General features: G+C 44.7%; 1 protein-coding gene across 1 annotated transcript; it reads left to right on the top strand.

Moving 5' to 3' along the window:
* Window positions 1–29,087: 29,087 nt before the first annotated feature.
* Window positions 29,088–67,289, top strand: SHCBP1 (SHC binding and spindle associated 1). Its single transcript, XM_089662663.1, has 13 exons — window positions 29,088–29,218; window positions 44,266–44,430; window positions 45,233–45,348; window positions 46,164–46,372; window positions 47,179–47,271; window positions 50,356–50,589; window positions 50,725–50,902; window positions 52,829–52,949; window positions 55,455–55,586; window positions 56,994–57,112; window positions 58,399–58,485; window positions 62,294–62,426; window positions 65,260–67,289. The coding sequence occupies exons 1-13, from the start codon at window positions 29,131–29,133 to the stop codon at window positions 65,703–65,705; spliced, it is 2,121 nt and encodes a 706-aa protein (XP_089518789.1). The 5' UTR covers window positions 29,088–29,130; the 3' UTR covers window positions 65,706–67,289.
* The last annotated feature ends 4,800 nt before the right edge of the window (window positions 67,290–72,089 follow it).

Here is a 72,089-nt window from a genome sequence, read left to right as displayed (position 1 = left end):
GAAAGTGGCACATGGCAGCAGAGTGTGGCGATGGAGACAGCAGCAATGGGAGGCCGTACAGGGACCCATGAGAGACTCTAGACTTGGCAGCAGCATGAGGAGGCGGTATATAGGGGCCCATGGCAGATTAGGGGCCTGGCAGCAGCTATGTGAGGCCCGTAATCTGCCTGCACCCTATGTCAAAAAATTTAACACACCAGCAGTGTGAAGAGACCTGAAAGTGGCACATGGCAGCAGAGTGTGGCGATGGAGACAGCAGCAATGGGAGGCCGTACAGGGACCCATGAGAGACTCTGGACTTGGCAGCAGCATGAGGAGGCGGTATATAGGGGCCCATGGCAGATTAGGGGCCTGGCAGCAGCTATGTGAGGCCCGTAATCTGCCTGCACCCTATGTCAAAAAATTAAACACACCAGCAGTGTGAAGAGACCTGAAAGTGGCACATGGCAGCAGAGTGTGGCGATGGAGACAGCAGCAATGGGAGGCCGTACAGGGACCCATGAGAGACTCTAGACTTGGCAGCAGCATGAGGAGGCGGTATATAGGGGCCCATGGCAGATTAGGGGCCTGGCAGCAGCTATGTGAGGCCCGTAATCTGCCTGCACCCTATGTCAAAAAATTTAACACACCAGCAGTGTGAAGAGACCTGAAAGTGGCACATGGCAGCAGAGTGTGGCGATGGAGACAGCAGCAATGGGAGGCCGTACAGGGACCCATGAGAGACTCTGGACTTGGCAGCAGCATGAGGAGGCGGTATATAGGGGCCCATGGCAGATTAGGGGCCTGGCAGCAGCTATGTGAGGCCCGTAATCTGCCTGCACCCTATGTCAAAAAATTAAACACACCAGCAGTGTGAAGAGACCTGAAAGTGGCACATGGCAGCAGAGTGTGGCGATGGAGACAGCAGCAATGGGAGGCCGTACAGGGACCCATGACAGACTCTAGACTTGGCAGCAGCATGAGGAGGCGGTATATAGGGGCCCATGGCAGATTAGGGGCCTGGCAGCAGCTATGTGAGGCCCGTAATCTGCCTGCACCCTATGTCAAAAAATTAAACACACCAGCAGTGTGAAGAGACCTGAAAGTGGCACATGGCAGCAGAGTGTGGCGATGGAGACAGCAGCAATGGGAGGCCGTACAGGGACCCATGAGAGACTCTAGACTTGGCAGCAGCATGAGGAGGCGGTATATAGGGGCCCATGGCAGATTAGGGGCCTGGCAGCAGCTATGTGAGGCCCGTAATCTGCCTGCACCCTATGTCAAAAAATTTAACACACCAGCAGTGTGAAGAGACCTGAAAGTGGCACATGGCAGCAGAGTGTGGCGATGGAGACAGCAGCAATGGGAGGCCGTACAGGGACCCATGAGAGACTCTGGACTTGGCAGCAGCATGAGGAGGCGGTATATAGGGGCCCATGGCAGATTAGGGGCCTGGCAGCAGCTATGTGAGGCCCGTAATCTGCCTGCACCCTATGTCAAAAAATTTAACACACCAGCAGTGTGAAGAGACCTGAAAGTGGCACATGGCAGCAGAGTGTGGCGATGGAGACAGCAGCAATGGGAGGCCGTACAGGGACCCATGACAGACTCTAGACTTGGCAGCAGCATGAGGAGGCGGTATATAGGGGCCCATGGCAGATTAGGGGCCTGGCAGCAGCTATGTGAGGCCCGTAATCTGCCTGCACCCTATGTCAAAAAATTTAACACACCAGCAGTGTGAAGAGACCTGAAAGTGGCACATGGCAGCAGAGTGTGGCGATGGAGACAGCAGCAATGGGAGGCCGTACAGGGACCCATGACAGACTCTAGACTTGGCAGCAGCATGAGGAGGCGGTATATAGGGGCCCATGGCAGATTAGGGGCCTGGCAGCAGCTATGTGAGGCCCGTAATCTGCCTGCACCCTATGTCAAAAAATTTAACACACCAGCAGTGTGAAGAGACCTGAAAGTGGCACATGGCAGCAGAGTGTGGCGATGGAGACAGCAGCAATGGGAGGCCGTACAGGGACCCATGAGAGACTCTGGACTTGGCAGCAGCATGAGGAGGCGGTATATAGGGGCCCATGGCAGATTAGGGGCCTGGCAGCAGCTATGTGAGGCCCGTAATCTGCCTGCACCCTATGTCAAAAAATTAAACACACCAGCAGTGTGAAGAGACCTGAAAGTGGCACATGGCAGCAGAGTGTGGCGATGGAGACAGCAGCAATGGGAGGCCGTACAGGGACCCATGAGAGACTCTAGACTTGGCAGCAGCATGAGGAGGCGGTATATAGGGGCCCATGGCAGATTAGGGGCCTGGCAGCAGCTATGTGAGGCCCGTAATCTGCCTGCACCCTATGTCAAAAAATTAAACACACCAGCAGTGTGAAGAGACCTGAAAGTGGCACATGGCAGCAGAGTGTGGCGATGGAGACAGCAGCAATGGGAGGCCGTACAGGGACCCATGAGAGACTCTAGACTTGGCAGCAGCATGAGGAGGCGGTATATAGGGGCCCATGGCAGATTAGGGGCCTGGCAGCAGCTATGTGAGGCCCGTAATCTGCCTGCACCCTATGTCAAAAAATTTAACACACCAGCAGTGTGAAGAGACCTGAAAGTGGCACATGGCAGCAGAGTGTGGCGATGGAGACAGCAGCAATGGGAGGCCGTACAGGGACCCATGAGAGACTCTGGACCTGGCAGCAGCATGAGGAAGCGGTATATAGGGGCCTATGGCAGATTAGGGGCCTGGCAGCAGCTATAGGAGGCCCATAATCTGCCAGCACCCTATGTCAAAAAATTCAACACACCAGCAGTGTGTGAGGAGACCTCAAAGTGGCACATGTTTGAGGCATGATTCATGGCGGATTTAGTCAGTTGTGTCAGGAACTGGTGGTTTGAAATCCAGACTAATCCACGCCTGATTCATTTTCACAAACGTGAGTCTCTCCACACTTTGGGTGGACAGTCGTGTCCTCCGCGGAGTTACAATACCTCCTGCCGCACTAAACACGCGCTCCGATGCCACGCTACTGGCCGGGCATGACAGCCTTTCAAGGGCAAATTCAGCTAGTTGGGGCCAAAGGTCAAGTTTCGTTGCCCAGTAGTCAAGGGGATTGTCTACCTCGGTTGGCAGGGTGCTGTCCAAGTAGGCCCAAGCCTGTTGTTTGAGCTCCTGCTCCAGGTCCACCTGATGCTGCTGCTGCTGCTGCGGCTGGTTAGTAGTTTCCTCACTGCGCTGGTGAAGAAAGCTACTCATCATCGACTGCAGACTGAGGCAGCCACTGCTGGTGGAGCTGCCACTGCTCCTACCACCCCACCCCTCCCCTGCTGCCATGCCAGCGGAACGCGAGCGCACAGGGCCCACAGTGTCTGAGGATGGACGTTGGCGCACAAAGGCAGAGACCAACTGACTACATAGGTGGTTTTTATAGTACGTAATTTTGGCCTCCCTCTCAGCAGGTGTGAAAAAGGCCACCATTTTGGACCGGTAGCGAGGGTCCAACAAGGTGGACAGCCAAAAGTCATCCCTCTGTCTGATGGTTATTATTCGGCTGTCGCTACGCAAGCAACCGAGCATGCTATGGGCCATTTGTGCCAAGGAATGCGAGGGACTCCCTGCCTCCATCTCCACAGCATACTGCCACGGTGCGTCTGGGTCCTCTGTCTCCTCCTCCTCCTCCTCTACCAGATGCTCCTGCTCCTCCACTCCTGTCCGCTGAGTGGAAAAACCACCCATTTCACTCAATAATTCCTGAGCACAAATGTCCTCCTCTACCTCCTCCTCTTCTTCCTGTCCTGCCCCCACAGGGGTCATGTGGCGTTGACATCTGTGCGCCACGTCTACCGCACCCTGACCAGCCATTGTTAACAGCATTTGTTCCAGGACGTGCAACAGAGGAATGACGTCGTTCATCCCATAGTCCTGCCGACTCACGAATAGCGTGGCCTCCTCAAAGGGCCTGAGCAAGCGGCAGGTGTCACGCATGAGCTGCCAATGGCTGACATCTAAGTTACACAGGGGAGTACCTTTATCCGCTTGTAACATCAGGAAATCGGTGATGGCCTTTCGCTGCTCGTAAAGGCGGTCTAACATGTGTAGGGTTGAATTCCACCTTGTTGCAACGTCGCAGATCAGGCGATGCTGTGGAATTCCGTTCTGCCGCTGCAGCTCAAGGAGGGTGTGCTTTGCGGTGTAGGAATGGCTGAAATGCATGCACAGTTTACGTGACATTTTAAGGATGTCTTGCAGTGGGATGGTGGATTTTAGGAACCGCTTGACAACCAGATTGAACACGTGAGCCATGCATGGCGCATGGCACAACCTTCCTTGACGCAGAGCAGACACCATGTTCTTTCCGTTGTCAGTCAACATGGTTCCGATTTTTAGTTTGCGCGGAGACAGCCATCTGTCGATTTCTCTGTTCATTACACTCAGCAGTTCCTCCCCTGTGTGACTACGTTCGCCAAGGCATACCAGGTGCAGCACAGCGTGACACCGTTGCGCCCTGCACATGTGATATGCCGGTCGGGTAATGGGACTTGGCACGGGGGTGGCGGCTGAGGACACGGCGGAAAAAGAGGTGGTAGAGGCGGACATGCTTGCTGGACCAAGGACGTGCAAACGTGGAGGCAAAAGCGTCGTGACCTGTCCAAGTTGCTGGTGCGGCTGTGCCGGCACCACGTTCACCCAGTGGGCCGTAAATGACATGTACTGTCCCTGACCGTAGTTACAGCTCCACACGTCGGCGCTGCCGTGCACTTTGGCAGAGACCGACATGCTCAAAGACTGGCCCACCATCTCTTCTACATGTGAATGCAGGGCTGGCACTGCCTTTTGGGCAAAGAAATGACGGCTTGGCACTCTCCACCGCGGCGCGGCACAAGCCATCATTTCTCGGAAAGGTGCTGAGTCCACCAGTTGGAAAGGGAGGGACTGCAGCACCAGCAACTTGGACAGGAGGACGTTCAGCTTTTGCACCGTCGGGTGCGTGCTCGCAAACTGTTGTCTCTTGGATACGGATTCCAAGAAAGACTGTTGACGGAATCCGAGAAGAGGAGTAGCAGGAGAAGGAGCATCTGAACGAGCGGAAGATGCCAATGAGCGACAACTCCCCTCAGCAGAGGTGTTGGAGCCTTGACTGGCTGATAGAGGGCGATTGACGACGTCGGGTGACGGAGCAAGTAACGGAGCGGGTGATGGAGCGGGGGCTGGGGCAGGCAGAACCGCCGTATGTTTATCACGGTTTTCCCAGGCCACCGAATGGTGACGCTGCATATGCTGACGCAACGCTGTAGTCCCAACATGGGCCCCCTGGCCACGCTTGCATTTCTGGCCACATAGTCGACATACGGCTACGTTTACTTCCTCGGGCGGCTTGAGGAAAAATTGCCACACCACCGAGTAGGAAACTTTGCCCCCGCTACTCTTCACTGGCTGACTGCTACTTCCTCCGTGCGCACCGGCACCACTACTGGCCGTGGTGGTAGGCTGCAGTGGAGCTGGTGCTCTACTCCGTGGACGTTTGGCTCCACTGACACTGATGCGACCCTGCTGCTGTCTCCTGGGCAACCCACCGACTGTTTTGCTCGCTGCCAAGCTGCCACCCTCTTCTCCTGATGATGCGGAAGAAATTGCCTGATGACGACGAGGCTGCCAAGTGCGATCAACCTCCTCATCATCAAGTAGGGTCTCCGCCTCACTACTAGCCCCCTCGGCTGCGTCTGGGTCAGGAGACAGACCTGTCTCTAGACCGGCTACCGAGCCACTCTCCTCGCCAGTACTTGTTCGCTTGGCTGCTGAAAAGGCCGATGTCTCCCCCCGTTCCTGACCGCCCTCTGTTAGCTCTTCCTCACTGTACAGTGGGGCTGAGCCCACAGCATGCGATACTTCGCTTGGTGAGGGAACAGCAAAGGACAGGGGCAGGTAGAGGACACGTGATTTCAGTGGGCTTGGTCCCGGGCCATGCCAACTAACGGTTGTGTCTGACGTACCCACCGACCGTTGGCTGTAGGTGTCAGAGGTGACCTGGGAAGAGGAAGACGACCGAGCCAACCAATCAATGACGGCAGGGTTGTCGGTGGAGACACGACCGCTGGATGACACCGGGAGCACTGGCCTCTGGCTGCGAATACTGCTGCCTCGACCCCTTCCTCTGCTGCCACGTCTGCTCGCTCCTAAAACATTGCCTCCTCTGCCACTCCTCTGCATGTTGTCTGACATACTATTTAATTCAACGATTAGGTGTCCCTGAGTAACAATTCTCTGGCACTCAGTAACAATTCTGTCTGTCCCTGAGTAACAATTCTCTGGCACTCAGTAACAATTCTGTCTGTCCCTGAGTATGAATTCTGTGGCCCTGAGTAACAATTCTGTGTCTGTGCGAGTAACAATTCTGTGTCTGTGCAAGTAACAATTTTGTGTCTGTGCGAGTAACAATTCTCTGGCACTCAGTAACAATTCTGTCTGTCCCTGAGTAACAATTCTCTGGCACTCAGTAACAATTCTGTCTGTCCCTGAGTATGAATTCTGTGGCCCTGAGTAACAATTCTGTGTCTGTGCGAGTAACAATTCTGTGTCTGTGCAAGTAACAATTTTGTGTCTGTGCGAGTAACAATTCTCTGGCACTCAGTAACAATTCTGTCTGTCCCTGAGTAACAATTCTCTGGCACTCAGTAACAATTCTGTCTGTCCCTGAGTAACAATTCTCTGGCACTCAGTAACAATTCTGTCTGTCCCTGAGTAACAATTCTCTGGCACTCAGTAACAATTCTGTCTGTCCCTGAGTAACAATTCTCTGGCACTCAGTAACAATTCTGTCTGTCCCTGAGTAACAATTCTCTGGCACTCAGTAACAATTCTGTGTCTGTGCGAGTAACAATTCTGTGTCTGTGCAAGTAACAATTTTGTGTCTGTGCGAGTAACAATTCTCTGGCACTCAGTAACAATTCTGTCTGTCCCTGAGTAACAATTCTCTGGCACTCAGTAACAATTCTGTCTGTCCCTGAGTAACAATTCTCTGGCACTCAGTAACAATTCTGTCTGTCCCTGAGTAACAATTCTCTGGCACTCAGTAACAATTCTGTCTGTCCCTGAGTATGAATTCTGTGGCCCTGAGTAACAATTCTGTGTCTGTGCGAGTAACAATTCTGTGTCTGTGCAAGTAACAATTTTGTGTCTGTGCGAGTAACAATTCTCTGGCACTCAGTAACAATTCTGTCTGTCCCTGAGTAACAATTCTCTGGCACTCAGTAACAATTCTGTCTGTCCCTGAGTAACAATTCTCTGGCACTCAGTAACAATTCTGTCTGTCCCTGAGTATGAATTCTGTGGCCCTGAGTAACAATTCTGTGTCTGTGCGAGTAACAATTCTGTGTCTGTGCAAGTAACAATTTTGTGTCTGTGCGAGTAACAATTCTCTGGCACTCAGTAACAATTCTGTCTGTCCCTGAGTAACAATTCTCTGGCACTCAGTAACAATTCTGTCTGTCCCTGAGTATGAATTCTGTGGCCCTGAGTAACAATTCTGTGTCTGTGCGAGTAACAATTCTGTGTCTGTGCAAGTAACAATTTTGTGTCTGTGCGAGTAACAATTCTCTGGCACTCAGTAACAATTCTGTCTGTCCCTGAGTAACAATTCTCTGGCACTCAGTAACAATTCTGTCTGTCCCTGAGTAACAATTCTCTGGCACTCAGTAACAATTCTGTCTGTCCCTGAGTAACAATTCTCTGGCACTCAGTAACAATTCTGTCTGTCCCTGAGTAACAATTCTCTGGCACTCAGTAACAATTCTGTCTGTCCCTGAGTAACAATTCTCTGGCACTCAGTAACAATTCTGTGTCTGTGCGAGTAACAATTCTGTGTCTGTGCAAGTAACAATTTTGTGTCTGTGCGAGTAACAATTCTCTGGCACTCAGTAACAATTCTGTCTGTCCCTGAGTAACAATTCTCTGGCACTCAGTAACAATTCTGTCTGTCCCTGAGTAACAATTCTCTGGCACTCAGTAACAATTCTGTCTGTCCCTGAGTAACAATTCTCTGGCACTCAGTAACAATTCTGTCTGTCCCTGAGTATGAATTCTGTGGCCCTGAGTAACAATTCTGTGTCTGTGCGAGTAACAATTCTGTGTCTGTGCAAGTAACAATTTTGTGTCTGTGCGAGTAACAATTCTCTGGCACTCAGTAACAATTCTGTCTGTCCCTGAGTAACAATTCTCTGGCACTCAGTAACAATTCTGTCTGTCCCTAAGTAACAATTCTCTGGCACTCAGTAACAATTCTGTCTGTCCCTGAGTATGAATTCTGTGGCCCTGAGTAACAATTCTGTGTCTGTGCGAGTAACAATTCTGTGTCTGTGCAAGTAACAATTTTGTGTCTGTGCGAGTAACAATTCTCTGGCACTCAGTAACAATTCTGTCTGTCCCTGAGTAACAATTCTCTGGCACTCAGTAACAATTCTGTCTGTCCCTGAGTAACAATTCTCTGGCACTCAGTAACAATTCTGTCTATCCCTGAGTATGAATTCTGTGGCCCTGAGTAACAATTCTGTGTCTGTGCGAGTAACAATTCTGTGTCTGTGCAAGTAACAATTTTGTGTCTGTGCGAGTAACAATTCTCTGGCACTCAGTAACAATTCTGTCTGTCCCTGAGTAACAATTCTCTGGCACTCAGTAACAATTCTGTCTGTCCCTGAGTAACAATTCTCTGGCACTCAGTAACAATTCTGTCTGTCCCTGAGTAACAATTCTCTGGCACTCAGTAACAATTCTGTCTGTCCCTGAGTAACAATTCTCTGGCACTCAGTAACAATTCTGTCTGTCCCTGAGTATGAATTCTGTGGCCCTGAGTAACAATTCTGTGTCTGTGCGAGTAACAATTCTGTGTCTGTGCAAGTAACAATTTTGTGTCTGTGCGAGTAACAATTCTCTGGCACTCAGTAACAATTCTGTCTGTCCCTGAGTAACAATTCTCTGGCACTCAGTAACAATTCTGTCTGTCCCTGAGTAACAATTCTCTGGCACTCAGTAACAATTCTGTCTGTCCCTGAGTATGAATTCTGTGGCCCTGAGTAACAATTCTGTGTCTGTGCGAGTAACAATTCTGTGTCTGTGCAAGTAACAATTTTGTGTCTGTGCGAGTAACAATTCTCTGGCACTCAGTAACAATTCTGTCTGTCCCTGAGTAACAATTCTCTGGCACTCAGTAACAATTCTGTCTGTCCCTGAGTAACAATTCTCTGGCACTCAGTAACAATTCTGTCTGTCCCTGAGTAACAATTCTCTGGCACTCAGTAACAATTCTGTCTGTCCCTGAGTAACAATTCTCTGGCACTCAGTAACAATTCTGTCTGTCCCCGAGTAAAAATTCTGTGGCCCTAATAACGTTTCTGTGGCCCTAAGTAACAATTCTCTGGCACTGAGTAACAATTCTGTCTGTCCCTGAGTATGAATTCTGTGGCCCTAACTAGCGTTTCTTTGTCCCTAAATAACGATTCTGTGGCCCTCATTAACAAGTCTGTGTCCCTGAGTAATGGTTCTCTGTCCCTAAGTAACTTCTCTCTGTCCCCAATTCTCGTTTCTGTGGCCCTAACTCTGTCCCTGTCCCTAGTACAGAGCGGTCTGCCTCTGTTCAATGACTGCAGGCAAATGAAGATTTCCAAAATGGCCGCTATATATACCTCGACCATTACACAGTGCTGGCTGGCTGGCTGCTGATTGGCTGATGCGATCACATGTCGTTGAGGAATGCATTATGGGGCAGCGCGCCTTGTCTGCGCGCCTTCCCCGACATCCCCGCTCCGTCGCCGCACATGTCAGCCGCCATTTTCGGAAAAATTTCGATTCGCGCGTCCGAATTAGGCTGTTTTTCGGATTCGGCACGAATCGAAATTTTTCCGATATTCGACTCGAATTCCACTTCGGATACTTCGATTCGCTCATCTCTATATATAATGTATATTGTATGTATATATATATATATATATATATATCAGGGGTGGACTGACAACTCATGGGCAATAGGGGATCATGGGGCCCCTGTGTCCTTGCCCACACTCAAAAAAAGCCTATAAAAAGGTACCAGGGGCATTTCATGGGGCCTCCTACTGACCCCGGGCCCTCAGGCAGTGCCCGAGTACTCGAATGGTCAGTCTGCTTCTGATATATATATATATATTGTACTAACAATCAGATTATCATACGATCACTTTGAAAGTAATTTTTTTCGTACAATTTTCTGATCGTGTTTACTAGGCTCTAGGGTCAGAGTCTGGGTTTGGGTTAAGTTAGTATTAGGGTCAGCATTGGACTATAAGAAAGGAAAGGGCTGCACACTGATAACATCACAGTGGCTAAAATGTTTCTAATTTAATGCAGTTAAGGCACTAAGTGAGCTTAATTACCTCTTTAATCAGTCACAGGACCTGTGTAATTAATATATGTTTGGGTTTAAAGGGATGAGGTGGGAACCCTATATGGTGGGTGGTCATAATACAATGGCTGTGTCAGGAATGGACTCGCCAATGGTGGTGGGACTCACCTGCCTTGTGGGCTGCAGTACCAGGGCTGGCCAGCGGGTGCTCTCAGCAACCAGAAGCTCACTCCTGCAATCAGCCATCACCTGAGGCTGATTGCAGGAGGTGTATTTAAGGAATGGCCAGACCTGCAGTCAGTGCCTTGGTGTATGTTTCCCATGAGCCCCTGTATCCGCATCCTGTCTGCTTCCTGCCTGATTCTGCTTTGATCCTGACCCTGAATAAACTCCGCCTGTCCTGACCTCGGCTATTCCTGACCACTCTCCAGTCTGCTCTTTTGGTACCCTGCCTGCCTGATTGTTCCTGACCCGGCCCGTCTGACTACGCTCTGCCTACTCCTTTGTGTCTTGTCTGCCCGATGGTTCCTGACCCGGCCGCCTGACCACTCCACCTCACCAGCCCTGACTGCTCTCGTCTGTGTACATTCCGTTATCAGTTGGAGGTTTAGTTTTGTTGTGCGTTTATATTTGTGTATAACCTTTGATAAATTATATTGTTACACCATACTTGGGCCTGCGTTTCCCTGTGTCAGTTCACGCATCTCTGGTCTTACCGGGAGCCCTGACAGGCTGATTGGTGTATATACGTATAGCACAGCACCAAAGATCTCCCCAATACACTACATCTCTTAATGATAAACAGAAATATAATTTTTTTTGTTTTCAGATCAGAGCAATGAGCACAAAAATATCATCACTTTTAATGATGTTCTCTAATTAAACCACAGAACATAAAGTGCTGTACATCAACCGCTGCAAATTACAGAGGAAATTCATGCAGATGGCTGCCTGATGACGTCGAGAATACTTCAGAATAGTGCGCTTTAGGGAGTTGTTGTGTCTGAACGCCGTTCGCATGGTGGGAGCTCGCTTTAGTGCGCTAATGAAATTAACCTCATATCTTATATTAAGATCCCTCGCTGGCGCCTTGATTTATCATCCTGTTTAACTGGAATCACAAAGCATAAATGAACGTCTTGTGTTAAACTTGTTTACAATGTGTCAGAAATTACTCAAGGAAAAAGTTGTTGTAACAGAGCTAAAGTTTCATTCGCACTTTTGCCAATTTTAATGCAAAAATTGATATTAATCCGCAGCTCTGGATTCCTGTCGCTCATTTTCCGCCAACAGCGCAAGGCACACACGCGCTACTCTGTAAAGACCGAGTCTACTGGCCTGCAACCCAGGAGAGTGCAAATCAGAACATGTCAGAACACGCTCGAGTGCGAATGGCTGTGTGACTCCCCCACCATAGTGCTACGACGCGGGCATTCCGGGATAATTAAAATCATTTTTGGTGATCATTCATGAAGGTCCTCGTTCAGGTACTTCCTGTTATAGGGTGACAACGCTTTGTCCCTGTCTCCCAATTGTGCTCCTGTGTTGTCTCTCTGTCACACTTCTGAAAGACACTGCAAGTGGCAGTTTCAAGAAACATAATGCAGGCGTGGTCCACTGTTGTCACCTTCGGGAAACCAGGCATAAGAAATGCCATGCAGCCAAACAGTGAGAAATGTGCATACCTACATGGAAGAAAAATATATTTTAAAAATATCCTTCTCAAATATATTGACCTATATTTGAAATACTACAATTTTGGCCGTATTCAATATATCTCAATAAATAAATACATAAATATATATACACATATATACACTGTATGTTGAAATGCATTTATTACAAAATATGTTAAAAATATTTTTAGAAATACATTTTCAAATATATACATTATTGGAATGCATTTACAAGTATATGTAAAATTATTTGTTAAAATGACTTTTTTATATGTTAAAAACCCCCTATATATATAATATATATATATATATATATATATATACACTGCATGTGGAAATGCATTTTTTATATATTGCAAAATATATGAAAAATATTTTTAAAACCATATATTTTTTAAATATATTCTTCAGATTTTTTTTAAAAAGTCATTTTAACATATATTTTTACATATATTTGTAATTGCATTACAAAAATGTAGATTTGTATTTTTAAAGACATACATTATATTTGAAAGCATTTTTAAAAATATTTTTCATATATTTTGTAATAAAAATGCATTTAAACATACAGTATATATATATATTTATTTATATATTTTTTTTTAATTGAAAAATATTTTGAAATATATTGAATGAGGCCAAAATTGTAGTATTTCAAATATATGTCAATATATTTGGGAAGAATATTTTTAACATACAGTTGCAAGAAAAAGTATGTGAACCCCTTGGGATTACGTGGAGTTTTGCATGAATTGGGCATAAAATGTGCTCTGAACGTCATCTAAGTCACAACAATAGAAGAACACAGTCTGCCCAACATAATACTGCACAAACACTGGATGTTGCCATGGTTTAATTGCACATAACATGTAAACATTCACAGTGCAGGGAGGAAAAAGTATGTGAGGCCCTAGCTTAATGACTTCTCCCAGAGCTAATTGGAGCCAGGAGTGAGCCAACCTTGACTCCAATCAGTGTGATGATATTGGATGTGTTGCTGACAGCTGTCCTGCCCTTAAAAAACACACACCTGTTTTGGGTTTACTGGTTTCAAGAAGCACTGTCTGATGTGAACCATGCCTCGCAGAAAAGAGCTCTCAGAAGAACTGCGATCAAGAATTGTTGACTTGCATGAAGCTGGAAAGGGTTACAAAAGTATCTCCAAAAGCCTTGATGTTCACATGTCCACGGTAAGACAGACTGTCTACAAATGGAGAAAGTTTAGCACTGTTGCTACTCTCCCTAGGCATGGTCGTCCTGTAAAAATGACTGCAAGAGCACAGCGCAGAATGCTGCATGAGGTAAAGAAGAATCCCAGAGTGTCAGCTAAAGACCTACAGAAATCTCTGGCACATGCTAACATTTTTGTTGACACATCTACAATAAGGAAAACATTAAACAAGAATGGAGTACATGGGAGGACACCACGTAGGAAGCCATTGCTGTCCAAAAAGAATATTGCAGCACGTTTGAAGTTTGCAAAAGAGCACCTGGATGTTCCACAGCACTACTGGCAAAATATACTGTGGACAGATGAAACCAAGATTGAGTTGTTTGGGAAGAACACACAACACTATGTGTGGAGAAAAAAAGGCACAGCACACGAACATCAAAACCTCATCCCCACTGTAAAACATGGCGGAGGGAGCATCATGGTTTGGGGCTGCTTTGCTGCCTCAGGGCCTGGACGGATTGTTGTCATTGATGGGAAAATTAATTCCAGAGTTTATCAAGACATTTTGCAGGAAAACGTACGACCATCTGTCCGCCAACTGAAGCTCCGCAGAGGATGGGTGATGCAACAGGACAATGACCCAAAGCATACAAGTAATTCAACAAAACAATGGCTGCAACAGCACAGAATACGCCTTCTGGAGTGGCCCAGTCAGAGTCCTGACCTCAACCCGATTGAAATGCTGTGGCATGACCTTAAGAGAGCGATTCACACCAGACATCCCAAGAATATTGCTACACTGAAACAGTTTTGTGAAGAGGAGTGGTCCAAAATGACTCCAGATCGTTGTGCAGGTCTGATCTGCAACTACAGGAAACGTTTGGTTGAGGTTATTGGTGCCAAAGGAGGGTCAACCAGTTATTAAGTCCAAAGGTTCACATACTTTTTCCTCCCTGCACTGTGAATTTTTACATGTTATGTGCAATTAAACCATGGCAACATCTAATGTTTGTGTAGTATTATGTTGGGCAGACTGTGTTCTTCTATTGTTGTGACTTAGATGACGTTCAGAGCACATTTTATGCCCAATTCATGCAAAACTCCACGTAATCCCAAGGGGTTCACATACTTTTTCTTGCAACTGTATATTTCCAATATATTTTTCTTCCATATGGGTAGGGTAGCTCATTGAAAGGAATAGAATTCACAAAGCAGTTGGGCGCTGGTAACCATAATAAGGCAATGTAGCGTGTTGAGGCCATGATCACAGCTGCTCGATTAACCATTGGAGACGTGTAAAAGAAACAATATCTGATAATGAGCGCTATTGATGTAGAGCCAAAATTGCATGTAATTGTGACCGTTAAAGCAAAACAGAATGGCACTAATAATGTCAATGTCGTCCGAGATAAAAAAGGATGTTATTATCCGCTTAAAAATTAATAAAATCATGAACCAAAGTTCTGTATCCAATGCGGATGAAAGACAAAGTAAGTGGTATAGCCCAGATGTCATATTTTTGGCTATAAAATTGGTTTGCTACTGGAGATACAAGATATGCCGGTGTGATGTACCTGATGAAGGGGTCCTGCGAGACTCCAGATTGTGCTGAGCTGAGGGCGGATGGATTCCAGGAAGTAAATACTACATGAATCATCTTAACCACTTCCGTCTGGCTCATGTAGATTATTGGCTGGACGGGAGCGCTGCTGATGCGGGTGGACGTTTCTAAACGTCCCCCCCGCATCCATTGCCTGTGCGCGCACCCTGGGAGCTATCGGTGCCCGCTGTGTCCGGAGGAACAGATCGCTGTACGGGACCTGTGTGAGGTCCCGATTCATGTGATCACTGATTGGCCAGTCAGTGATCACATTAACAGTAGTAAACAAGATGTCACTTCTGACATCATTGCTTACTACGTGTGAAATCTATGAATGATCACAGAGATCACATGGTACAGGGCTATTCACAACAGCCTTGTACCATGTGACAAGCTGTGATCAATCACAGCTCTCACAGTATTTCTCAATGGCTGCATGAATGCAGCCAGAGAGAAGGAGAAATGATTGCTTTTACAGCCTTTATGGGTGTAAAAGCAATCAGTGTAAAAAAAAAAAAAAAAAAAAAAAATCTTCATCACCCCCCACAAGTAGTACAGTGTCACCATGGTGACACTGTACTGCTAGGGTGACAGTATGTTAAAAAAAAACCATAAATAATAAAATAAAAAATTAAATAAAAATGTAAACATTTTTTTTTTAAATTATAATTTTTGGTTATACACCAATTTGTTTTTTTTTTAGATGAATACATTGTGGCCAAGATTTATGAAGAAAGATTATTTATTTGCAAAATGTTATAAGAAAAACACTTTTTTTTTCAATAAAACTATATATATACACACATGTGGTTTATTATACATACTGTATGTACTTTTTCATTTCTTTATTTCCCTTAATATATATATATGTGCTTTTTATAATAGGTATTTATGTCTACATTCCACATATTTAATATGGGGATCAGGTGTGGACTGACCATTGGGAAACTCGGGCACTGCCCAAGGGCCCGGGGTCAGTAGGGGGCCCCATGAGATGCCCCTGGTACCTTTTTCATAGGCTTTTTTGAGTTTGGGCAAGGACACAGGGGCCCCATGATCCCCTATTGCCCGGGGGCCCCATGAGTTGTCAGTCTGCCCCTGATGGGGATATTTGTTCCTGACAGAATTTTCACTCTTAAACCACCACCTTTATTAGAAGATGTTCATCTGATGTACATTTAATTTGTGCTTACTTATATAATTGATTCCAATTATGATGTATGTATATATTGATCTAAGTAGCATTTTGTATTTCAATATGTGTTCAGATCTGAAGAAGGGCGTTAACATAATAGTTCAAAACTGTTTGTTGAACACTATGAGGTATGGCTTTGCCAATTTTTTTGGATCACCCTTTTGTATGGTGATATTTCAAGAATAAAAGTTTTTTATTTGCAGCAATCCAATTTTCTTTTCGGTCTCTCTCTCTCTATATATATATATATGTTTTAATAAAGTTACAGAATAGTAAACACCAGGGGCGGACTGACAACTCATGGGGCCCCCAGGCAATAGGGGATCATGGGGCCCCTGTGTCCTTGGCCAAACTCAAAAAAGCCTATGAAAAAGGTACCAGGGGCATCTCATAGGGCCCCCTACTGACCCCGGGCCCTCGGGCAGTGCCCGAGTTTCCAAATGGTCAGTCCGCCCCTGGTAAACACATTCCAAAACTTACTTCCAGGTGAAAAGTTAGAACTAGAAATTTGCACTTACTAAAAATATATTATTGTTTCCTTCTGAAGACTAGTTGGAGGTTTTTATATTTGCCAAAGTTCTTGAATTTTACACGGAGCCATTTAAATTTTTGAAGCGGAAATAGCTGTGCAATTACCTGCGCGGCTCTTCTCACTGTCACAGTACGTTACGCCGCGATTTGTCAGGCCGTCATTTAGCTGAGTCGAGGCATCTTGGCCTGAGCTCCGTCTTCTCACCGCGGGGACAGGTAATAAGTAAAGGTGACAGGACTCTGATTTCTCTCCGCCGCTGAAATTCACAGTGAAAGAGAAGAACGGCGAGAGGTCAGACTGCCTCAGGTGGGCACTTACTGGATTCAGTAATTAGAAGATATATTTTATCTTGGCTGGGATGAGCTCACATCAAATTGAGACCCTTATTTTAAAAAAAAAAAAGTGCTTTCCAGTAAGCAATGCAGCTGTGCTAAAGTTCAGAAGTCAGCTCAGTTTACTTTGGAGTTTTACTGCCCATAACATTGCTAGGGAAAAAAGGCCAAATATGTAGAGAAACAGAACAAAGGTGGAGATGCAAAACATTTATGGAAGAAGACAGTCGCAGGAAAGTAGAAGTGGAACAAGGGATAGCAAAATGGACACCTAGATAGAGAAAAAGTTAAATAATAGAAATAAAAAGAGGAAAACATATCAGAAATTAAAAAGTGGAAGATACCAAAGAAAACAAAAAAAAAATCTTTAAATAAAAATTAAATTAAATTACATTTTTTTTTCATTTTGGATAGAGTAAAAGGGAAAAAAAATAATAGAAATGAAAAAGTGGAAGATACCGAAGAAAACAAAAAAATAAAAAAAAACTTTAAATAAAAATTAAAATTAAATTAAATTACATTTTTTGTCATTTTGGATAGAGTAAGGGAGAGTTATAACCCCCGTCAGGTTTGTTTTCTCTATCTGTGTCCCATTGCGGAGATTTCACTTCCTGTCCCAGAGCCAAACAGGAAGTGAGAGGAAATCTCTGCAAATTAAAAGACTCCCCCAGGTCACCAGAATGAGTGTCCCCATTATTAAGTGTTCTTGCAAAAACACTTATTGTTATCTCACATATATATTCTTATTATAGCCAAATTTGCCACGCTAACTCCTCCCACAGTTTTTACACTACAAAGACAAGTAATATACCGAAACGTGCGGATTGTTCCCGATCGGATTGCTATTACTTTGTGGAACGTTTCGCCGAATGCTTCATGTAATATCGCTGTTTTTGTGGTGAAATTTTCCCATAGGAATGAATGGAGCAACTAGAGTGGGAGCTGACAAAAGCTAGTGTGTGGAAGGAAAAATCAGGACATGATTTGTAAACTGCCATCACTCTGTCATTTTCAAGCCCACCTACACATATCTTATATCAAAACGTTCAGCTAACCCTGCTGCCACTAAAAATGTCCACGGCTAAGCCATACTCCTGATAGTTTTCACAATATGACCATTTGTTTGCAACTCACACCGCCCATTGACATTCATTGACACTCCACTCTAGCCACCTCAAATTTGAAGGGCAATTTCTAAACTGCAACTGTGCCTTCATTTTTAATATTTCAGAGACATACTATACATCAAAATGCAGATCTGGGTCTTGTGATGATCACAATATAAAGATCTTTGTAGCATTTATACTTTTAAAACTACAACCGTTTGAAGATGGCAATCGCCAGTCAAGTGACCAAGTTGGAGCAGTGTGTTTATAAAAGCCCCTCTCAGCTTGCTGTGACTGAGTGAGTTGCCATAGCAACCGAAGATGAGTCACCAGGAAGCAGAGTGACCAAGGCTAGACTGTGAGCTGCAAAATAAAAGTTCTCACTCTATCAGGCTTGCCATGTGCACTGCTTACATTTCATCAATCACTTGGTTAGGGTTGGATGCAAGAACACTTCACACAATTTCCACAGAAATTGTACCTTTTCTAGTTATTATTATTATACAGGATTTATATAGAGCCAACAGTTTGCGCAGCGCTTTACAATATAAGGGAGACAGTACAATTACAATACATTTCAGTACAGAAGGAATGTCAGGGCCCGGCTCGTGGAGCTCCCCATTGGAAGATTTCACCTCTATTGCTTTTCTGGGGACAACCCAAAATTTAGGATTTTTTTTAAATGTCACTTTCAATGATAATGGTAAGCAGGGCAAATGAAGAGGGTGAATCTTCTTAATGGGGGCACAGACCGCAATAAAAACTGACATGGGTTCTGATCTCTCTCCCATCTATCCCAAAAAAAAGAAAAAAAAAATTTTGCCTTTAGTTATATAGCACTACCTCCTTAGCAGCCTCCGAATTTTGGGTCCTCCTATAGCCCTGCACAGCCAGGCAACACACATTTTCCACAGACTTGCATTACAGAGATAGTAAAACAGTCCTGCAACTTGTTTTTATGTTTTACTTGACCTTTGGAAAGGTTTTACCTCCTTTATGACCAGGCCATTTTTTTGCTATTCAGCACTGCGCTACTTTAACTGGCAATTGCGCAGTCATGCAACACTGCACTCAAATGAAATTTGTATCATTTTATTTCACACAAATAGAGCTTTCCTTTGGTGTTATTTGATTACCACTGTTTTTTTGCTATATTAATTATTAATATATAGCTATATATATATATATATAAAACATTATTATTATTATTATATGATATATATATATATATATATATATATATATATATAAAAGTATTTTCTACTTTCTGTTAAAAGACAAATACAATAAAATCGCTTTTCATTTTAAATTTAGGCCAACAGGTATTCTGATACATGTCTTTGGTAAAAAAAAATCCCAATAAGTGTTTATTAATTGGTTGGTTTGAAAGTTACAGAGTCTACAAACTATGGGATATATATTTGAAAATGTATCAAACCTGATGTACTGACGGCCGATCGAATTTCTTCAGGCCCTAAAATGCTGGGACAGTACAAGGTATTTAGTAACAGGCATGGTGAGTTTTTTGAAGTTTGTATTTTTTTGGCACTATTTTTTGGAAAATGAAGAAATTAAATAAAATGTTTTTTTTAAATCACATTTTTTTTGCACATACTGTCGCCAGTGCAATACAGTGCATTAATATCACTGGTATGGCGGTGATCAGCGATACTGACTGGTGACAATACGTTAAAAAATAAATTCTGTTAATACATTTTTTTTACATTTTTTTATTTTTTTACTTTTTTTTACATCAGTTCAGTGTCAACGTAGTAACACTGTAATACTCTGGGTGTGTGGGTGTGTGTGTGTGTGGGGGGGGGTGTGGGGATGATTACTGTAACAGCAATGTTTTGAACTGCCATGAATGAGTTACACTTTTAACAGCTGTGATTACTATTGTGTGCTGTGATTGGCCCACAGCTATCACACAATACAGGGTGATGTGACTGCCCCAGGTACCATGTGATAGCTGTGGGCCAATCACAGCATCACTATAGGAATCACATCTGCTTTGAATGAAATTAATAGCAGCTTTGTTGGCATTGTGATCGCACAGTGATCCCCCAGCTGCTCAAAGTGGCTGGGAATGGACCCTTGGCTGGATGATGTACATGTACACGATCCAGCCTGCATGTGCCACCTGCCACAGTAAGGCTTGGTTCACATAGGTGCGGGTGGTGCAGCTGCGAATCCGCACAAAAATCCACCATCCACACAGAGGAATGTGGACCTGCGGGCAGGTTCTGTTAATTCTAATGGCACGCCGCCCGCACTGGAAATCGGAACCGAGGTTCCCGGGTGGGCTGTGTTTTCCAAAGAAGTGCAGGGACTTCTTCCCTGCGTGTCCCGGGGCACGGGAGTCCATTCAAATAAATGGGTTCTTGTGCCCTTGCAAAATGCAGCCCGCATGGCCGCATATATGTGAACCGGGGGCAGGGGCGGACTGACAACTCATGGGGCCCCTGGGCAATAGGGGATCATGGGACCCCCGTGTCCTTGCCCAAACTCAAAAAAGCCTATGAAAAAGGTACCAGGGGCATCTCATGGGGCTCCCTACTGACCCCGGGCCCTCGGGCAGTGCCAAATGGTCAGTCCGCCCCTGACCGGGGGGTAAATGCACTGTGAGTGGGCGGCAACTTCCTTCCTCTGGATCAACTGTGGGTGTAGGATTTTAACTATTTTTTTTTTTATTGGTTGAACTGGATGGACTTTTGTCTTTTTTTTAGCCAGACTAACTATGTAACTGGTTAAGGGGGGGGGGGGTCAAGGGATGGTAAAACTGTGGTTCCACTGCCTATTTTATCACCATCCATGTGAACAAGCCCTTACAGTCACCCTGTCACATGGGCTTCCCATAGAAACTACAGATAGTTATTTCATCAGACAACACACGGACATCGGCCACGGTTATGTGTTGTCGGTCACGGACATCGGCCTCGGTTATGTGTTGTCGGTCACGGCCACGGACATCGGCCACGGTTATGTGTTGTCGGCCACAGCCACGGACATCGGCCACAGTTATGTGTTGTCGGTCACGGCCAAGGACATCGGCCACGGTTATGTGTTGTCGGTCACGGCCACGGACATCGGCCACAGTTATGTGTTGTCGGCCACAACCACGGACATCGGCCACGGTTATGCGTTGTCGGCCACGGCCACAGACATCGACCACGGTTATGTGTTGTCGGTCACGGCCACGGACATCGGCCACGGTTATGTGTTGTCGGTCACGGCCACGGACATCGGCCACGGTTATGTGTTGTCGGTCACGGACATCGTCCACGGTTATGTGTTGTCGGTCACGGCCACGGACATCGGCCACAGTTATGTGTTGTCGGTCGCGGCCACGGACATCGGCCACAGTTATGTGTTGTCGGTCGCGGCCACGGACATCGGCCACAGTTATGTGTTGTCGGTCACGGCCACGGACATCGGCCACGGTTGCCAGCATCAGGAACCAGACCTGAAAAATACAGGCATGGCTGGAGAGCTGCAAAGAGGTTGTGGGAGATCAGCAGCACTGCGATGGAACAAATCATGGAAAAGGCAAAGACACATCATTTATTAACAGAAAAAGAAATGGGAAATTGTTACAATAGACAACACACCGATCATTCAGTTAGATCAGGGGTAGGCAACCTGCTAGCTGTTGTAGAACTACGTTTCCCATGAGGCATTGCAAAGATTACAAAACTGACAGTTACAGCTATGACCTGCAGAGGCATGATGGAACTTGTAGTCCTGCGGCTCTCAGGTTGCCCACCCCTGAGTTAGGGCTTACACCTACTTTAATAATTCATCCTCAGAGTGAAATAACATCCCCCCAGAGTGCAGGGCTCAACAGCAATCAACATTTGCTTCGGATGAAGAATTCTAATGACATCCCCTCCGCTGATCCCGGCACACCGGCTGTCCTTCAGCTGTATCAGGCAGGAGGCAGGAAAGGGAGCAGAGAAGAATTGTGTCAGTCGATTGTGTTTTCTCTCTCCGGCTCTGGAATATCTGAGGGCGCTGCGCTTTTCTGATGATGTCAATGCCCTGGGGGCCCGGAGGATCCGGCTCTGGGGGCCCGGAGGATACAAAGTCTGAACTGCATGGGAGATGCAAATCTACTCAGGGGCAGACTGACCATTTAGCCATTTGGGCACTGCCCGAGGGCCCAGGGTCAGTAGTGGGCCCCATGAGATGCTCCTGGTACCTTTCATATGCTTTTTTGGGTGTGGTTTGAGTGTGGGCGAGGACACAGGGGCCCCATGATTTCCTATTGCCCAGGGGCCCCATGAGTTGTCAGTCCGCCCCTGCTTCTACTGAATGATATACCCACCAACTGACAGTCTGCCACTCAACAAAATCCATTGAAGATGCAGAAAATACAATGTATGGATTCAGCACTGGAATTTCTACAATATTTAATACATTCTGCTCTGCCGTATAGCAGAAACACACATACAGGGCGGCACAGGTGCGCAAAATCACGTATATATATATGTGACTTTGCAGTTCCTGGTAGGGGGTAAGCCGCCATTCGCGGCCTCAACTGTCAGTCACCGGGTCCCGGCAGACAATTTCTCGCTAGCTCCCGGTGATCGCCAAGTATCTCCGACAGGGGAGAGACCTGTCTATAAACAGCACCGATCTCTCCCCTGTCAGCTCCTGCACACTGCTTCGTATGGCTCTGCATAGCAGATCGCTGTAAGTCGCAGGATTTCAAAGTCGGCTTGATTCGACCGGGGTGTAAATGGACTATAGTGCGTATCTGCAAAATGCTGCGGAAAACTCTGAGGTGTGAACCTAGGGTTAGGCCGGCCATACATGGGTCGATTTCTGAACGATTTTTCGTTTGAAAATTGGACCTAAGAATAAACGACCGATTTTCACTCTGTTAGTGGGACATTGGCACCGGACGATTTTCGTGGTTCGTTTATCGGGCATGTTGGAAAATGTGTGAAAAACAACTGATTTTTGAAATCATCGATTACAGAACGAACAACGTTTTCAATTTTTGATCAAAAAATCATTTGGAATTCAACCCATGTATGGCCTGCTTAAGTATTGCTTTGTTATTTATTTATTTCAGGTACTTATATAGCGCCATCAATTTACACAGCGCTTTACATATATATTGTACATTCACATCAGTCCCTAACCCTCAAGGGGTGTACAATCTAAGGTCCCTAACTCACATTCATACATACAGATACTAGGGACAATGTAGACAGGAGCCAATTCACCTACCAGCTTGTCTTTGGAGTGTGGGAGGAAACCGGAGTACCCGGAGGAAACCCACGCAGGCACAGGGAGAACATGCAAACTTATCTTGGGTAATCACAAGGTTAATAATGCCCAGGCCTGTGGCGGGAATGTAACAATTGCTCTGTGTTGGCGGCATACAGGTGTGAGAACTGATTACCTGATTTAGTAGAAAATTATTTGAGTTTTGTTGACTTTGATTTAATAATCAACCCAGATTTAGAAGTGAAAGGAAAGTAGTTAAAGAGTGCCACCTACTGGCGTTATGCTGGAACTCCACTTTTCAACTTTGGTCATTTATTTAAGACTCCATTCACAAAGATAACACACTGGGATAAAGATCCATTTTCCAAAAAAAGTGAGTTATTTCAAGCTTTGTCCGATGAGATCTGAAAATCAAAGGCAAGTAGGCTACAACAATCCTTACTCCTGTGCGAATGCAATATATTTTAAAAATATTCTTCCCAAATATATAACATATATTATTATTATTATACAGTACTTATAAAGCGCCAATAGTTCGCTCAGCGCTGTACATTACAAAGGGGGACAGAACATGTGACAGAACAATACCAATACAATGCAAAACATGAGGGGATCGAGGGCCCTGCTCCTTGGAGCTTACAATCTAGGAGGGAGGGGATGGTGGCACAGGAGGAGATAGCTGTGGGGGATGGAGTGGTAGGAAGAGTGGAGGAGGTCGGCAAGTTAGCAGGGGGTGGGGTAGGCTTCTCTGAAGAGATGGGTTTTCAGGGTGCGCCTAAAGGAGAGGAGAGTAGGTGATAATCTGATGGGTTGGGGCAGAGAGTTCCAGAGGATGGGTGACACCCTGGAGAAGTCCTGGAGGCGGGCATGGGAGGAGGAGACCAGGGAACTAGAGAGAAGGAGGACTTGTGAGGAGCGGAGTGTGCGTGTTGGGTGGTACTTGGATATTAGGTCGGTGATGTAGTTCGGGGCAGAAATACTACAATTTTGGCCATATTCAATATATATATAAAAAATAAATAAATAAATTATATATATATATATACACTGCATGTTGAAATGCGTTTTCCTTACAAAATATATGAAAAATATTTAAAAAAAATACATTTAAAGTATACTGTATGTCTTTAAAAATACAAATCTACAAATTTTAACATATAAAAAAGTAATTTTAACTTAATTTTGTAAATAGATTCCAAAACTGTAGATTTGTATTTTTAAAGACATACAGTATACTTGAAATGTATTTTTTAAAAATATTTTTCATATATTTTGTAAGGAAAACGCATTTCAACATGCAGTATATATATATATATATATATATATATATATATTTATTTATTGAAATATATTATTGAATACGGCCAAAATTGTAGCATTTCATATATTGTATAAGGCAATATATTTGGGAAGAATATTTTAAAAATATATTTCATATATAATTATCTTCCATGTGGGTACAGGGTGTGCTTGCCTCAATCCAAAGCACATAGTGTGATTTCTGTCTGCTCTGTCTGCCATCTGCTGTCTGCAAGAGTCACTTCAAAACACAGAATCCCAGAAGATGACCCCCCCACACACGGATGGTGATTGACCACCTCAGTTGTGCATGTTTCCCTACGAGACTGTCTAGAGGAGGGGTCCTTTCCCTCCACTCAGGTCTCAGATTAGACTCGGCTCCCTGCTCTGTGCTGTGCAGTGTGTGACATCAGATCCCTTCCTGCTGCAGCTGAGAAACAGCCTTTCATCTGTATGTTTTAGAAGGCTGTAGAGAAAAGAATACAGCAGATAAACAGGTACAACTTTCATAAAAGAAATAGTCTCATCTCTGTGTATCATGTGAGGCCAGTCACTTCACTGGGGATATGTAAATGTTTACAACCGCTTTAACTGTTTAATAAGACACAGAAGTTGAATCCAATACACAGTTACTTTAGATAAGAGCCGTGCAGAGAATGTTTTCCCAGTCTTTGATGAGTAATCCTAATGACTTTAATGACTTTCCTAAGCCCTGTCTCTACAAAGAACCAACACTGAATGAGGGAACATGGGAGAAACAGGGAGGGTCTAGTTAGGACTGACCTAACTAGCACTAAATAGGAGGGGAGAACAGAGAGAGATACCAAATCACATAAATAAACTAGTTGCAAAGACCCTAAACAGCCACCAGATGCAAGCATGCTGCAAAAAAGACACAATTGAATACAACAATAAATACATATAGGTGGGGCAAGCAGCCAGGAAACTCTGCAAACAGTATGTTATCACCACCCTCGGTATTCTCCCTGGGCCCCTAGACTGAAGGGTCTTGTTGGACTGAATGGCTCGGGACACACTGTATTTGGATGCCACTTTTTGGACAAATATATCCGTCTTATAACCATCTTGTGGTAAAGTAGCGGGCCGGCGCTAAGCCCAGACTGGCTATGGACTCTTTGCAGGGATGAAGAACGGGGTTATCGTTCCCTCTGTACAGAGCTCTGTGTTGATTGTCAACACAGAGTTCTGGGCTGTGATTGGTCCGGGCCATGAATCCTTGTCCGGGACTTGCTGTCAGACTCCCGCTGTGTACAGTCATTATTATACAGGATTTATATATTATTATTATTATTATTATACAGGATTTATATATTATTATTATACAGGATTTATATATTATTATTATACAGGATTTATATATTATTATTATACAGGATTTATATATTATTATTATACAGGATTTATATATTATTATTATACAGGATTTATATGGCGCCAACAGTTTGCTCAGCACTTTACAATATAACGGGAGACAATACAGCAACAATACAGTTCAATACAAGAGAGATAGGAGGGCCCTGATCCTGGGAGCTTACAATCTAAGGAGGGCCTGATCCTGGGAGCTTACAATCTAAGGAGGGCCTGATCGTTGGAGTTTACAATCTAGGAGGGCCCTGATCCCGGGAGCTTACAATCTAGGAGGGCCCTGATCCTGGGAGCTTACAATCTAAGGAGGGCCCTGATCCTGGGAGCTTACAATCTAAGGAGGGTCTGGTCCTTGGAGCTTACAATCTAAGGAGGGCCCTGATCCTGGGAGCTTGCAATCTAAGGAGGGCCCTGATCCTGGGAGCTTACAATCTAAGGAGGGCCCTGATCCTGGGAGCTTACAATCTAAGGAGGGCCCTGATCCTGGGAGCTTACAATCTAAGGAGGGCCCTGATCCTTGGAGCTTACAATCTAGGAGGGCCTGATCCTGGAAGCTTACAATCTAGGAGGGCCTGATCCTGGAAGCTTACAATCTAAGGAGGGTCCTGATCCTGGGAGCTTACAATCTAAGGAGGGTCCTGATCCTGGGAGCTTACAATCTAAGGAGGGTCCTGATCCTGGGAGCTTACAATCTAAGGAGGGTCCTGATCCTGGGAGCTTACAATCTAAGGAGGGCCCTGATCCTGGGAGCTTACAATCATGGCAGGTTCCGGCGGGGGAAGGGGGGAGCGTGTGCCTCAGACCCGGAAGTAAGCAGTGACATCCCGCAGTACATTGTGGGTGGTCTGCAAGTGGTTAAAGTGTGGACTGTGGGGGGGGGGGGGTGAGATGGGTACTGGGCAGGAATTGGGCATAATCTGGACAGGATCACCCAGAAGGTGGGTGTGCGAAGTGTGGGTGTGGACAAGGGAGACGGGTAATATGTGGGTAGGTAAGTACGTAGTGATGACGGTGCATTTCTCTGTGCATGTCCGCAGCCAGAGGGAGGGTCAGAGACAGACAGGAGGGCTGAGCTTCCTTCCTGCATGCTGAGTAATGTGTCATGAAGATCACCGCACTCCCCCGGACATGCTGCTGTGTTTTTATCTCCAGAAGGACAGCGCCATCTTTGTTCAGGCATCATCCAGGGTCATCATCAATTTTCTGGACTGAGATGTCAGCTCAGAAGTAAGTCCCAGTGACTGCAATGTTTGGCTGTGTTCACAAATGTCTGACACAGATCAGCCCCTGCTGCAGCCTCTCACCTCCTGACTTTTTACAGTGTAGCAATCTGATCACTGGGGGAGGAGAGACTGAGGAAATGCTTTCTTCTTCTACAAAGTTACAATGTACAGTCTGATCACTGGGGGGAGAGGAGACTGAGGAAGTGCTTTCTTCTTCTTCTACAAAGTTACAATGTACAGTCTGATCACTGGGGGAGGGGAGACTGAGGAAATGCTTTCTTCTTCTTCTACAAAGTTACAATGTACAGTCTGATCACTGGGATGAGAGGAGACCGAGGAAGTGCTTTCTTCTTCTTCTACAAAGTTACAATGTACAGTCTGATCACTGGGGGGAGAGGAGACTGAGGAAGTGCTTCCTCCTCATTCTACAAAGTTACAATGTACAGTCTGATCACTGGGAGGAGAGGAGACTGAGGAAGTGCTTCCTCCTCATTCTACAAAGTTACAATGTACAGTCTGATCCCTGAGGGGAGAGGAGACTGAGGAAGTGCCTCCTCCTCATTCTACAAAGTTACAATGTACAGTCTGATCACTGGGAGGAGAGGAGACTGAGGAAGTGCTTCCTCCTCATTCTACAAAGTTACAATGTACAGTCTGATCACTGGGGGGAGAGGAGACTGAGGAAGTGCTTCCTCCTCATTCTACAAAGTTACAATGTACAGTCTGATCACTAGGGGAGGGGAGACTGAGGAAATGCTTTCTTCTTCTTCTACAAAGTTACAATGTACAGTCTGATCACTGGGGGAGGGGAGACTGAGGAAATGCTTTCTTCTTCTTCTACAAAGTTACAATGTACAGTCTGATCACTGGGGGAGAGGAGACTGTGGAAATGCTTCCTCCTTCCTGCAGCAGACTGATGACATCATCTCAGCCTAGGCACAGTCACTGGACTGGATCTCAGACAGAATTTTAATTCTTATTCTTTTTTTCTCCAGAATATGATAATGTTGCTGCATATGGTGATGTGTTGGGACCTGTAAAGTGACTGACAAGAGAGGAAAAGAAATTATCCTTCTGATTAAAAAAAAATGTTCATGCCATTGAACAGATCCTGTGCGCATGACCCATTCATGTAGATGGCAAGTTCTATCTGGAGTCCAGGCTGCAGTGTCGCCTCTCTCCAGCAGACGGCGATAGAGCACTCTCAGCCGGCTATACTGGGAGTTATACTTGTCCTGCAGCGTACTTTTCTGCCAGCAGATGGCGCTTGATAGACTTTTCCTCGAGTTATAGCCAGCCTGCAGTGTCGTCTCCCGCCAGCAGATGGCGCTTGATAGCGCTCTCCTCCAGTCATTGTCGGCCTGCAGCGTCGCCTTTCGCCAGCAGATGGCGATAGATAGCCCGACCGACAGTGTCCTCTCTTTCCAGCAGACGGCGATAGAGCTCTCTCAGCCGGCTATACTGGGAGTTATGTTTATCCTGCAGCCTTGTCTTCTGCCAGCAGATGGCGCTTTGTAGAGCTCTCCAGTCATAGCTCGTCTACAACCTACAGGGTCGCCTTTTGCCAGCAGATGGCGCTAGATAGCGCTCTCCTTGAGTCATAGCCCGTCTACAACCTGCAGGGTCGCCTTTTGCCAGCAGATGGCGCTAGATAGCGCTCTCCTTGAGTCATAGTCCCGTCTACAACCTACAGTGTCGCCTTCCGCCAGCAGATGGCGCTAGATAGAGTTCTCCAGTCACAGCCCCCCTACAGTCTGTAGCGTCGCCTTCCGCCAGCAGATGGAGATAGAGCTCTTTCAGCCGGGTACACTGAGAGTTGTGATCATCCCGCTCCGTCGCCTCCCGCCAGCAGATGGCGATAGAGCCCCCGCTGTACACTCCAGCCGCATAGCCGCTCGTCTCTTCTCCCTTTAGTAGGAAAAAAACAGCTGTCCACCAATGGGTGCGCCGGATGCCGGTGACGTCGGTGGGCGGGTGAAGCGGGGAGATTTGAACCGAGTCGGGGCGGGCGGTGTCCGGCATGTCGGAGAGAAGAATGGAGGGGCTCCTGGAGGAGGAAGAGGTGGAGGGCGGCCTCAACCGGGAGATGTGTCAGGACGTCAGACTGGGTGAGGGGCGCTGGCAGGTCACCTGACTGGGGGGCAGTAACCATGGCGACCTTGCAGGTTCTATCCTCTGCTGCCCTGACTGGGGAGGGTACGGGTGGTAGAGGGCAGTAACCATGGCAACCTATCAGGATTACTCCTCCAGGGGAGGGAGGGGGGGGGGAGAGGGTAGTTTCCTTCAGCTTTCCTGTTTTTTTTTCCCTGGTGATCCTGCCATGACCTCACTTCCTGTCCCAGGGTGACAACCATTGTGAGCAACGATGTCATCATAGGACAGGGAGGGTGATAGGACTACATAACACCTCCTCTACTCCAAGTTGGAGGGAGGAGATTTGTAGTCCACATAGATAGTGGGAGCAATGGGGGATTGTTGTCCACTGAACTAGCAGGGAGCATTTGTGGGAGGAGGGGATTGAAGTCCATGGAGATAAAAGGGGGGCAATGGGGATGGGATTGTAGTTTTTGGAGATAAAGGGGGCAATGGGGGAGGGGATTGTAGTTTTTGGAGATAAAGGGGGCAATGGGGGAGGGGATTGTAGTTCTTGGAGATAGGGAGCAATGGGCGGGTTGGTGGCTTGTAGTTCAGGCAGTCTGCAGATAAGACGTTCATTGTTGGGGATTGAATGCACTGTGACCTCTTAATACTTGCATGATGTTACCAATGTGATTGGCTCTCCCAGTGGTCACATGATCAGGAGCCCATCCCGCTGGCTTTAGATCTGAAGCCTTGACCGAGCGCTAGGAGCACCGATTTGAGCTCCTTGAACTTCCTTCTGCTGTGAATGCCTATGTGGGGGGAGGGGGGGGGGGTTTGGGTGTGAATGCCTATGTGGGGGGGCACGCTGGGTGTTAAAGCCCGCCTTTCTTACTGCTGTACATATGCATTGGGCCCCTGTCACAGTGATGACCCAATCAGGACCGTCTGTTTTTCAGACGGACTCGATCGGACCCTCCATAGCTCCCTATGGAGCGGCGGGTGTCAGTGGACATGTCATGCAAGGACGGCACCAAGTCTTCCAGGCATGGAATGAACAAGTTGGCGACATATTGCAACATCGATCTTTTTCCATTCTTCAAGAACGACCAAATTATCATATACACTCACCTGTCACTTTATTAGTATTTCAAAAACTGCTCATCTGCTTGGATTTTCATGCACAACCATCTCTGGGGTTTACAGAGAATGGTCCGAAAAAGAGAAAATATCCAGTGAGTGGCAGTTGTGTGGATGAAAATGCCTTGCTGATGTCAGAGGAGAATGGGCAGACTGGTAGCTGCGACATTCAGATGGTAGGGTCACCATTTGGCATAAACAACATGAAAGCATGTCATATAAGTGGTGAAGCGCTCAACTTATAATTCCCTAGTGAAATACACAAATCATATCTCTCAATAATACAAATAATAAATATTATATAGAACTAGTGCAATATCTCCATACACATAACGAATATATATCCCTGGTGATATAGTGAAAACTTATATCTCTTAAACTGTGCAAAAAGTGAAATACAATGATTAAATTAAAAAGTGATGCCACACTGTGAAAATTAATGGCAAAGTGTTCAAAATAATGTCACTCCATGCTGCAAATAGTGCTCTTCGTGTAAATCTTGACGTGACTCCCATCAATAGCAGAAATGCCCCCTCACCTTCCACATTCGACCCTTGCGGGTCACAGAGCTTTTTTATATATATCTCTCTCTGTTAGATGTCCTCCACTGCCTCCACCGACCAGGCAGTAAGTACCTCTCCAATTACTCCACTTTGCCAGGTAAACCTCTCCTCCACTGCCACCTCCGACCAAGATCCTCCTCCAGGCAGTAAATAATATCCAATACCCCTCACACAATGGACTCAGGCTCAGAGCGATTCATATAAAACGATAAAACAGACCTCCATAGTGCAACAACGTTTTATTAAGCTAATCCAATGCAGTGGAACATTAAACTCACATGTCCTCACGATTTGACAAGCAGTTTCCCATATACTATGGGTATATACAGGAGTCCCAAGATGGCGTCCGAACCCGGAACCGGAAGTACGTCACCCCTACGTCGACGCGTTGCGCCACTGTCACGTGGCTTCATCAGCATACCGTATTGGATGGCCGCACTTCCTTTTAACTCCTCTACATGATCTACAAGGGGCGTGTATACTACCTCCATTTTCATGGAGCCCACTATACAGAGACAGCCGCGATCCGCCGCTGATTCCCCTAATTCCAGACTCTACAAAGGGCATAAGGATTACCCATATATAAAAAAACTACTACATGGGGCATATATATTATCGTGGGACCCACTGTATATAGGACAACTGGCTCATAAGTACAAACAACCCCCCATAAAAACCTTTTATTACACCCCATAAGGTAAGTATGCTAAACCCAAAAAACCCCATAAGATCAAAGCTATAATTAAAATAAAACACAATAAAATCAGGGGATAAATCTACTCTTAGTACTTCCCCTCCCATCTAGACATATCCATAGATATATCTAAATTTGTATATATATATATATATATATATATATATATATATATATATATATAAATATAAAAATATACACCAAAAATATTTCTATAAAAATTGTAAAAAATATATATAAAAAATGTATATAAAACATATACATAAAACACCATTCCATAAGTACATTTAATATTGTAATAGATTCCAATTGTTTTTTGTATTTAAATTTAAACCATTAATTTGAAGAAATATTGCAAATATTAAAACCATGTTCTAAAATAATTTAAAAATTCTGAAAACCTCTAAAGAGCTCCTGTATAGTACCCATACCACATGTTCACAGAAATGGAATCATCAATAATTTACAACCTAAGCCAAATATTCTTAAAAATCATTAATGAAGCAATTGAGATCAAATTCAATGTTTAAGCCTCTAGGTGTCAGCGTTTGCATAAGAAAAATCCATTTGGACTCCGCCCGACTAATTGTTCTCACTTTATGGCTGCCTCTCCAGTGCTTTTTATAAGGTTCTACTCCCCAGAATTTCAAACCCGAAGGGTCATTAGCATGATGGCTAGCAAAATGTTTAGAAACATTATGTTTTGGGTTCCCCTTTAATATATTTTTCACATGTTCTCTTAGTCTCACGCACAAAGCTCGTTTAGTGCGTCCCACATACTGCAGACCGCAGTTGCACTCTAAAACATAAATCACCCCTTCAGTTTTACACGTGATAAAATCATTAATCTCAAATAGACACCCATTACTATTAGCCACAAACTCTTTTTTCTTTAAATTTTGCCCTTTAGTGGCTTTGCAGACACTACATTTTTTACAGGGAAAAAAACCTGTAACATTAAACAGGGTACCTTCTCTATTAACCTTAGGAGGATCTAGTACATTTTTCATGATTTTGTTCCTCAAAGTGGGAGCTCTCCTATAAACAAACTTGGGTTGTTCTGGTAATAAATTACCTAAAACAGGATCCATTTTTAAAATCGGCCAATACTTCTTAAAAATATTTTGGATCTTTTTATATTGCAAATTAAAATCCAATATCACCGCTACCTGATCGGTCTTCTCCTTATCGTCATTTTTTATTTTTTTCCCGATAAGTTTCTTTCTATCCATATTGGCCACCTCAAGTTTATTTCTCTCAAGATCACACACAGCATAACCTTTGGATGCAAACCTTTTTTCCAAAATCATGGCCTGAGTCTTATAATCTTCTTCATATGTACAATTTCTTTTTAACCTGATGAACTGGCCCTTAGGGATGTTCAGTAACCAAGGGGGAAAGTGACAGCTCTCTATCGGGATGTAACCATTCCGGTCCACATCCTTAAAATGGGTTATAGTACTAATAATTCCCCCTTTTACTTGAATGTCCAAATCCAAAAATTGAATGGACTGGTTACTGCATTTCCATACAAACTTGATGTTTTTATTATTATTATTTAGTTGATTCAAAAAATTCATCAATTTACTTTCATCCCCTTTCCATATGATGAACACGTCATCTATATATCTTTTATACATTGCCAGTTCAGCTGGTTTATTTTTATATATCGAATCTTGTTCCCAATGGGCCATGAACAAGTTCGCCACACTTGGGGCGAAACGAGCTCCCATAGCCACACCCCTAATCTGTCTATAAAAAGCCTTGTTATACCAAAAGTAGTTGTGGCTCAGACTAAAATCCAAACATTGTACAATAAATTTCCTCTGCGTCCAATTGAGATTACTCAATTCCCTCAGACCCCACCCTGTGGCTTCCAGTGCGTCTTCATGATTAATGATGGTATATAGCGAAGATACATCAGCGCTAGCCAATATCAAATTAGAACTCCCTTTTTCTTCCTCCAAAAGTTGAATGAGATGTTTGGTATCTCTCAAAAACGATACCGTATTCTGGACCAATGGCTGTAAAAAAGTATCTATATATTGGCCCAGCCTAGCCAATACTGATTGAATACCGTTAACAATTGGCCTCCCCGGTGGGTTAACAGAGTTTTTGTGCATTTTCGGAATAGTATAGATCACCGGTATGCGACAGCATTCTGGTACCAAAAATCTCCCCTCTTTACTATTTAGTATCTTTTTCTTTTCACCTGTTTTTATTAGCTGTTCTAATTCCTTTCTGTATATCCTTGTGGGGTCTTTTAATAATTTCAAATATGTGTCCTCGTCATCCAACTGGGCTTGCAATTCACTGCAATAATATTCTTTGGAAAGTACAACGATTCCCCCTCCCTTGTCTGCCGGCCTTATTACTATATCATTCCTTTTCATTAATTTATTTACACCTATTTGGAATCCCTGGTTAGCCTTTTTATTCGGAATATGTATATTCTCTAATTCTTTATTCACCATTTTTTTAAAAACTTCCACTTGATTATTACTGTTAATCTGAGGATTAAAAACCGATTTGTTTTTCAATGTGGTATGGGTAAATTTGTCACAATTTTTAAAAGTACTAACTTTGGCTCCAGTGAGCCCTACAAAATATTTCTTCAAATTCAATTTCCTTATATATTTCTGTATGTCTATGTAGGTACTGAACTTATCCATGTTCTTAGGGGGTGCAAATTTGAGACCTTTATCAAGGACCATAATCTCTTCTCTCGAAAGGGATGTCCCACTGATATTAAAGATCCCTTCCCCTACTGGTCTCTTTTCCTTTTGTTTTTTACTTCCTCTGCAGCCCCTTCTCTTCCTGGGCTTTTTTGTTTCTTTTTTTTCTGTTTTCTTTTAAGCAAAAATTGCACTAGTTCCACTAGTTTGGAACTAGTGCAATTTTTGCTTAAAAGAAAGCAGGAAAAAAATGAGGAATCTGGAGATGCAAATAGAGGATATTAAGAAACAAATTGAGCCATTTAAAGATACACCGCAAATGGTTAATTTGACAAAAAGATTAAGTAAAGACCTGGAAAAAGTTGATGCAGAGGTGAAATTTAGAAAAATGAAGAAATACCATAGGGATACTAATGATTTCTCTAAAAATCTAGTATTCAAATGGCAATCCTCAGCCCCTAATCCGGGTATAGGATCTACTAACTCCACACCAGTTAAATCAGTAGTGGTTGATAAAGCTCCCACTCCACATGTGTCATATAAGGAGCCAGCGAGTGGCACTTATAATGAAAGCCAGCAATATAACATGCAGTCTTACCCCACTCCCAATAATGGGTGGAGACCTGTGAAAAGAGGAGGATCATATAATGGACAAGGAGGGAGAGGTAAAAGAGGGAGACCCTATTACCAACCATATAGATCGAATCAATCCAGGTCAGATTACCAACCACCGAGGAATCACTATCCGCAACAGGGGACCAATTATCCGCAATATGGGATGAATTATCCACCACAAGGGATGAATTATCAACCATATTATGAGAGAAGCCCTAGGAATGGAGATTGGTATCCACCTAGGTATGACAATCAGGGTCCTGTTCCAACCCAGAATAGATTCGAACCACTTAATTACTATCCTAGTAGAGATTTTTTAGAGAGGGGCAAAGGGGAGAAGAGTCCAGTACCAGGGAAACAAAAAAGCCCAGGAAGAGAAGGGGCTGCAGAGGAAGTAAAAAACAAAAGGAAAAGAGACCAGTAGGGGAAGGGATCTTTAATATCAGTGGGACATCCCTTTCGAGAGAAGAGATTATGGTCCTTGATAAAGGTCTCAAATTTGCACCCCCTAAGAACATGGATAAGTTCAGTACCTACATAGACATACAGAAATATATAAGGAAATTGAATTTGAAGAAATATTTTGTAGGGCTCACTGGAGCCAAAGTTAGTACTTTTAAAAATTGTGACAAATTTACCCATACCACATTGAAAAACAAATCGGTTTTTAATCCTCAGATTAACAGTAATAATCAAGTGGAAGTTTTTAAAAAAATGGTGAATAAAGAATTAGAGAATATACATATTCCGAATAAAAAGGCTAACCAGGGATTCCAAATAGGTGTAAATAAATTAATGAAAAGGAATGATATAGTAATAAGGCCGGCAGACAAGGGAGGGGGAATCGTTGTACTTTCCAAAGAATATTATTGCAGTGAATTGCAAGCCCAGTTGGATGACGAGGACACATATTTGAAATTATTAAAAGACCCCACAAGGATATACAGAAAGGAATTAGAACAGCTAATAAAAACAGGTGAAAAGAAAAAGATACTAAATAGTAAAGAGGGGAGATTTTTGGTACCAGAATGCTGTCGCATACCGGTGATCTATACTATTCCGAAAATGCACAAAAACTCTGTTAACCCACCGGGGAGGCCAATTGTTAACGGTATTCAATCAGTATTGGCTAGGCTGGGCCAATATATAGATACTTTTTTACAGCCATTGGTCCAGAATACGGTATCGTTTTTGAGAGATACCAAACATCTCATTCAACTTTTGGAGGAAGAAAAAGGGAGTTCTAATTTGATATTGGCTAGCGCTGATGTATCTTCGCTATATACCATCATTAATCATGAAGACGCACTGGAAGCCACAGGGTGGGGTCTGAGGGAATTGAGTAATCTCAATTGGACGCAGAGGAAATTTATTGTACAATGTTTGGATTTTAGTCTGAGCCACAACTACTTTTGGTATAACAAGGCTTTTTATAGACAGATTAGGGGTGTGGCTATGGGAGCTCGTTTCGCCCCAAGTGTGGCGAACTTGTTCATGGCCCATTGGGAACAAGATTCGATATATAAAAATAAACCAGCTGAACTGGCAATGTATAAAAGATATATAGATGACGTGTTCATCATATGGAAAGGGGATGAAAGTAAATTGATGAATTTTTTGAATCAACTAAATAATAATAATAAAAACATCAAGTTTGTATGGAAATGCAGTAACCAGTCCATTCAATTTTTGGATTTGGACATTCAAGTAAAAGGGGGAATTATTAGTACTATAACCCATTTTAAGGATGTGGACCGGAATGGTTACATCCCGATAGAGAGCTGTCACTTTCCCCCTTGGTTACTGAACATCCCTAAGGGCCAGTTCATCAGGTTAAAAAGAAATTGTACATATGAAGAAGATTATAAGACTCAGGCCATGATTTTGGAAAAAAGGTTTGCATCCAAAGGTTATGCTGTGTGTGATCTTGAGAGAAATAAACTTGAGGTGGCCAATATGGATAGAAAGAAACTTATCGGGAAAAAAATAAAAAATGACGATAAGGAGAAGACCGATCAGGTAGCGGTGATATTGGATTTTAATTTGCAATATAAAAAGATCCAAAATATTTTTAAGAAGTATTGGCCGATTTTAAAAATGGATCCTGTTTTAGGTAATTTATTACCAGAACAACCCAAGTTTGTTTATAGGAGAGCTCCCACTTTGAGGAACAAAATCATGAAAAATGTACTAGATCCTCCTAAGGTTAATAGAGAAGGTACCCTGTTTAATGTTACAGGTTTTTTTCCCTGTAAAAAATGTAGTGTCTGCAAAGCCACTAAAGGGCAAAATTTAAAGAAAAAAGAGTTTGTGGCTAATAGTAATGGGTGTCTATTTGAGATTAATGATTTTATCACGTGTAAAACTGAAGGGGTGATTTATGTTTTAGAGTGCAACTGCGGTCTGCAGTATGTGGGACGCACTAAACGAGCTTTGTGCGTGAGACTAAGAGAACATGTGAAAAATATATTAAAGGGGAACCCAAAACATAATGTTTCTAAACATTTTGCTAGCCATCATGCTAATGACCCTTCGGGTTTGAAATTCTGGGGAGTAGAACCTTATAAAAAGCACTGGAGAGGCAGCCATAAAGTGAGAACAATTAGTCAGGCGGAGTCCAAATGGATTTTTCTTATGCAAACGCTGACACCTAGAGGCTTAAACATTGAATTTGATCTCAATTGCTTCATTAATGATTTTTAAGAATATTTGGCTTAGGTTGTAAATTATTGATGATTCCATTTCTGTGAACATGTGGTATGGGTACTATACAGGAGCTCTTTAGAGGTTTTCAGAATTTTAAAATTATTTTAGAACATAGTTTTAATATTTGCAATATTTCTTCAAATTAATGGTTTAAATTTAAATACAAAAAACAATTGGAATCTATTACAATATTAAATGTACTTATGGAATGGTGTTTTATGTATATGTTTTATATACATTTTTTATATATATTTTTTACAATTTTTATAGAAATATTTTTGGTGTATATTTTTATATATATATATATATATATATATATATATATATATATATATATATATATATATATATATATATATATATATATATATATATATATATATATATATATATATATATATATATATACAAATTTAGATATATCTATGGATATGTCTAGATGGGAGGGGAAGTACTAAGAGTAGATTTATCCCCTGATTTTATTGTGTTTTATTTTAATTATAGCTTTGATCTTATGGGGTTTTTTGGGTTTAGCATACTTGCCTTATGGGGTGTAATAAAAGGTTTTTATGGGGGGTTGTTTGTACTTATGAGCCAGTTGTCCTATATACAGTGGGTCCCACGATAATATATATGCCCCATGTAGTAGTTTTTTTATATATGGGTAATCCTTATGCCCTTTGTAGAGTCTGGAATTAAAGGAATCAGCGGCGGATCGCGGCTGTCTCTGTATAGTGGGCTCCATGAAAATGGAGGTAGTATACACGCCCCTTGTAGATCATGTAGAGGAGTTAAAAGGAAGTGCGGCCATCCAATACGGTATCCTGATGAAGCCACGTGACAGTGGCGCAACGCGTCGACGTAGGGGTGACGTACTTCCGGTTCCGGGTTCGGACGCCATCTTGGGACTCCTGTATATACCCATAGTATATGGGAAACTGCTTGTCAAATCGTGAGGACATGTGAGTTTAATGTTCCACTGCATTGGATTAGCTTAATAAAACGTTGTTGCACTATGGAGGTCTGTTTTATCGTTTTATATGAATCGCTCTGAGCCTGAGTCCATTGTGTGAGGGGTATTGGATATTATTTACTGCCTGGAGGAGGATCTTGGTCGGAGGTGGCAGTGGAGGAGAGGTTTACCTGGCAAAGTGGAATATTGGAGAGGTACTTACTGCCTGGTCGGTGGAGGCAGTGGAGGACATCTAACAGAGAGAGATATATATAAAAAAGCTCTGTGACCCGCAAGGGTCGAATGTGGAAGGTGAGGGGGCATTTCTGCTATTGATGGGAGTCACGTCAAGATTTACACGAAGAGCACTATTTGCAGCATGGAGTGACATTATTTTGAACACTTTGCCATTAATTTTCACAGTGTGGCATCACTTTTTAATTTAATCATTGTATTTCACTTTTTGCACAGTTTAAGAGATATAAGTTTTCACTATATCACCAGGGATATATATTCGTTATGTGTATGGAGATATTGCACTAGTTCTATATAATATTTATTATTTGTATTATTGAGAGATATATGATTTGTGTATTTCACTAGGGAATTATAAGTTGAGCGCTTCACCACTTATATGATTTGATTTCACACATCTTGCGGTATAAAGAACAGGTGATAGCAGCCTACTCACTAGGTTCTGTGGAGCGCAGGGGGATTTTTGTATTTTAACATGAAAGCATGGATCCATCCTGCCTTGTATCAATGGTTCAGGCTGGTGGTGGTGTCATGGTGTGGTGGATCCATCCTGCCTTGTATCAATGGTCAGGCTGGTGGTGGTGTCATGGTGTGGTGGATCCATCCTGCCTTGTATCAATGGTTCAGGCTGGTGCTGGTGGTGTCACGGTGTGGTGGATCCATCCTGCCTTGTATCAATGGTTCCGGCTGGTGGTGTCACGGTGTGGTGGATCCATCCTGCCTTGTATCAATGGTTCAGGCTGATGGTGGTGGTGTCATGGTGTGGTGGATCCATCCTGCCTTGTATCAATGGTTCAGGCTGGTGGTGTCATGGTGTGGTGGATCCATCCTGCCTTGTATCAATGGTTCAGGCTGATGGTGGTGGTGTCATGGTGTGGTGGATGCATCCTGCCTTGTATCCATAGTTCAGGCTGGTGGTGGTGTCATGGTGTGGTGGATCCATCCTGCCTTGTATCAATGGTTCAGGCTGGCAGTAGTGGTGTCATGGTGTGGGGGAGATTTTTTTTGGCGCAAACAAGGTGGACCTAATAAAGTGGCTGCTGAGTGTAAACTGTCACAAGACTTTCATTCATTAAACACAGCCACTTCTAATGTGTCTGGACCAGCAGAAAAGTGTCACACATGCATTACTGAATCACTGTCTCCATCCCTGGCCCTCAGGAAGAGGTGATGTTGGACCCCTGAAACGTGTCGCCTCTTCATGTCATCTTATTAGAATACATTTGTATCTGGATGATTACGTTGTGGTGTAGTGATTCTATACCAGATCCATTGTTTTATTAAACAAATGCCCGGCAGAGGTTTTTGGAGGCAGATGGTCTTTGAGGCAGTGGTTTTTGGGGGGCAGAGGCCCTTAGGTGGGGGTTCTCGGAGGCAGTGCCTCCAAGGTGGGGGTTTTCAGGGGCAGTGGGCGGAGGTTCTTGGAGGCGTCCTCAAGGGGAAGATTCTTGGGGGTGGGGGTTTTTGGGGGTAGAGGCCTTTGGAGAGCAGAGGTTCTCAGAGGGCAGAATTTTTTTTTTCGGGGGGGGGGGGGGTATTCTCGACAGTGACCTCGGAGGCTTAGCTTTTCCGAAGCAGTGGGTTCTCGGGAAGTGGAGGTCCTCAGGGCAGTGACCTCGGAGACAGTGGTTTTTGGGGGGCAGAGGCCCTTAGGTGGGGGTTCTCGGAGGCAGTGCCTCCAAGGTGGGGGTTTTCAGGGGCAGTGGGCGGAGGTTCTTGGAGGCGTCCTCAAGGGGAAGATTCTTGGGGGTGGGGGTTTTTGGGGGTAGAGGCCTTTGGAGAGCAGAGGTTCTCGGAGGGCAGAATTTTTTTTTTTTCGGGGGGGGGGGGGGTATTCTCGACAGTGACCTCGGAGGCTTAGCTTTTCCGAAGCAGTGGGTTCTCGGGAAGCGGAGGTCCTCAGGGCAGTGACCTCGGAGGCAGAGGTTCTTGAGGGTAGTGGTTCTTGGAGGCAGTGCCCTTGAAGGCAAAGTTTCTTGAGGGAAGGGGTTTTCGGGGGCAGAGATCCTCAGAAGGCAGAGGTTCTCACAGGTTCCCTCGGAGGCGGGGGTTTTGGGACTAATGGTTCTTGGAGGCAGTGCCATTGGAGGCAAAGTTTCTTCAGGGCAGGGGTTTTTGGGGGCAGAGGTCCTCAGTTTCCCTTGGAGGAGGGGGTTCTCAGTGGTGCCCTTGGAGGCGGGAGTTTTGGGACTAGTGGTTTTTGGAGGCAGTGCCATTGGAGGCAAAGTTCCTTCAGGGCAGGGGTTTTTGGGGGCAGAGGTTCTCACAGGTTCCCTCAGAGGCGGGGGTTTTGGGACTAATGGTTCTTGGAGGCAGTGCCACTGGAGGCAAAGTTTCTTCAGGGCAGGGGTTTTTGGGGGCAGTGTTCCTCATAAGGCAGAGGTTCACAGAGTTTCCCTTGGAGGAGGGGGTTCTCAGTGATGCCCTCAGAGGCGGGGGTTTTGGGACTAGTGGTTTTTGCAGGCAGTGCCATTGGAGGCAAAGTTTCTTGGGGGCAGTGTTCCTCAGAAGGTGGAGGTTCTAGGAGGTTTCCTTGGAGGAGGGGGTTCTCAGTGGTGCCCTTGGAGGTGGGGATTTTGGGACTAGTGGTTCTTGGAGGCAGTGCTATTGGAGGCAAAGTTTCTTGGAGGTTTTCAGGGACAGAGGTTCTCAGAAGGCGGAGGTGCCCTCAGAGGGTGGGGGTTCTTGGCGGTGCCCTCAGAGACAGAGGCTCTTGGCTTTCTATACAAAAAAATAAGTGGTGGCATGATGGAGCCCACATAATGTTGTCACTATGGGGCGCGGAGATCCTCTGTGCGGTAGGAATGGACACACCTGGCGAGGTATGCGTGTAATTACTGATTTATGTTCGTCTGACATGTAACGGCTGTTTTCTGTCCCTTCGGGGATCTCCAGCTACAGAATGTCCTGATGGGACTGGAGCTCGGGGCCAGCGCTGAGATATTCAGATTTTCTCTCTTCTTGAGCAGAATGTGTGCTGTACATGTCTGAGCTGGCTGTTCGCAAAGGGGAGAGAAAAACTTTAAAAGTTTATTTTATTTCTGACTTAAAGTTCAACTAAACCCATCGATTTAAGGTGATTGTCGATCTTATTTTTAAATCACAAACGTCATACTTGCCTGCTTTGTGCACTGGTCTAGGTTTCCCTTAGAGGAGACCATGTTTCCGGGAATGCTGGGCTCTGTAGTGGGATCTTTTCATTTACAGCTCCGTTGTCACACTTTGTCCCTCAGATAGAGGAGGGAGGCTGTTGTCTTTTCTTGAAGGTAAGGATCTGTAGTTCTAAGGTATAGCCAAGGCACCCACATCAACCTGAATTTTTTTTCCTCTTTTCTATAATGTTGAGGTTAAGTCCTCCATTTGAATAATGTCAGAAATTTTTAAGTACCGTCATTTTTGAGGCTTATTTTATTATTGATAGCACACAATGGGGGCTATTTACTAAAACTGGAGGGTGCAAAATCTGCTGCAGCTCTGCATAGAAACCAATCAGCTTCCAGGTTTTATTGTCAAAGCTTCATTGAACAATCTATCTGAAGTTAGAAGCTGATTGGCTGCCATGCACTGCTGCACCGGATTCTGAGTTCTCCAGTTGAATGCAGGCCATAGACGGGTTGAACATTGGCTGATTTTTCAAAAAAAGAAAAATCGGTCGTTCGGCTGACATAGCACCAAGGCTAAAAAAAATCGGCCGACTAAATCGTAAAGTTCACCCCATAACGTCTGTCCCTTGAAGGTCACAGCTCATGTGCGGATTTTTTATCGGTAAAATGATCGGCCGATTTGCCCATCATTGCCGGGAAAATCGGCCGATTGTCAAAATCGGCCGCAAATTTTCCAACATGACCGATTTAAAAAAAAAAAAAATAAAACTGTGCAAAGAACCTGAAAAACGGCTGACCAATCAACCCGCTAACAGTGCGAAAATTGGCCGATATTTTTTTCAGCCGAAAAATCGGCCAATTTTCGAACAGTCTATGGCCGGCATAAGCCTAGGTTCACACCTATGCAGTTTGCGTTGATCTGTTTCTGTAGTGCATTTTTGCACTTGTGTTTTTGATGCGTTTTGCATTTATTTAATTTTTATCTTGTTGCTTTTGCAGATTTAAAACGCAAAATGCAGCAAAAACTCACTGCATGCTTTTCTGCATCATTTCCATTGAAGTCTATAGAACCAAAAACACAACTTTTTGCGTTCAAAAAAGTCCCTGACCCTTTCCAAAAAACGCACCGGGTGAAAACGCGGAGATGTGAACGTGTCCCATAGGAAATCATGTTAAATGGACTGTAGTGCGTTTCTGCAATCACGCTTGGGTGTGAACCCAGGGTTAGTAAATCTCCCCCATTGGGTGAAGAGGCACATTTGGCTCACAGGCTGCATTCCATTGGCTGCAGTATGAGGTGTGTGCAGACTAATGTAATAATGGGTTCAATAATGGGAAATCTGTTATAGGAAGATATATATAGATCGTCTTTGCTGACCTCCTGATAATGCTACCTACTCTGGTATTGTACTGATCTTCAGTCTTCTATATTTTGAGTCCATGACCTGGAACAAGTAAGCAGGTAAAATTGACTTCAATTGTGCCAGTTCAGGGACTACAGACATTAAATCCAGAGGATCAACTTGACTACCAGGCAACAGTTCTTTTTGAGAAGCAGGCTAACCAACAAACCATGTATTTCTTGAATGACAGGTCTCATATCTGTAAAACAAAAAAAAAAAAAAAGGCCTCTATAGGCCCGATAATGTCTGTCATGCCCGCCACTTGTGGGACTGAACTTCCCCTACAAATTCAAGGATAGCCCAAAAAAGGCCAGCTGTACCTGCCTGTAGGATAGTGTATGTGAATGTCATAAAATGTATATTATATAGGGCACGCTTGTTGGAGCCCAACCTCTGTAGCTGTAAGATAAAGGTGCCAGATGGATATCAGGGATGGATGGATGGATGGGAGCAGTAACACTGAGGCAGCTCTTCTTAGAGTGGAAGCAAGGCTCTAATGCAGTAACAAGAAAAAGAGAGGAAGGTGTATCTAAGTGCCGTATTGACAATGTCTATAGGATCAGGAAGTAGAGTCCAGGATGTGCCTGTGCATCAAAAATCAATTGAGGTCTGAAAAAGGAGCCTATTGAGCATGCTCCAAAATGCATTACCGCCCCCTTCACCTGCTACATCTGACTGCTTTCCAAGCTTCATTTTTGATGCACAGGCACATCCTGGACTCTACTTCCTGATCCTATAGACATAGTTTGCTGCTGGACGGCTGGATGTCTCACCTGGATCTAATTACCACATGATGAGTCTTTTTAACCATTTATCTTGTAAGTGTAATTTATCCATTGTTTACTAAATTGTCAATACTGCACTTAGAGGCGCCTTCCTCTCTTTTTCTTGTTATGTGAATGATGTCATTACATCCCTTCACTGGCATGTAATAGGATGTGTTTAATCACTTGTGTTCTTTACCTCTAGTCTTGTTCCCGGAAGATGAGGACAGTGACTACGGCAGCCACAAAAAACTGGGCCGGGTGTCACCGTGTCGTGTTTTATCAGGAACCGTTCAGTTCCCCGACTTATTCCAGACCAGCAATCTCCTCTTCTATGAGCGGTTTGAGGCCTACAAGGACTATCTCCTGGGTAAGTACCTGTGCTTCCATTTCTTCATTTCCTGCAGAAAAACTCCTCAACACTCCAGTGCCATGTCCTAATTACTGAGAATGGCGTATGAAACCCAAAAGCAGCTCAGGCAGATGCATGACAGCATTCTTCACCCAGCACTGAGGGTTGTTGACACCAAATCGCAGTGATGTGCTTTATAAATGTGTGTTCTTGCTTACTTTGCTTTGGGACGTGAAGCAAGCAAATCCCTATTCTTGAGGGTAGTGGTTACATGTGTACAGTGTTGCATGACCGCGCAATTGTGACAGTGCAGTAAGCTGAAAATTGGCCTGGACAGGAAGAGGGTATAAGTTCCCAGTAGCCAAGTGGTTAAAAAAAATAATAAATGCACATATTCTTGCATCGAAAAAAAAATGCTTATTTATTGATTTTTACAGGAGCCTGCAAAGTATTGCACCCGAGATCATTGGGTGGCGGGTGCAATGTCTGGCTTCTGCAGGCTCCTAGAGGAAGTGTCAAGGAGTACTAGGAGTGTGCTGATTGGCGTACTCGTAGGCCAGTGAGAACTACAAATCCATCTGCCATGCTGGCGGACGGTACTTTTTTAATTCTTTCATTCTGTGAATGAATGATGTGGCTGCGTGCATGGAGTCCTACACAGCCACGCAAAATTTAAAAATGAGAGTGGTGCAATAATAAGAACCCCTGCATGCTGTGGGGGCATTATCACCATGTTAGATGTTACACGCTAATCGGGGCGTAACATGGTGCAAAATGTGAACTTGGCCTTTAATCTGTGTTCTTTTGGATTCCTTCACAGGAGATGCCAAACCCTCCGAAGTAATGGAATTTATATCCGAATACTTAGAAAAGGCTCTGGAACCCTCCGGCTGGAAGGCTGTTTGGCGCACGGACATCTTTGAAGTTCTTGTTGAGGTATACAATAGATTCTGTATTCACCCCTTGACTGCATTTAGTTTTTGGGGGTTTTTTTGCTTGTTTTTTATTTTTGCTGCTAAGTGAATGGATTTGTAGTTAAAGCAGATTTTCCCCTCTCTTAACCTCTTCACGCCGGCCGAACGCAAATGTGTGGCCTCCCGGCATCTGGGCCTAGACGCCGAGCAGCCGCACATTTGCGTTCTATTAAAAAAGGACATATATGCCGAGAGCGCGCACCGTGCATGCTCCCAGCACACATGTCTGGTACTCACGGAAAGGTCCCGATCTCCTCTTTCGGTCGGGACCTTTCTCAATCATGTGACGGCGCATCACGGCGGTCACATGACCCTAAACCCCGCCTCCCGGCTTCTGAAACTCTTAAAGGGCCGGGAGGCGCCGGCGTGAATAGGTTAATCAACACCAACTATTTTTAATCCTTCTGCTGCTAGCATTAGTAAATGGATAGGCAAGTATGTCTCATTTACTTGTGTTTAAACTTTTTTTTTTAAATTATTATTTCTTCAGTTCCTTCCTGGTTTCCATGGCTAGGCAAATTATGTCATACATCCCAGGAGCCTTCAGGAGGGGAGGGAGGGATCCCAGCTCAACCTATACCTGAGCTGAAAGCAGATGGATTCCAGGAAGTAAATGATACATTAATTTTCTGCCTGTGCTCAAGATGGCCACTGCCAGAAATACTAGGGGGTGTTTTTCAAAATGTTTGCTTTGAATATTAAAAATTAGCATTTTTGGTTTGTGGTGTTCAGATGCAGTGCAGTTCCACCTTAACTCAGGATTATTTTTTATAATAGGTGACCGAAGTGTCTTACTCCAGTTTAAAGGCCGTTGTCCAGCCATGCGTGCCATTCATGTGCGATTACCGTATGGAGTGTGTCACCGAACAGAGCATTCGCGACTTGCTGGAAGTGAAGGAGCAGAGGGTCCCGTTACAGGAGCTTTGTGTGGTCTATGATGATTCTGGAGAATATGACCAGACTGCCATGTCCATTGAACACGTCAGGTTAGTAAACCAATGGGGGTCTTGCCTTTTTTGCTTTAAATCAAATGTTAACGGTGGATGACTGCGCACTGGTACCAATAATGTCTATTTGCAAAAATAAAAAAATCCAAATAAAACAGCGCACAGAGAGAGTGAGTGTTGACGCGTTTCATGCCAACCTGGCTTGATCTCTGTGTTCTGATATTTGGATTTTTGCAAAAAAAAAAACCTCAAGGATCTTATTGGTACCAGTGTGTGGTTATCCACCTTTTTTTACTTTTGGTGTCCTGCGGTACAAGCTGGCCTGGCAACTGATGTTTTGAGGCTAAAGGCAAGAGTGGACCGACCTGGAGATGCGTATAGTGCTTTGGACCATTTGCGCAGCATCTTTCTCTTTGCCCCCTAGGCAGCAAGCTCAAACTATTGTACAGGTTATTCCCCTAAGGTGGGAATTCAAGGGTTGCCATGTAAAAGGGGCCTTACCCGTCTCCAAAAAAGTAAAAGCTGACCCAGTAGAACTACATTGCACAGTAAGTGTAGTGTTTATTTTGTGAGGTTTAGGATCTCACTTTCTCCTATCTGATGTCTTCCACCAGCACTCTATTCTATATTTGTTTGGATTGTGTCTCAGAACAAAGTGGAATGAATGGGTCATGTGAACTCTTAGCACTCTTGGAAGGTTGTGTGACCTATCCTCTACTGCCTTTTTAGGCCTAAACATTTAGCACTGTGCCCTGGAAAGAAATGGAACATATGTTCTTCCATCTTGTCCACTGTAATAGTACATTGAGAAGCCCCTATGACATGCTGGACTTTCTTTCTTTCAGGTTCTTTTTCCAACACATCTGGCGCCTCTGGGATGAAGAAGAGGAAGATTATTTTGATTATTTTACAAGATGTGCTGAGCCACGATTACGCTTGTAAGAGCCGTGTAGATCCATTTAAAATAGGGATCTAAGGAAGGTATGGGGAGGGATGACTGTGCACTGCCATTAAAAGGAGATCTAGGGATGGGGAGGGAATGACTGTGCACTGCCATTAAAAGGAGATCTAGGGATAGGAGGGGGATGACTGTGCACTGCCAGTAAAAGGAGATCTAGGGGTGGGGAGGGGATGACTGTGCACTGCCATTAAAAAAAGATCTAGGGATGGGGAGGGGATGACTGTGCACTGCCATTAAAAGGAGATCTAGGGATGGGGAGGGGATGACTGTGCACTGCCATTAAAAGAAGATCTAGGGATGGGGAGGGGATGACTGTGCACTGCCATTAAAAGGAGATCTAGGGATAGGAGGGGGATTACTGTGCACTGCCATTAAAAGGAGATCTAGGGATGGGGAGGGGATGACTGTGCACTGCCATTAAAAGGAGATCTAGGGATAGGAGGGGGATGATGTGCACTGCCATTAAAAGGAGATCTAGGGATAGGAGGGGGATTACTGTGCGCACTGCCATTTAAAGGAGATCTAGGGATAGGAGGGGGATGACTGTGCACTGCCATTAAAAGGAGATCTAGGGATGGGGGGTTAATGACTGTGCACTGCCATTAAGGCTGCATTCACACTTGAGGCCCCATTCACATCTCAAGCTTTAAGTAGCTTGTAGCTCAAAAACGCTCAACAAGCAAAAACCCATTGTATTCAATAGCCTTTGTCCACAGAGTGTCCTGTTGCTGAACGCCTGTTGCTCCAAAAACTACATGAGCTACTTTTCAGGCAGAAATTAGCGTTTTGAGCCCCGTAGACTTCAATGGGAACACCTGAACATGTCTGATTTGAGCGTGGTTTTTTTTTTTGTTTTTTTCGATGTTTTGTTGGCCTATATTAACTGATCTTTCCCTAGTGATTTCCACTGGCTAAAACAAGAAGCCTGAAGCTTTCACATGTAAACCGCTTGTAATACTCTTCTAAAAATGCCTGTATACACTTGCAAAAAGGCTCATATGAAAACTCCTGAAAATTGCTCTGCTCTGGTGTGAATGAGGCCTGAGTGTTTTGTCGATTGACGCTCAAAGCTACAAAAACGCTCAAATTTGAAGTGTTACTAAACCCAAAACAGTACAATCAGTCTGTATATGCAGTAAAGCATGCTTGTTCTACTCACTGTGGAACCTAAGGGGTTAATCCTCCGCATTGTGTAAAAAGGCTGTTTTGATCCTGTTTTCGCTGCCCCTCCTCTTGTTCAAATGTCCACCTGATAAGATAGACTGAACCCGTAGGCACATGCTCAGTTTAGTGTGTATTGCTAGAGAGGTTTTTTTTTTTTCTTTTCTTGGGAGAGTGCATGTGATCAGCACAGGGCCAATTGGCACTGTCCAGACAGAGGGTCAGGTCTTTTGCATCCTAGAGCAGAACGAAAACTCCTACAAGCTTTAACCAGTGCTCTGCTGAAGTCACAAGACTGCTATATACTGCTGATGGGAAAAGGTATTTAGCAGTTTTATATTTACTAAAATAATTGTACTTCCGTGTAGTGTGTACTGTGGGAGAGCGGATATAGTGAGTGCAGGGTCCGGGGAGACTGGATATAGTGAGCGCAGGGTCCGGGGAGACCGGATATAGTGAATGCAGGGTCCAGGGAGACCGGATATAGTGAGTGCAGGGTCCAGGGAGACCGGATATAGTGAATGCAGGGTCCGGGGAGACTGGATATAGTGAATGCGGGGTCCGGGGAGACCGGATATAGTGAATGCGGGGTCCGGGGAGACCGGATATAGTGAATGCGGGGTCCGGGGAGACCGGATATAGTGAATGCGGGGTCCGGGGAGACCGGATAGAGTGAATGCGGGGTCCGGGGAGACCGGATAGAGTGAATGCGGGGTCCGGGGAGACCGGATAGAGTGAATGCGGGGTCCGGGGAGACCGGATATAGTGAATGCGGGGTCCGGGGAGAGCGGATATAGTGAATGCGGGGTCCGGGGAGAGCGGATATAGTGAATGCGGGGTCCGGGGAGAGCGGATATAGTGAATGCGGGGTCCGGGGAGAGCGGATATAGTGAATGCGGGGTCCGGGGAGAGCGGATATAGTGAATGCGGGGTCCGGGGAGAGCGGATATAGTGAGTGCGGGGTCCGGGGAGAGCGGATATAGTGAGTGCGGGGTCCGGGGAGAGCGGATATAGTGAGTGCGGGGTCCGGGGAGAGCGGATGTAGTGAGTGCGGGGTCCGGGGAGAGCAGATGTAGTGAGTGCGGGGTCCGGGGAGAGCGGATGTAGTGAGTGCGGGGTCCGGGGAGAGCGGATGTAGTGAGTGCGGGGTCCGGGGAGAGCGGATGTAGTGAGTGCGGGGTCCGGGGAGAGCGGATGTAGTGAGTGCGGGGTCCGGGGAGAGCGGATGTAGTGAGTGCGGGGTCCGGGGAGAGCGGATGTAGTGAGTGCGGGGTCCGGGGAGAGCGGATGTAGTGAGTGCGGGGTCCGGGGAGAGCGGATGTAGTGAGTGCGGGGTCCGGGGAGAGCGGATGTAGTGAGTGCGGGGTCCGGGGAGAGCGGATGTAGTGAGTGCGGGGTCCGGGGAGAGCGGATGTAGTGAGTGCGGGGTCCGGGGAGAGCGGATGTAGTGAGTGCGGGGTCCGGGGAGAGCGGATGTAGTGAGTGCGGGGTCCGGGGAGAGCGGATGTAGTGAGTGCGGGGTCCGGGGAGAGCGGATGTAGTGAGTGCGGGGTCCGGGGAGAGCGGATGTAGTGAGTGCGGGGTCCGGGGAGAGCGGATGTAGTGAGTGCGGGGTCCGGGGAGAGCGGATATAGTGAGTGCGGGGTCCGGGGAGAGCGGATATAGTGAGTGCGGGGTCCGGGGTTTAGTAACACTTTAAAAAAATCAGTTGTTCTCTATGGTGCCTGTTCACACCTGAACTTCGCCTTTAACTCTTGCTGTGTGGGGGGGAAACTTTTGATTTTAACCAGAGTTCACCTTTTACCTTTTATGTGGGTTTGGTTAGACTGGCAACTAAATTCTCATTGGTTGCTCGGGCTCTTCAGAATGGTATTTAATACGCTCACATTGTTTACTACAGTCATTATGATGTTCTAGAAGAGCGTATTCCATCCGAGCTGGTATCCGAGTATCATGCCATTCTAAGACGCTGCATGCAGGTCTACAGTCAGTTCAACAGCCTCCGAAATGCGTTATCCAACAGTGACTCTGACACGGAGCTCGATAACGTGTCCATGGTGGAAGGGATGAAGATGGATGGTGAAATGGAGAACCTGAAAAGGAAGCTAAAACTGATTGAGAATCCCCTGCTGAGGTATCGTGCTGTCTTTGGTGGTGTTAATCTGATTTCCTGTTGTGTTTGCCTACAGACTGGTTGCCTCCCTTCCCATATTTATTCCAACATAGACTTTGTGGGTGGAGTTCTCTTTAACTCCATTCCTGTTTACAGGTATCTGTTCTGTTGTCAGAAGAGCTCTGGAAGGTACAGCCTGAAAAAAAAGGGTCCCCGTACCACTGGTGGAAAAGTCATTCATGTTGTGTCCACAAGTATGACCATTGAGACCTTGATGTGTCTAACTAGAGAGCGGTTGGAGTCGGAGTCCTGTAGCCAAAACCAGGAAATCCAGGTTAGCATCTTTTTGCTATTTGATTTTTTTATTTTTTTTTCTTCAAAAAATGTAAAAAATCAAACAACATCCGTTGTAATTTTTGTAAAGCACTTATTATTCCTGGGTTTGTCTCGGCTCTACGGGCTCATTCACACTAGTGGTTGAGGGGCAGTAAAACCCCATGGTTGAGCCGTGGTTTTAACAAATGTAAAGCCAGCACTTGGTGGAAAAAAGTAGTGGTTGCTGGCACTAAAAGGTCAATGCATCCAACCCTTTTTAGCGAATAAATGTATAACAATACAGTGCTCTAAAACTAGATGTGCAAATGGACAAGGAAAGAAAATACATAACTAAAATACGAATATGAAGAAATACGTGATTAAATGCCTTAAGTGATCCAATAAATGGGCAGTTTCCCTTTAAAGGAGAAGTAGGGGTTTGGGGGGTTTTTTTTGCCCAGTTATACTTGCCTAGGTGGATGCAGTATCGGTCCGATGGGGGAGGGAGCGGCTGGCTCAGGCTCTCAGTGGCTCGCTGAGCCAGATGCCGCTCCAGACTCTGGGGTGGATCACGACCTTAAAGGCGGAATCATTCCCCAGCCTGGACCGGCTGAGTGACGTCAGCCCGCTGTCGGCTGAAAATGGGTCACAAACAAACTGCACTCCTGTGATACACAGAAGTACAGCCTAAAGAACTTTGTCTGTACTTTTTAAATGACCAGTTAATATGTGAAACTATGTTCACCACCAACTAGTGAAGTCCAAGAAAAAGTCTATAAGAAAAAAATAAAATAAAAAGTGATTTCAAATAAAGAAGGCGAGTGCGTCTCCTTTAAGTGATAGCCAGATGGCTCAAGTCCTCTGTAGCACCTCACACACTGCACTCACCAGAATGTATGGCTGCATAAATTCTAGGCAGCATCTAAGCATTGTAAGATCTCCCAGAATGAGCTACAGCCTCTTGTCCTCAGGAGCGGTCCCTCTGGTAATAGTATCGTAGGACTGTCACTTCCTGGAGCCAACAAGTAAGTAGTGCAGCTGTATGGAAGAATTGAAATATGGCCGCCACATACAGACCATGTGGCAGCGTAATGTCAGTACTCTTTGCTCTGCTGTAGGGGTAAAAAAAAAAAAGCATGGTTTTACGGATTCCTTCTTAGCTGCAGAGGCAGCAGCTGGGGGTATACACATGCCATGGCAGTAATAACACTGCCTTTTAAAGCTCTGCAAGTACCCCACAACAGTAAGGAAGAAGGGGTTAAAGCAGGCAGTGAGGGGGCAATGCAATAATTCCTCACAGCCTGTCAAATTCTCTCTAAAGAGCGATCCGAGCGTGGATTGCTGTTCAGAGACCATAGCACATGTGAACTAGCATTAATTGAGTCGTGTATAGAAGAATTAAAGCCGATCTCCAGAATAAATATAGGCAGACACTATATACTATAATCTCTCCAGCAGCTTGTGTCTCCATACTTCAATCAGTGGCATCAACATCATACACTTCAGGAGTATCTGATGCCTGTATGCCCTCCACCTCCTATGTCACTATAGGGCATAGCGGTGAAGGGGGCTTCTATTAAATGGAGTAGCCAATGTTAAAGTTGCCAGCATGATCTGTTCCTTGAAGATCTAAACAAACAAAGCCTTTGATTAGGGTTTAGTTCTTCAACATTCAGAATTTATCAACAGCTACTGCTTTAATTTATGATTTCCTGTTGTGTTTTTCTACAAAGTACTACATACAGATTTGTTAACCTCTTACCTCCCAGCTATATAAAGTTCTTATGTAGATCAAAAAATAAAATCCAGAGTTGCCATGGGTTGTAATCCTCTGCTCCAGTTTTGTACAGTGGGGAGAGGTGGCAGACTGGATTTATTCATTTCATCACATTGTGCGTTTTTAAAAAAGATATTTTTATTTATTTTATTTTTTTTGTTCTCGTAGTTCCACAAAGATCTCCTGGAAGCAGTGAATGCGTGCTACGATGGGGATCTGGTCCTGATTTGTCCTGGGCATTATTATATATACAGCCAGATCTGCATTGCAGACTCTGTGTATATAGAAGGTAATCTTTCTGTGTGGCTTTTACTATTGGGACCTGTGAGCAGGGTGCAGTATGGCACTGTAGAGCTGGGATGGCCTTGGCTGCATGAATAACAATCTCTGTTTATCTCTCTGGATGAATGGAGCTGCAGGTCAGATTCAGCAGCAGTGAGTGCAGGAACAAACACTGGCGCTGTGTACTGGGTCACATTCCTGTGCACTTTCCTGACCGCTAATTTATGTGCCTACTGCAGTGTTTCTCAACCTGTTTTCAGTCGAGGCACCCTTTAAAATTATGAACAGACCCGAGGTACCCTTTATAATTATGGACAGTCTTGAGGCACCTCATTTTAAAATGGGGGGGTGCCTGTAGACTGTCCATAATTTTAAAAGGGCACCCCATTCTAAAATGTGCAAAACTATTCTGATAGTTTTATATAACACAGCAACCTCCACACATGTAGGACACCCAACGTTAGAGGTGATTTATTCTTCCAAAGCAAATGCACTTTTGCACGCTGGTACTGACTAGTATTCCAGTGTTTCTCTTCTCCCTCAGTTTTTCTCTATCACTGAGCTAATGTGACCCCAACACTGAAAGAGGAGCAGGGGAGGGTTGAACTAGAATGCTGTGCAGGCAGCTGACATCCTCCTTACCAACTGATGATGTCATTGGTTGTCAGGATGCCGGCGGCTAGAAGGTCGTAATGGTGCACAATGAAAACCTGTGACTTTGTGTAACTAAAAGGTAGGCTTGTTCTACCCGCTGGCTTGTATGCAAGTTTTGGGCAATTTTTTAAAAATTTTGCCAAGGCACCCCAAAGTGCCTGGGCCCCCTGGTCGAGAGAGGCTGGCCTATTGTTATGAATTAGCAGAGTCATTAAGATACAAGCCTTATAAGTATGGCTGACTATAACCTGTAATTTCTGCAACAAAGCCTATTTGGATACTTCTGAAGAGCAATGCAAGAGCTGGTTGTACAAAATGAAGCGTGACTTGTCTGAACAAACCTTATTGGTGTAGGTAGAGGGTGCACAGAACACGGTTCTAAAATTCTGATTAAAGCTAAACACAATAATAAGTTTCATTGCGGTTTTAGTATCTTACTAGTTTAATACTAAACTCTGGGCGCAAACCTTTAAATATATTCTGCAGTATCCACAAAGTAGGGATGCACCAATGCCCTTTTTAATCTTCGAGTACCAATACTTTCGGTATAGTACTTGCTGATATCGCGTACCGATACAAAATGAGTGGGCGCAAATCAGACTTTAAAGAATGGCATGTGATTTGAAAAGGAATGAGGGGCCATTCTTGTCTGATCGCATGCGGTTTTCCCTACGTTCGTGTGTGAACCCAAGCTTGTCATAGCCTGAGTTCACACAGGAGCGGCGTGGGAAATCTCCCTGCACCGATCCCATGCCGCTTCACAAGTCTGGGGTTTTGACAGTACGCATGTCCACAAGTCCTTAAAAATTAAAAAGATCCCCCCAAGTGCGCACTTAAATTCATTAAATAAAAACTGCTCCAGCATAAACCATAAACTCTACCACCATTTCTCTACATCCAAGATGGTGACTGGTTCTTCCAACTTCCGATGTGCAATCCACATGCCAGAAGAGACGTTTTGCTAGCGGCTCCCAGGATAATATTCTAGACATTAGTTTAAAATAGTCATGGTGCGGGATCCATATTGTAACTGAACCGTACCCCGACTGCACTTGGGTACTTCCGTTAGACTCCCGCTTCCCACCGACCATAGACACCACTCTTGAAGTAAGACTCGGAAATAGACTCCTTTATTGTAACACAGATACAAGATATATACATTCAAGGGAACAACCCCCCCCCCCCCCCCTGCATAATGACACAGGGCGGGGCAATTTACCTTTTAACAAGAGACACACCAGCAGACAGTCCCATCAGGAGGGAGGGCTGCCAGAAACACCAAGCCAATACACAAACTCATACATCCCATAATAGTTTGCTCCCAAGCAAGACACACAACAGAACAATGGGATGCAACCACATGACACCAAACAATCCACAAATCCCACCTATCTCCTAGACATGTCTACACAATATTAGGACAGATCACCCTGTACCCCTAACAGGCACAGGGTGACTTACAGATATGAGGGATATGGGGAGCGGAGACTGGTCTCCCCACCTCTCCAAAGTGAGCTGGGTTCCATGGGCCCCCCACCCAAAGTGACTCCCATCACACACATTTTAGTCAGTTTTACTGAACCATTGACAGAATGTCAGGACATTTACACCAGTCTCAACCCTCACAATTGCCCCAATCCTTGATTGGGCAATTGGAATGAAAGGGCATGTAGTGGCAAAATTCTCCGACTCACTATTGGACAGTGAGATGAAAAGGTACATGTGCTGCATCACATGACCACAAGATAAGGGGCAATAAAAGGTATTTGAACATTTGGTTTATGGCCAATTGTTAGTGTTTTAATGCTCATATGCAAATAAGTAGTTCTGATGGTTTTACATACTCTTTCACTTCCAGGTTATGGGATGGCAGATGACATTATTATTGAGAAGAAAGGGAAAGGGGACAAGTTTGTGGAATGCTCTGGTCCCAGTGTGAAAATCTCCAATGTGAAGCTCATCCAACACAGTGCAGTGGAAGGAATTGTCAGTAAGTGTGTCATCTGCTGCCAGTAACAGAACTCCCAGAGGGGAAATATTGAGTATTTCCATTGTTGTGGGTCTTGTTCTCACCCGATCCTTCGGTCCATGAAAGCCGGCGGTAACATATGGTCCACGGTGGAATGTTCCTGGTCTATGGCGCATGCTTTGGGCTTGAAGACATCATGAACAGTCCACAACTCAAGACCGCTGGAGTGGGGGGGTGCTGGGAGGAGCAGAGGATTAGGCAAGTATTTATCCTCTTCCTTGGACAAAAACAGGCAGTTAGGCTGAGCAGTGCGGGGGCACAGCCATCCTGCAACCTTTTTCGCCTGGAGATGGGATTTACAACTGACCTTCAGCCAGAGAAACATTTTAATCAAACATGAGAACGGTTTAACCTGCCAAAGGATTTGTATGTCCATCCAGTGCTGTAACTTACACAGCCCTGTTGTGCAGCCCTGGAAAGCATATTTTTTTCTGGTGCACTTGAGTTACCCCTACAGGTCTTGTCCTTCCCCCAGCCTTTGAATGCCCAGTGAATACAGAAGCAGTGGACTGAATCTCATCACTGTGTCACTTTGTTCTCTCTTCCTATTGGCATGTCTCTTGTTAGCACTGCAACACAAACTGATTGGTTCCTTGTGTTCCTTCTCCCTCTCCGAGTCTTAGCTCTACTGGTACAAAGCTGTAAGAGGTTTATAGTAAGTTAGGCATTTACTGATGTAATAATAAATACAGAGATACATTAAAGCAGTAATAAACCCAAAAGCAAACATTTATTATATTGCATATCTTTCTTCTGTGTTCATCTGGTGATCCTGCCAGTAGGTCTGTTTTTCAAGCAGTTACAGGTGTGAAACAGTCTATTTACCACTGAAAAGGGTGCTTAAAATGATCAGCTTTTATTTATTTATGAGAAACTTTTTTCCAAAAAGGAAAAAAAACCTGTTGCTGTAACTGCTAAAGTGTGATCTGGAGTTTGGCTTCAATGTGTTAGTGTATCTAAATCGGCTAGTACATCTACCACTCCCACCCCTCCCCAGACTGACAATGCTGCTGCCCCCTGTGCTCCTTCATTCAGAGTGGTGGCACTCTAATACAGGAGGTGTGTTACTGGACAGATCACCAGGTGAAAACCGGTAAAGAAAAAATGCCACCACATCCAATAATTGGTAATTTTGGTTTTGGGTCTAAAATGCTTTAATTGGTGTATATTATTTTTTTATTTTTTTAGATCTACCTGATGTTTAGGTTTAATTACATGTCTGTCACATTTACACATTGGCACAGGGTAAATCACAATTGGTTCAGGAAGACTATCACTGGTGGTTGTTTTTGGTGAGCTCAGCTGCCTGATTATTATTGGCTGTCTGGATTGTGTCTCATTGGCATTTCTCTGTCTTGTGGTTTTTAGGTGTCCTTGGAGGGAAGACTGAGCTTGAGAACTGCGTGTTTCAGTGTGACACCACCGGCATTACAGTGAAGAAATCAGCAGAATTGGTGATGAAGTATTGTGACTTGTATGGAGCAAAGGTAGACTTGCTCCCGTTTTTACAGCATCCTATATATTATAGGAATTCGTATAGCACCAACAATTTATGCATTTTACATACTGTACATTTACATCTGTTCCTGCCCTCAAGGTGCTCACAGGCTAAGTTCCCTACCTCACATGTATACTTACATGTTCTAGGGCCAATTTACACAGGAGCCAATGAACCAACTACTAAAACTGGAGCACTCACAATCTAGTACAGCTGTGCATGGTAGCCAATCGGCTTCTAACAGCTTCATCCTATCAAAAAATAAAAGTCATCTACAAAAACTGTAGCTGCTGGCTTTTAAAAAACAGCCACTTACCTGTCCCTCAGTCCCGTGCTGTGTCCCCTGCAGCCCATTTCACCAGCCGTCCTGGATTCCTGGAGGCTGACATCTTCAGTGTGGGCACCTGGCTATGACTGCTTGCGGCTTCACAGCCGGGTACCCACTGGGCATGCGTGAGTAGCGTTGCGCTTCATGAATGGTCCTGTAGTCTTCTGGGACCTGTCACGTGTCCCAAAAGACTACAGGGAGGGAAGGAGGGAGGACATCTTCCATTTCCAATTGCCTAGGCGGTCCAATTGCAATTGGGGGCCGGTACCTGTCAAATTCGGGTACCCGCTCCCCCCACCCCACAAAGGTGCCAATCCTAATGGGGAGCGGGGGAGCAGCCCTTAAAGTGGAACTTCCCCTTTTGGGTGGAGCTCCGCTTTAAGCTTTCGCAATAAAACCTGGAAGCTGATTGGTTTCTATGCAGAATTGCACCAGATTTTGCACTCAGTTTTAGAAAATAACCCCTAATTTCTTTGGAGTGTGAAAAGAAACTGGAGTACCCCGGAGCACAAGGAAAAAGTACGAACTCCATGCAGATGGCGTCCAAGCTAGGATTCAAACCGGTTCTGCAAGGCAGAAGTGCCTACCTCTAAGCCACTGTTACTGCTATCTTTTCTTAGCACTCAGATCCACGTTCGGACACCACACAGCCCTCAGCTCTCCCATGGAATTGAATGAGCTTAGAGCTGATCATACACTAAACGGTTTGATTGTACAATCTCCTTGGCATCTACCATCAACTAATGTAAGGACCTGAACAATTAATTAAAATTGAATGTTTATTTTTGCCCTTTTATTACATTGTACAATCAGATTGTAATGTGTAGGGCTGTAAATGTCAACACCCTATCTTGTAAGAGTTTTCAACAATTTTGTTCGAGCCTCAGATCAGGAGGAATGAGCCAGTAGCCATGTGTGTTCATTCTACTTTCATATGTGTCATTCAGGGAGCCGGCCTGGAGATCTATCCTGGAAGTAACTGCAGCCTGACGGATAATGGAATCCACCACTGCAGAGATGGCATTCTGATCAAGGTACGTGGGCACAGACCTGGCTCTGGAAAGGAATCTGCCGTAAGACGAAACATCTGAGATAGTAGACTTTGCTGGAAGCTGCTGCAGTACTATAGTCCAAGAAAGGGCTTTTGAACTGTGTAAGCCAGGCCTTGAAATTTCCACTCGCCTGCTCGCCAATGGTGAGTTGAAATTCTGGTGGGGGCGAGTGTGTTCCCGAGGGCCGTCTTGCTGAGCAGGCTCGGAGCTCAGGCTGGATCTGTCATTGGCACTGGGAGCCATCAGACTGCTCAATAGCTGAGCGCAGTGAAAGCAAAGGAAGGAGTGTGTGCTGTGCTCTCTGCCTCCCCCTAGAGTGCAGTACCTGGCTCTGTGGGTGAACAACGAAGTACTGCAACTTTTTATGGGGGGGGGGTGTGTCTGTGTATGTATGTGCATGTGTATTTCTGTGTATGTACGTGTGTCTGTGTGTGTACATGTCTGTGTGTGTACAGGTGTCTGTTGGTGTGTGTGTGTGTGTACAGGTGTCTGTTGGTGTGTGTGTGTGTACAGGTGTCTGTTTGTGTGTGTGTGTGTACAGGTGTCTGTTTGTGTGTGTGTGTGTGTGTGTGTGTGTGTGTACAGGTGTGTGTGTGTGTGTACAGGTGTGTGTGTGTACAGGTGTGTGTGTGTGTGTGTGTGTGTGTGTGTGTGTACAGGTGTCTGTTTGTGTGTGTGTGTGTACAGGTGTCTGTTTGTGTGTGTGTGTGTGTGTACAGGTGTCTGTTTGTGTGTGTCTGTTTGTGTGTGTGTGTACAGGTGTCTGTGTGTGTGTGTGTGTGTGTGTACAGGTGTCTGTGTGTGTGTGTGTGTACAGGTGTCTGTGTGTGTGTGTGTGTACAGGTGTCTGTTTGTGTGTGTGTACAGGTGTCTGTTTGTGTGTGTGTGTGTGTGTGTGTGTACAGGTGTCTGTGTGTGTGTGTACAGGTGTCTGTTTGTGTGTGTGTGTACAGGTGTGTGTGTGTGTGTGTGTGTGTGTGTGTACAGGTGTGTGTGTGTGTGTGTACAGGTGTGTGTGTGTGTACAGGTGTGTGTGTGTGTGTGTACAGGTGTGTGTGTACAGGTGTGTGTGTACAGGTGTGTGTGTACAGGTGTGTGTGTGTGTGTACGTACAGGTGTGTGTGTGTGTGTGTGTGTGTGTGTGTGTGTACAGGTGTGTGTGTGTGTGTGTGTACAGGTGTCTGTGTGTGTGTGTGTGTGTGTGTACAGGTGTCTGTGTGTGTGTGTGTGTGTGTGTGTGTGTGCGTACAGGTGTCTGTTTGTGTGTGTGTACGTGTGTGTGTACAGGTGTCTGTTTGTGTGTGTGTACGTGTGTGTGTACAGGTGTGTGTACAGGTGTGTGTGTGTGTGTGTGTACAGGTGTGTGTGTGTGTGTACAGGTGTGTGTACAGGTGTGTGTGTGTGTGTACAGGTGTGTGTACAGGTGTGTGTGTGTGTGTGTACAGGTGTGTGTGTGTGTGTGTACAGGTGTGTGTACAGGTGTGTGTGTGTACAGGTGTGTGTGTGTACAGGTGTGTGTGTGTGTGTACAGGTGTGTGTGTGTGTGTGTACAGGTGTGTGTGTGTGTGTACAGGTGTGTGTGTGTGTGTGTACGTGTGTGTGTGTGTACAGGTGTGTGTGTGTGTGTGTGTGTGTGTGTGTGTGTGTGTGTACAGGTGTGTGTGTGTGTGTGTGTGTGTGTGTGTGTGTGTGTGTGTGTGTGTGTGTACAGGTGTGTGTGTGTGTACAGGTGTGTGTGTGTGTACAGGTGTGTGTGTGTGTACAGGTGTGTGTGTGTGTGTGTACAGGTGTGTGTGTGTGTGTGTACAGGTGTGTGTGTGTGTGTGTACAGGTGTGTGTGTGTGTACAGGTGTGTGTGTGTGTACAGGTGTGTGTGTGTGTGTGTACAGGTGTGTGTGTGTGTGTGTACAGGTGTGTGTGTGTGTGTGTACAGGTGTGTGTGTGTGTGTACAGGTGTGTGTGTGTGTGTACAGGTGTGTGTGTGTACAGGTGTGTGTGTGTGTGTACAGGTGTGTGTGTGTGTGTACAGGTGTGTGTGTGTGTGTACAGGTGTGTGTGTGTGTGTACAGGTGTGTGTGTGTGTGTACAGGTGTGTGTGTGTGTGTACAGGTGTGTGTGTGTGTACAGGTGTGTGTGTGTGTGTACAGGTGTGTGTGTGTGTGTACAGGTGTGTGTGTGTGTGTACAGGTGTGTGTGTGTGTGTGTACAGGTGTGTGTGTGTGTGTACAGGTGTGTGTGTGTGTGTGTGTGTGTGTGTGTGTGTGTGTGTGTGTGTGTGTACAGGTGTGTGTGTGTGTGTACAGGTGTGTGTGTGTGTGTACAGGTGTGTGTGTGTGTGTGTGTGTGTACAGGTGTGTGTGTGTGTACAGGTGTGTGTGTGTGTGTACAGGTGTGTGTGTGTGTGTGTACAGGTGTGTGTGTGTGTGTGTGTGTACGTGTGTGTGTGTGTGTGTGTGTGTACAGGTGTGTGTGTGTGTGTGTGTGTGTGTACAGGTGTCTGTGTGTGTACAGGTGTCTGTTTGTGTGTGTGTTTGTTGGTGGCAAGTAACTCTTAAGGCCTGGCTAGTAGCTCAGGACTTGAAATTTTAAGCCCTGGTGTAAGCTGTGCCATTGTATGGCCATGCTAATATGATACCGTTACTTAAACTGAGGCTAAACTTCTGTTATAAAAATGCTGACCGGTATTTTTTCTGTTGCTTCTGTCATAAATGTTTCTCCCTACCTATTGTGTTTTTTTTTTTTTCTTTTTTTTTTTTTTTTTTTTTAAATAAATGTAAACACTAAGCTGTGCAAATGGAACTGTACATATCAGGCACTATTCTGTTTTGGGAAGGAGTAATTCTCCTGCATGTTTTGAATCATCCTGGCCCACACAATTAAGATGGCCGAAGATTCAGAACTAGAAAGAACATCGGGTGCAGATGTTACTATTAAAGTAGACCCATAGGCAAAATCTAATTTTCCCCCCCCCCCCCCCCTTTTTGGATAGTGTACGGGAGTGTTATTGTCCCTGAAAAGTTTTATTTTTGCCCAATTTGCCCCATTGAGGGGATTTAGCTTCACTTTTCTGTTCCACAGCCGAAAAAGGAAGTGAGAGGAAGTCCCTGCAAATAGAGGGTTAATCTCCATAATGGTGGCGCAGACCGCAATAAAACCTGACTGGGGTTCTAATCCATCTTCACTCCATCCAAAATTTTAAAAAAGTTTTGACTTTTAGTTATACTCTAAGAATAGTCAGATTATTTAGCAGTATTTTGCCCTGAAGACTTACATTTGCACACTTCAAATGTGCACAGCCCATCCTATTGTTTCAACACTTCCCTGAACTTTTGGATCGGGGAGTGCTCAGTGTTGCATCAGGCGATCTCCTGCTTTGGGACCACATGTTCCATGATTCCTCATGTCCAGCCCATGTGCATTCATGTCTTTCTGTATTCGCACCAAGTTACCTCCTGCATTGAAATTGCATATCCCATGATTCCTTTCACCTGGTCCATATTGCACATACGTGCCCGATCTAATATAGCCTCAGCTGCTCTCTTTGTAGTACTGGACAAGTACAAGCACTTCAGGGGGTGGCTATAGATGGGCTTCGCGGAGACCATGCATGGTAGTGTAGATACTCTATAGATGTAAATACCAAGGGGCACAGATTTTGTTGTCTGATTGTGCGGTAATCAGAAATAGAAAGTACATAAGATCTGATGCTTTACAATTTAACAAGGCTTGAATAAAACTTTAAATTACTCCAGATGACTTGTCTAAGTTTCTTCTTGAATTCTTTTATCAGGACTTCATTGACGAGGTTCATGATCTCCCCAAAATAATACTAGAGCACAACGTCATCCACAACCACGAGGGCTATGCTGTTGTTTTGGTGAAACCGAGCTCTTCAATGGAGAAAATGAGGCCAGATCAAGAAGGTGACTCTTTCCTTGTTAGTTTGCATTCCCTGTGTCTGTACCTCTCTGTCTGGAAATTGGGTCAGTGTGATGTTTAATAGTGTCCCTAACTTGTTACAGTCACAAAAAAAAAAAAAAAAAAGTCCCCCCTTTTAACAACCAATCGCAAATTGCCCATTATTTTTGTATCTGGCACTAGTTCAAATCTAGTTGCTATGGAGATTTAGCATAAAAACCGCTGGAGGGTTCTGCCTTTTGCTCAGCTTAGTAAAAGACAGGCCAGCTATATATCCAAAAGGATAAGTTCACCTTTGGAAAAAAATACAATAAATGCCTTTTTTTTTTTTTTTTTTTTTTTTGAGCCTGGAAAACATTGCATCAGCGATTTAGATGATTGCTGGTGCCTTGCAGGACTCCTGCAAACTCTGTGTACCTCTGTGTCCCTACATCTGTACGGGCAAGCAGATACAGTCTGAGAGGAAAATTCAATGAACTACCAGAGCGCTCAACAGCCCTGTGGTAGTTCATTGAGAACCAGCGGTTGCAACAGTGAGAACATGTTACACGTTCCTGTTTTTAGGGTGTAACATGCTCCCAAAGGTAAACCTTTCCTTTAGGGAAGGAACTTGGCAGTGTAACTGGTCATAATGGATAGAACCTCAATAACAAGGAAGGCTGGAGTGGCCTCCTGGTAACTTGTTCCCTGCTGCCCCTGTGTGCTCCCTCCCCCCACGCAGGGCTGCTGACTTCCCCCCTCTTCTTTCGTGGTGGCTGCTGCGGAAATGCTTTCAGGATGGAGAGTGGGGGAAGGGGCTGGTAAATACGTCACTTACCTGCCCCTTCAATTTCTGAATGGACACAGTGAGTGATCGCTAACTTGAATGATTGGGAAGCTCTGTGCAGAGCTATTCTGTACATTCATAGAGATTGAGGACACCGCCCTCAATCTGCTTTCTCTGTCTCAAAGGTGAAACATCAGATGTCTGTTTTAGACCCCTGTTCTCTAACCAATGCCCCCCAACAGGACTCCCAAAAAAATTGTAAAAAATAAAGAATAAATTTGTTACAAAAAAAAAGATAAATATAATTATTTAATAGGCAATGCCCTAGATATGGGTGTAACATGATCCAATATCTGCGTTAAGGCTTTAACTTGAATAACCTATATCTGATAATTTGTCTACAGTGCCTTGAAAAAATATTAACACCCCTTGAAATTTTCCCCATTTTGTCATGTTACAACCAAAAATGTAAATGTACTGTATTGGGATTTTATGTGATAGACCAACACAAAGTGGCACATAATTGTGAAGTGGAAGGAAGAAAATGATAAATGGTTTTCAACATTTTTTACAAATTAAATATCTAAAAAGTGTGGCGGCATTCGTACTCAGCCCCCCCGGAGTCAATACTTTGTAGGACCCCCTTTTGGCTGCAATTCCAGCTGCAAGTTTTTTTGGGGGTGTCTCTCCCAGCTTTGCACATCTAGAATTAAATTTTTGCCCATCTTTCATTGCCGAATCCCAAGCTCTGTCAGATTGGATGGAGAGCATCTGTGAACAGCAATTTTCAAATCTTGCCACTGATTCTCCATTGGAATTAGGTCTGGACTGTGATTGGGCCATTCTAACACATGAATATGCTTTGATCTAAACCATTCCATTGTAGCTCTGGCTGGATGTTTCGGGTCGTTGTCCTGCTGGAAGGTGAACTTCCGCCCCGGTCTCAAGTCTTTTGCAGACTACAACAGGTTTTCTTCTACGATTGCCATGTATTTGGCTTCATCCATCTTCCCATCAACTCTGAACAGCTTCCCTGTTCCTGCTGAAGAAAAGCATCTCCACGACATGATGCTGCCACCACCATGTTTCACGGTGGGGATGGTGTGTTCAGGGTGATGTGCAGTGTTAGTTTTCCGCCACACATAGCATTTTACTTTTAGACCAAAAAGTTAAAATTTGGTTTCATCTGACCAGAGCCCTTCTTCCATGTTTGCTGTGTCTCCTACATGGCTTCTCACAAACTGCAAATGTAACTTCTTATGGCTTTCTTTCAACAATGGCTTTCTTCTTGCCACTCTTCCATAAAGGTCAGATTTGTGGAATGCACGACTAATAGTTGTCCTGTGGACAGATTCTCCCACCTGAGCTGTGGATCTCTGCAGCTCCTCCAGAGTTCCCATGGGCCTCTTGGCTGCTTCTCTGATTTAATGCTTTCCTTGCCCGGCCTGTCAGTTTAGATGGGCGGCCATGTCTTGGTAGGTTTGCAGTTGTGTCGTACTCTTTTTCCATTTTTGTATGATGGCTTGAACAGTGCTCTGTGAGATGTTCAAAGCTTGGGATATTTTTTTTTTTTCTATAAACCACAACTTTATCCCTGACCTGTCTGGTGTGTTCCTTGGCTTTCATGATCCTGTTTGTTCACTAATATTCTCTAACAAACTTCTGAGGGCTTCATAGAACAGCTGAATTTATACTGATATTAAATTACACACAGGTGGACTCTGTTTACTAAGTAGGTGACTTCTGAAGGCAATTAGTTCCACTAGATTTTAGTTAGAGGTATCAGAGTAAAGCGGGCTGATTACAAATGCACGCCACACTTGAGATATTTATTTGTGAAACATTTTGAAAATCATTTATCATTTTCCTTCCACTTCACAATTATGTGCCACTTTGAGTTTGGTCTATCACATCAAATCCCAATAAAATAAGTTTGTTTTTGAGTGTAACATGACAAAATGTGGAAAATTTCAAGGGGGATGAATACTTTTTCAAGGCACTGTATGTTTACTGAATTGGTGGTATCGGGTGAACTTCATCTTACAAAAAATATGTTGTCCTTATTTCTATAGATAAAGATATTGAAACTAACATAACGGAAGGTAAGACAACTACAGGTATAATCCAGCTAGAAGCAGATGAGATGGTAAAGTCAGAAGACAATGATGACCAAATGGAGAGTAACGCTGAGGATTCTGGGAAGCGCCCCACCACTGAGACTTCAGAGGGAAGTTGCACTGACCTCCCTGGCAAAGAAGCAGAGTGTAACCCATTACTTGACCAAGACCACGCCGATGACTACACTGCTACTGAAGAGGCCGATGGCAACCAGACCATTGCTACCGAACTGACCGCCAATTCCAGACGAAAGACCATAATACACAAGAAGAGACTGAGCGCCCTGGGGATAATTAAGGCTGACGACGACCAGATCCTGTCCCAGGAGATGTTTGTCTCCATTGCCAATAATCAGTTTAAGTGGAATGGTAAAGGCAGCTTTGGGACCTTCCTCTTCTAAACTGCAGTTTGCTCGTGTGATTCTTGAACTTGTCTTCATTTTTATTACTGCATATTTAATTGCTAATCATTGCACATGTACATAAGATGGCCGTGCTGAAGCTTTTTGCACCATAATTAAGATAATCATGAACCTGGGGGCCTGATGGGTTGTTGTGTATATAATGTATGTTTTTCATTTTTATTTTTTTTTTTTTTTAAACCTGTCTGCACATCTGTCGCAGTAGCATATTAGTTGGCAGATCTGAGCGGAGCACACTGTAAAGGCCTGGTGCCCTGTCTATGGCCCAGGGGTCAGATTCAGGCCTTTGGAACTTACTGTGCGCCCCTTGGGACAGCTACAGCCAGTAGTCTGTTTCCCCCAATTGCCCTGTAATAGTGATCTCTAGTAGGCTTCAGCCTGACTCTCTCCTGAAGCATGCTTGCATTTTCTTCTTTGGAACTTACTGTGCGCCCCTTGGGACAGCTACAGCCAGTAGTCTGTTTCCCCCGATTGCCCTGTAATAGCCGTGATCTCTAGTAGGCTCCAGCCTGACTCTCCTGAAGCATGCTTGCATTTTCTTCTTTGGAACTTACTGTGCGCCCCTTGGGACCCCTACAGCCAGTAGTCTGTTTCCCCCAACTGCCCTGTAATAGCCGTGATCTCTAGTAGGCTCCAGCCTGACTCTCCTGAAGCATGCTTGCATTTTCTAAGTCCTAAAGCCTGTTTAAAATCTCTGCCATCTCCTACAGTGTCTACACTTTTTTGACCATCTGTTGCAGCTTGCCTGTAGTTCTTGATTATGTCCTGTTGCAGTCTCTGAAAGGTTTATGTAGAATTTTATTAGTGAAAATGTGTGGTCCTTTGGGGAGGTCAAAGGCTGCAGGAGAGTTGGCCACCATTGCTGTAGAGCAGTGGTTCTCAACCTGTGGGTCACGACCCCTTTGGGGGTCGAATGACCCTTTCACAGGGGTTGCCTAAGACCATTGGAAAACACATTTCCGATGTGTAAAGAGCAGCTACTGTGTATAAAGTAGCTGCTGTGTTGAAAGCAGCTACTCTGTTAAAAGCAGCTACTATGCTGAAAGCAGCTACTATGCTGAAAGAAGCAGTATTGGAGGTAAAACGACACTTCATGAATTATAATTACTGGGTAAATAATTTTATGGTTGGGGGCACCACAACATGAGGAACTGTATTAAAGGGTCATGGCATTAGGAAGGTTGAGAACCATTGCTGTAGAGGCTCTGAAAGGGATTTTTGATGAGATTTTGGCTATGGTTCTGTCCCTCCCCATCTCTCCCCCTGGTGATTCACAAAACATACACCCCCAAGCTTCATTTAATGAATGGACAACAGAGAATTTGCTGCCACAAGAGAGCCTGCTTCACATTTACTACACGAATCATGACTTTCGGAGCTTGCCTGGTCCATAAAATGAAACTGCTTCATTCTCTCGTTTTGTCATCCTTGGCTGCAATATTTATTGTGCGGGTGTATGCCGCGGACAGATGATCAGACATCAGAGAAACTTTGAACTGTTTTTCACAAAGTGCTGAATCTGACAATGTTTTCCAGAATGCCATAAAAGTATTTCTAGCGCTGCTCCTGCAGGAGTTTGTACGGTCAAGGGATGAGGGCTATGAAAACACAGAGTGGGGTTTAGGTAATAAAATTTGCAAGTCGGCTCTGCCATAGCTCTTTCTGCTCCACTGATGTGAGGTGCATCTGCCTCTTGGGCCTCTCCTTGGTTTTCGCCCATATTTGATCCACTCACTAATGGTGGGCACTTTGCTTCACTTTTTCTTTTTTTTTTTCCACAACAGCAGTTGCTTCTCCTCTATCTAGTCTACAAGCTCAGACTCACATGAGGCAGGCATAAGGTCCTCGCGATCAGTCTCTTCAGTGGTTGGATTGTTCGCTTCTATGGTGACCAATTGGAGGACTTATCTGCATTGCTGGCCTCTAATTTGTCAGTGTTCAGCTTCTTTCCTTCATGGACATTTGCTGGCCTCTGATTTGTCAGTCTTGAGCTGCTTTTCTTTATTGCCATTCTCCCAGTCTGGGAAGTGAACGCTCTTCCTACACTTTTTTTTTTTTTATGTGCTTCTGTAACACATTTATAATTCTTAATACAAGGTCTAAGCCTTTTTTTTTTTTTTTTTTTTTCCCCCCCTCATTGAGGTCACCTTGTTTTTGTTCAACCTTCCCTTCAGATTTCCTTATCCACTCATATTGTTGTGACACATACTTGATTATTACTGCAGTAAACAATGACGTGTAGGCTGTGTGACACGTCAATGAAAGCCGTATTTCTTTATCCTGACTTTTCTTCATTTCCTTGTTTTTTCTGGATCGATCGATAAGACCACCACTATGGGCATCACTGGAGAAGGACATCCCAGAGGCTGGATTGATTGATTGCTACAGCATAGAAGGATTTGCTATCCCATGTCCCTTCCATTGGGCAGCAGCAGACTTTGCTTTCCATGGTATCTCCCATTCATGTGTTCATTCCATTTTTTAATAGAATTACTCAGCATATCAGACAAAGTACAGGGGCTCTCATTAGGCCAGGGATGAACAATTGTCAGTTGACTGAAGAAACCCTCTTGGGGCGACTACCCGGTTTCTCACCCTGGGGCCTTCAGGGTACCTGAAATGGTATTTCAGCCACAGGTTCCCGGGAATCCACATTTACTTACAGAAGTAAACACCCCAGTTGTGGTACTTCAGTGGTCAGCTGTGTACCAAAAAGAGGCAGGGCCTTTTCCCTCCTAACTAGCACCAGCTATTGGCCAGTCTGACGTGGTGTGTCACACATGAACCTGTATACATGTGCGTGTGTACAGTACATCTGTCACCGTTCAGACACGGTATGTGCATACACACAGCATTTCACCACTCAGTATCTGTATACGGCCCTTCAGTGTATACTGCCCTACACTGCACAGCTGTGAACTATATTCGTCCCTGCAGTGCTGTACTTCTTGCACTGCTCTTTACGGCACTGTACTGCCTTACACTATATACTGCCCTACGATACTCTATACGGCACTGCATTGCTATACTATATGCTGCACTGTACTGCCCTTCCATATATATTGCCCTACATTACTCCATACTCCACTGTATTGATCTACACTGACCTACGGCCCTTTCTGCTGTATGTTGACCTGCATACCTCCCTGTACTGCCCTGCACTCATTTACTGCAATACCCGGTATATGCTACACCGTGTTGCACAAAAGGATCTTTTTAAGAATTAATTTATATCCGTATTCCTATTCAATGTTAAAATAAAGTCTGTTCAAACTTAGTGGTTGTAAACCTCTGAAATGAAACCCCCCACCAGTGCACAGCAGGCAGTTGACAGATGTGGCTGTACATGTTTCCCAGTGTGACTGTAGAGAGGTGTGTGTCCATTCCCTTTGCTCAGGTCTCGGATTGCCCTCCGTTCTCCTCTCTGTGCTGTCCAATGTCGGATCCTGACACCTGCCTACTGGTAGCTGAGAAATCGTCTTTAATCGTGTTTTAGAAGGCTGTAGAGGAGAGGGCTGCAGATTAACAGGTACAACTTAACTTTCAAGGACTTAAAGCATATCAGTACTTCTACTGCATGGCTTTCCACTGGACTTTGCACACACAGGAATTTCTGACCCAGCCCCTTATGACGAAGCACTTTTGTTTGATGTCTGTTTCTGTGCACGCCTGTACATCTCCCCAGTAAATCTTATCAAGCCATTTCATTTTACTGGATTTTCAGTTTGTGAATGAGAAGTGGGAGAGGGAGGTGGAGACAATATCCCTGCGTCTAAAATTAGCTATGTAATTAAAATTTTTATTAGCATGTTGATGAAGGAGACAGAGTAATCAAGAACGGTCAATGTCCGCATTACATTTTATAAAAAGGAGATAACCTAGCCCCTTCCCACCCATCCTTGCTTCCCTTTAAAGTGTTACTAAACCCGCAACAGTACAATCAGTCTGTAGATGCAGTAAAGCATGCTTGTTATACTCCTGTGGTACCTAAGGGGTTAATCCTCTGTGTTCTGTAAAAAGGCTGTTTGATCCTGTCTTCTCTGATCTTCCACAGTCCCCAATCCATCTGCTGATCGTACAAAGCTCTAGGAGGCACTCTGCACATGCTCAGTTTGTTGTGTATTGCTGGACTTTTTCCCCCCCCCTTTTTTGGGAGGGTGTATGTGATCAGCACTGTCCAGACAGAGGGTCAGGGGTCATGCAGCTTCATAGGACAGTCAGAGGAGATTGAAAACTCCGCCTACAAGCTTTAATTAGTGTTCAGCCATACACTAATAAAGTCACAAGACTGGTATGTACTGATGTGAAAACGTATTTAGCAGTTTAAATTTACTAGAGTAATTGCCTTTCCATGTTCTGTGTACTGTGGGATACTGGATATGAGGGGTCAAGGGTTTAGTAACACTTTAAATAACCCTGAACACACGGGGAGCCGGGAAGATTGGCAATCATGTGACCACTGTCATGTTTAGAAACGGGTGCTACCAGCTACCAATTTTTAGGCTGGACTTTAGCAGTGAGTGCCTTGTCAGCAGATAAATGTTGGCCGACCAGTGATGCATGTGCGTTGGGTTGTGGTAAGGGGGTTAAAGGATGTCTACACTGATCAGCTGTAACATTCTAACCTTTCTAGGCTTGGCCTCCACTAGACCTCTGAAGGTATGCTGTGCTATCTGGCACTAAGCCTTCAGTAGCAGATCCTTTAAGTCCTGGAAGTTGCAAGGCCGGGCCTCCATGGATAGGATTTGCTTATCGGCACAGCCCACCGATGCTCAATTGGATTGAGATCTAGAGAATTTGGAGGCTAAGTGAACGCCTCCAAACTCGTTGTGTTCCTCAAACTATTCTTGAATTCACCAGACCAGGCCACTTTCTTCCACTGCGCCGTGGTCAAGTTCTAATTTGCCCAATGTAGGCACATTTGCCCATGGACACGGGTCAGCATGGGCACCTTGACCCGTGTACAGCTACATGGCTCCATACACCGCAAACTGCAATGCTCTATGTCACGAGTGTCAAACTGGCGGCCCTCCAGCTGTTTCCAAACTAAAAGTCCCATGAGGCATTGCAAGATTGACAGTTAACAAACATGACTCTGAAAGGCAGAGGCATGATGGGAGTTGTAGTTTCATAACAGCTGGAGGGCCACCAGTTTGACACCCCTGCTCTGTGTTTTTACACCTTTCTATTGGAACCAGTATTAACTATTTCAGCAGTTTTTGAGCTCCTCTATTGGTTTGGAATACACAGGCCAGCCTTTGCTCAATACGCCCATCAGTGGGCCTTGGCCGCCCATGACCCTTGTCACCAGTTTGCTGATTTCCTTTCCTTGGACCACTTTTGGTCGGTTCTGACCACCGCAGACCTGGAACACAAGAGCTGCAGTTTTGGCGATGCTCTGACCCAGTTGTCTAGCCGTTACAATTTTGGTTCTGGTCAAAGTCACACAAATCCTTAAACTTGCACATTTTTTCTGCTTTCAACACATCAACTTCAGGGACAACTTGCTGCCTAAAATATCCCACCCACTTTCAGATGCCGTTGTAACAGGACAATCTATGTTATTTACTGTGGTCATAATGTTGTAGCTGATTGTTGTAAAACCAAGAACAAACGTGTTATATATTGCAGCTTTCCAGTCCTTGGCTCTGGTGGCTGCATTAGTTTTTCTTTATTTCATGTTAAGAACATTTGCTGCCATTACAGAAAAATAACTGTTGATTCTGCCAGCAATCCAGTGTCCTTATAACTTCTGTGCCCTGAGCTGGTATCTCAAACAATTGTTTAGTCCCCAGCTATCTTCTGTGAGCTACAAAACTACCTTCTCTATTTAATGGGAATCAGAAGGGGGACCATGCTTCTAGTCTAAGCCAGGAGAGCAGCCTAGGGTGACTGTGGCTCCTTCATAGATACAGTACAGTGAATGTTGTCACCCTAGAATAGGAAATGTGTTACTGGTAGGATCACCAGGAGAACAAATGGGAAAGAAAAAGGTCCTTAAGATCTTGCAAGAACATGGAGGTCAGCAGGAGGAACCACTGAGGGCTGTGAGGAACCAGGGGGTCAACATTACAGGAAGTGTCTGTTTCCCAGCAGGCTTCATGGGACTTAGAATCTCAGCGGTGTTCAGTGTCCCAGATGCCAGGAGACGCCATTTAACCTCCTTTACTGGTATGTGTTTGATTTTTAGATCGGAGTCAGGGTTGTTTTAAAGGAAACCTGTCATAGAAAATGCCGTATGCCTGCCTGTAGTTCAGATCCTTTGTATTTAATACTTTGATTTACAGGCCCTGGGCACTTGTCCCAAACACTTGCTGCAGACTTGTTCCAGAGCAGTGACAACGGGGTCTGTGTATGAAACAT

This window comes from Staurois parvus, unplaced genomic scaffold (genome assembly GCF_062004578.1).
Source record: "Staurois parvus isolate SC_StPar_1 unplaced genomic scaffold, SC_StPar_1.0 ptg001515l, whole genome shotgun sequence".
NCBI classification, from domain to species: Eukaryota; Metazoa; Chordata; class Amphibia; order Anura; family Ranidae; genus Staurois; species Staurois parvus.
Note: the sequence above shows the minus strand (reverse complement) of the source record. Positions and strands in the feature narration are given on the sequence as shown.

Coding starts and splice junctions, on each gene's coding strand:
- SHCBP1 (XM_089662663.1), top strand. CDS start 29,131: ATGTCGGAGAGAAGAATGGAGGGGCTCCTGGAGGAGGAAGAGGTGGAG. Junction 47,272..50,355: donor GCTGAGCCACGATTACGCTT/GTAAGAGCCGTG, acceptor TGTTTACTACAG/TCATTATGATGTTCTAGAAG. Junction 62,427..65,259: donor AATGAGGCCAGATCAAGAAG/GTGACTCTTTCC, acceptor TTATTTCTATAG/ATAAAGATATTGAAACTAAC.